General features: G+C 37.0%; 2 protein-coding genes, 1 long non-coding RNA gene, 1 other non-coding gene and 1 pseudogene across 9 annotated transcripts; 2 read left to right on the top strand and 3 right to left on the bottom strand.

Annotated features, from left to right (window-relative positions):
* Window positions 1-8,820: 8,820 nt before the first annotated feature.
* On the bottom strand, window positions 8,821-8,908 carry TRNAS-GCU (transfer RNA serine (anticodon GCU)). Its single transcript has one exon. It is a non-coding gene; the product is annotated as a tRNA-Ser (tRNA).
* Window positions 8,909-23,623: 14,715 nt separating this feature from the next.
* On the top strand, window positions 23,624-28,890 carry QQT2 (P-loop containing nucleoside triphosphate hydrolases superfamily protein). Of its 2 annotated transcripts, none has more exons than XM_086588968.1 (7): window positions 23,624-23,687; window positions 23,908-24,004; window positions 24,065-24,173; window positions 24,254-24,480; window positions 25,487-25,777; window positions 28,064-28,269; window positions 28,359-28,890. In XM_086588968.1, exons 1-7 carry the CDS (start codon window positions 23,635-23,637, stop codon window positions 28,615-28,617), a joined length of 1,242 nt encoding a protein of 413 aa, XP_086445094.1. In that variant the 5' UTR covers window positions 23,624-23,634; the 3' UTR covers window positions 28,618-28,890. The 2 variants fall into 2 exon arrangements, with proteins under 2 accessions (XP_086445094.1, XP_086445095.1); XM_086588969.1 differs by having other exon boundaries at window positions 23,656-23,795.
* Window positions 28,891-29,965: 1,075 nt separating this feature from the next.
* On the bottom strand, window positions 29,966-41,493 carry LOC147516311 (Zinc knuckle (CCHC-type) family protein). Of its 4 annotated transcripts, none has more exons than XR_015211010.1 (6): window positions 41,252-41,493; window positions 34,574-34,911; window positions 33,345-33,795; window positions 32,618-32,916; window positions 30,621-31,056; window positions 29,966-30,288 (listed from the first exon to the last, which is right to left on the bottom strand). XR_015211010.1 is itself a non-coding variant. In XM_086588970.1 (6 exons), exons 2-5 carry the CDS (start codon window positions 34,874-34,876, stop codon window positions 30,647-30,649), a joined length of 1,398 nt encoding a protein of 465 aa, XP_086445096.1. In that variant the 5' UTR covers window positions 34,877-34,911; window positions 41,252-41,388; the 3' UTR covers window positions 29,966-30,288; window positions 30,621-30,646. The 4 variants fall into 4 exon arrangements, 2 of the variants coding, with proteins under 2 accessions (XP_086445096.1, XP_086445097.1); XR_015211011.1 differs by having other exon boundaries at window positions 29,966-30,448; window positions 41,252-41,388; XM_086588970.1 differs by having other exon boundaries at window positions 30,621-30,991; window positions 41,252-41,388.
* Window positions 38,381-41,245, bottom strand: LOC147516312 (pentatricopeptide repeat-containing protein At1g08070, chloroplastic pseudogene; annotated as a pseudogene). Its single transcript, XR_015211009.1, has one exon. The product of XR_015211009.1 is annotated as a pentatricopeptide repeat-containing protein At1g08070, chloroplastic pseudogene (transcript).
* Window positions 41,494-44,512: 3,019 nt separating the features above from the next.
* LOC147516313 (uncharacterized) lies at window positions 44,513-45,143 on the top strand. Its single transcript, XR_015213636.1, has 3 exons — window positions 44,513-44,632; window positions 44,741-44,839; window positions 44,940-45,143. It is a non-coding gene; the product is annotated as an uncharacterized LOC147516313 (long non-coding RNA).
* The last annotated feature ends 26,946 nt before the right edge of the window (window positions 45,144-72,089 follow it).

The following is a 72,089-nucleotide window of genomic DNA, read 5'->3' on the forward strand; positions in this document are numbered from 1 at the left end:
TTGGGCTCTAAGCATGGGCTTTATTATAGATAAACTCTAAACATGGGCTTTGAGTGTGAGTTTGTATTGAATTGGGCTTTTATTGGGCCACATTTGTGGGGGCCGGAATAGCAGCAAAAGATGAATGTCCTCTTACAAGTTACAAGGAGATCATTTTTCTTGTAATATATATACTACTTTTGAAATGCTCAACACAAATGTGTAATTTCAAATGAATGATACCTACCTAGTCTGCATCAAAATGTATCTACTACTAGTCTTCCATGGATGGACAAAATTAAGTGTGTTGGACAAAACAAGGATGTGTGTGTGGTGCACGCAATTCTTCATGAAAATGAGTGTTAGTTATTAAATAAAGTGGGTGTTAAGTAGCTGTGCATTACAATTAGCATATGTATATATTTATAAGAATATGTTGCTTGGTTGAATTTTCTTTGTTCTCTTAAGCTTTTCGTTCTTGATGAAAATTATATATCCTTACTGCAGGTTGGATTCACATCTAAAAGTGTTGCTTTTGTATAACGAGGGCACTCTCAGGTCCCCAGGAGACGCAAGCTTGCAGACCTTTCTTCTCATTCTTGGTCGTCAAGAATACTGTAAGAAAATGATTTTGGACATTTTGGCCGTTGTGGTTACTCCCGTCACAGAAGTGGGAAAGCGTTTTCTTGGTGCAATGAAGCGACAAATCAGTTATTTTACAAATTATGGTGAAAACATTCAGAACCTAAAGAGCCACATGAGCCAACTGAAAGCAACGAAAAAAGATGTTCAGAGTTCGGTTGAGGAGGCAGCAAGGACATTGGAAGAACCATCTGAAACTGTATTAGACTGGCTGGCACGGACTGGAAAACTGGAAGAAGAAATGAAGGTTCTAAATGAAGAAGTAGAGACTACCAAAAAGTGTCTCAAGGACCTATGTCCAGATCTTGGCTCTCGCATGAGACTAAGCAAGCAAGCGTTACGAAAACCGTGGATGTCAGTCGTCTTCAAGAACAGGGGAACTTCGATTCAGTTTCTCGTGTTCGAGCTCCTCCAAGTGTAGAATTCGCGCGAATGAATAGCGTTTTGGCCATTGCTTCTAGAGAATTGGTTATGCAAGAGGTGATGGAAGCATTACATAATGTGAGCATCCATTCTGTTGGTGTGCATGGGATGGGGGAATAGGGAAAGACGACGCTCACGAGAAATCTGAACAATAAAATTTAGAGTAGCCATCTCTTCAAAACAATTATAATGGTGACAGTGTCCCATAGATCCAGATTTAAAGGCAGTCCAAGACAACATTGCTGACTGGCTAGGTTTCAAATTTTGGCCGGAGAGTTCAGCCCTCACAAGAGCGCATGTGTTAGACAGTGCTTATTATATCGGATGATGTGTGGCAGAAATTGGAGGTGCCTGAACTAGGACTTCCTTTTGGCGGGGAACACATGGGCTGTAAACTAGTACTCACTACTCGAAATCGTGAAGTATGTGAGCGAATGAAAATTCAAAAAATAATCAAAATGGAACCCCTAATGAAAGATGAACCTTGGATTCTATTCAAAGAAAAAGCAGATAATGTTGCCATGTTGCCATGTTGCCGAATTTGCAGCCTATTGCAAAAGAGATTGTAAGAAGATGAAGATGCAAGGGCTCACTGTTGGCAATTGTCACTCTAGCATCAGCCCTAAGAGCAGCGGAGGAAACCGAATGGTGCAATGCCTTGAGGGTTGTGAGGGAGTAGTATACACTTCCATTGAATATTAGCCACGTGTCCAGCACACCAGGACGATCACAGTCATCCACACATCCAGGTCGCTGATGACCAGTTCTTACAGATTAAGTGGCCTCATCAACACCCCGAACGTCCTTCTCCCAGAGCGCCCGCATCCAGAACGTCAAGTTTTTAGAACACTAACTCTAGCCAGCACCCCAACATCTAGTAACGTATGTTGCAGCTGGCATCATCAAGACTAGAGCTTCAGCTACGCTTGCCATTACTCTACTGAAGGTCGCCTTCATGGTTCATTAAATGTCATCAAGTCCAAAACTTGACCTGACGCGAGAGAGGAGGAGGCGCGGTCACCTTTGCCTATATAAAGAAGATGAGAAACTACGTCTGACCTGATTCAAATCTCCCCCAGCAAAGAGAACTTGATACGTAGACAGTTCGTCCAAACGAACTCGGTCAAACCCAATAAATCATCACATCTCCCCCCAAATTGCCTACTCTAATAAAGTTAAATGAAACATAACCTTTACAAGGGTATTAAAAAATCCTACTCCATATGATCTTAAAGGAATTATGCTTGAAGCAATCACATCCCTAAGATTCAGTTATGACCATTTGCCGAACCTAGAAATCAAGCAGTGCTTCTTGTTCTGTTGCTTATATCCTGAAGATCACAATATATATTTTCCCGAATTGGAATTTTATGGCGTTGGAGAAGGGTTTCTGAAGGTGAATGGAACACATAGAACAAACCTGCCCATTATATGAACTCCAGTTATACGAACTCCAAAGAAACTCCACCATAAAAAACAATGAATTAGAAGCTAATTTTTGGGCGGGATGTTCTTCCCACAATATAGATCATCCTTACAAAAAATCAGCACATTTGAAGATGTCTAGACGTATCAAAATTTGGTTACAGTGTTATAAAATTATCCAACTGTCCAGATTTTTCAAATTTCAAAACAACTTTTGACAAGGTTAAACATTTTCGTTTGGGCTAATGTTTTGTATAAAGATTCTCTATTATGAGAAGAATATCTTCACCAAAAATCAGCCCTAAATTCATATTATAAATCCACTTTTAGTGGTGGAGTTCATTTGGAGTTCATATAACGGGCTCATAGAATGAATTACTTTATTTTGTTGTAAAATTAAAGAATTGTTGTCAATTATTGGATGGCGACAAAGATAATGATATGTACGTGAAGTTGCATGATATAGTTCAGGATGTTGCCTTACTTATCGGTTCAAATGATGAGAATGGTTTTTTTGTAACAAAAAATCTAGGGTTAGTTAGACTAACCCCCCATTAATAGTTGCAATTAATGTTACCCCACCCACCCCCCCAATTTTCAAAAATATTAGTGATACCCCCCAATTGCAAGATCCAACGGCTACGAGATGATTTTTTTTTTTCAGATGAAGAAATTTGACCATTGGATCTTACAATTGGAAGTATCACTAATATTTTTGAAAATTAGGGGATAACACTAATTGGTAACTAGTAATGGGGGTAAGTCTATCTAACCCAAAAATCTATTTAGACTCCCTTAATAACTCCATGGGGACTCCATATCTTACGTGGCATCCAAATTATATTTCTCTTTCCAATAATAATAAATAAATAAATAAAAACAAAAAAAATAAGGGTGATCTTGGACACACCCATAAAAACACTCCCATACCCCATAACCAACATAAGTTTTTGTCATACCCCAATAATTGCTTAAATCCAATAACATCTCCCAAATTAAGTTGGGGTATTTCCAATAAGGGCAGAGGCAAAATGATTAAAAAAAAATAAAAAAAAAATAAAAAAAAAATAAACGACACGTCATTTGGTACCCTTTTTTTTTTTTTTTTAGCGAAAGTTTCTACATAGAGGAAGGGGGGAAAAAAGAAAACCTCTTGTCTTATGAAGTTATCTCCTATTTGCATATTAGTGTACGTTTGTCTTGGCAGCAAACAAAGGTTATGAAGTTAAACAACTTTAGTGTTTCTAGCCGACAAAGGTTACGAAGTTATCTCTTATTTGCATATTACTGTACCATAGTTGTTTAATGAAATGCCGCATTGAGGGGGAAAGTCGTGTTGCTAATTTCGTGTGTGCAAGGTTGTGAAGATTGCCTACGGAAGTGCATGTCTTCTATTTTGGATGTGGTTAGGTTAGGAGAATGGAAATTTGAATTTGGTGTGGTGAAGTTAATCTCGTTTGGTTGTTTGGCTGGGAACAATTGATGTTCTATGTTGTTGGGTTATAGATTATACTCTCTAGGTGCTTGTTATGTTATGAGAATTGTTATTCATGAATGGTTGTTTGAAGTGGGCGCTGTTTGTATGAATTTGGGCATATTCACTTGACCTTGAACCTTTTATTTCCTTCCTGTTTGCTTTAGTCCTGACCTTAACTTCAGTTTTTCTTGTTTATACTGAACCATGGGAATTTGTCTAGGAAAGCATAGTCAAAAACATGAAAACTCTGCAGCTTTCAATGACGTCAAACCCACTGTAAATTCCAATACAAGTGAAGCTCCGGACGTAAGAAGAGAAGTAAGAATATTGCAGGCTCGACTAGACATAAAACCTAGTACAGATTCTGCATGTTGTTTTGCTTCATGTGAACACAAGCCTTATTGTAACATCGGGACTAGAGTCTTGATAAAATTGGATGTTGTTGTGGTTGAAGGTAATTTCAACAATGAAGAGCGATGAGAGTTAGACTCAAAGAAGAATTTGAAAGCAATGTTGTCAACGAAGCGTGAAAGAAAGAGACCTCTTCGACGGGGAGACCTACTGGTGACTTTGAAGGAAGGTGTAGGAACCACTGGGTGAACTCACATTCAGCGACAACTCAAGCTAGATTCAGAAAGTGTGAAGTTCAGGTTTGGGCTAAAAGTTACGTCGATTGAGGTCTGAGAAGTTGAAATTGTATGGCTAAAATTATAAAGCCATAGGTAAAAGTTGCTTCTGTGTAGGATCACCTAAGTAAGACATGATGTCTTCATTTGTACTTGTAAAGATTATTTTGAGTTAATACAAAGTAAAGAATTTCAATATTTTTTACTATAAAAATGAATTCTCTCTAAAATTAGAATACAAACCTGTCATTATATATTCAGGGGCTGCAAAATGTTGATGATAAATATTCTAGTATCTTACCCTATGACTTCATAGAGAAGCCTTCTAACAAAATACTACTAGATTTCATCAACAACCTTGTATATAACAGAACTCTCCTATTATCAAAGTAAGCAGTCTCCCGAGCAAGAAATATACTCACAGATGCAGAACATTAATTTTGAGTTTCCCAGCAAAATCTTAGCAAAAATGACTCTCCAAAGTGAACCAGTAGAGAATGAACCATACTTCTTTATACTTAAATTCAACTTCACATCAACTGATTCTACATCTATGAGTACATCTCTGCCAGGTCTAGAACTGAAGTTCAATACAACCTATTCATATCTTCAGTTAGGCCAAGATGGTAATCTTAGGATCTATACTTACTTTGATAAGGTTAATGACACTACTACGAGACCTCCATGGGATGAGACCTTAATTTACAATGTTCTCTAGAAGACTTTTCGATGAGAGTGAATGCCAATTACCTCTGAGGTGTGGAGAGTTTGGGATTTGTGAGGATAATCAATGTGTTGCTCGTCCGACACCCAAAGGACTAATGGGTTGGAGCACGAGATGTGCACCTCCAAAGCTTCCTCCTTGTAGTAGTCAAAGTGGGATTAATGTCGATTACTACAAAATCGTTGGGGTTGAACACTTCTCAAGTAATTAACTTCTTAGGAAATGGACCGATTAAACTTCTCGACTGCAAGGCGAAGTGCAGCAAGGATTGGACATGCTTGGGTTTCTTCTATAGAACTACATCAACTTGCTTACTCACTCCTCAGCTCAGTACCCTCACTAGAGTCTCAAATTCTAGTCATCTAGCTTTTATTAAGATTGCCAAGTAGATTTGGAAATCCAGTCTGTAATAAGGAACTGAATGTCATTTATTGTTAATCGAGAAAAATGTCTTTATCTTTTGAAATAATTGTATCAACTACCATAAGAAAAAGTGGAAGAATTCTACCTTAGCACATGTCTAGTTTTGTTTGATTCATGCCTCATCGTCTCATCTACTTATATAGTCATATCGGCTACTGATCAGCTCAAACTACATTGCTTCCACCTTTCTTCTGGAAGAAATAAAATTCCTGACCATGAAATTGTTTACTTTTAGACCAACCAGCTCTAGTAGTTTTCTTCTAGCTAGCATCACAACTTTGAGGACATAGCATCAAAGTGTTAGGCCAAAATAAATGCCAAAAATACAATGCTAAAAATGTAAAGATACTGATTATACCAACATTGTGGACCTAATTAAAACCTGGCTTCATTAGAGATATTATTTGAGCACAATCAAGCTTTAGTATATATGTTCATGCCTGGCTCATATGATCGATTTTTTTGGTGGTTGTTAACAGTTTATGCAGGATTCAGTCGTTGTGTGAAAAACTCAAAGTGCAGGATTGGTAAATTTATATCTTCGAACTTGAGTTGTACTCATCATTTTTTTTTTTTGAATTTAGTGTGGAGCTAGACAAACTTCACGAATGATGATCAATGGCTAAATTTCTATCTTCGTCAAGGGCAGTGGCATGTGCCCTGTACAAACTATGGTTTCCGACTCTTGCTTCAGTTTAGTCGCACATCATTTTTTCTTGAGAAGCCTTAATTTGGAATGCAACCAACTTTGTCCGGTAGAGTGTTGTTACCTGAAAATTTTAAAAAAAAAAATTGTGCCAGTCGAGGCAGGATCACACTACCCGCAAAAGATGTAGAATTCTACTTATATTGTTTAACATTGTAGTAATCCAAAGTATAATAGTCTTCTACGTTCTCCCATTCGTCAAAATTTGATTTTGAATTTTTTTCTTCATTATCATTCGGTTGGTATTCACCCTCATTACTTTGGTATGATTGATTCAAATAAAAAATGGGTGTTTGCATGTTGATTGATGAGATAAAAGAATAAGAGGTTATCAGAGGAAAAAAAAAACGCCGTCTTTTTCTTCTATAACTGAATCACGTAGAGTAAATGACTTGTTTTAGTCAATAAATATCTTGGGTACACCTAATAAAAAAGAAGGATAATTTAGGAAGCTAAATGTGTCTAAAATCATTTTATTTACTCATTTTTAAATTGGGGTACGGGAGTGTTTTGTTGGGTATGTCTAAGATCACCCAAAAATAACTAATAACTTACCCAATTAAATAACACTCGAAATAATAATAAATAAATAACAAAAATCTTACCTATATTTCTACAAACAAATTAAAGAAAAAAATACAAAAGATAAAGAAAAAGTAAAAAATTAAAACCCAACGCCCTAAAAAAAGTTGGGCACCCAAAAAATTCACCTTCGTCATTCTCAATCCCCTCACTCTCTTTCTTGTGACAAAATTCTATTTTTTATCACTTTAGTTTACATTTATTTTGAATGGAGAAAACACATCTATATGATTATCTATATATTGACTTAAACAAATAATGTTTTTGGGAGTTAAAGTTTATTTTTCTTTATTTTTTTTTCTTTGGTTGATTTGTTTGTGGAAATATAGGCAAGTTTTTTTTATTTAATTGTTATTTTGGTTCTAGTAATTTAATTAGGTATATTGTTTGGTATTAATTTTATTTCTATGTTTGTTATTTGAATTTTGGAAAGAGAATAGGATTTTGAAGTGCCACATAGGAAATGGAGTCCCAAGGGATTTTGAAGTAAAAATATATCGGTTCATCTAACAAGGGGCTGTTAAACATTAGATTCTTAAACAGATTTAATTTAAATAGAACAATCCTTATTCTGATAAAATTGGACGGCTCTGGGACGGAAGGATTCGAACCCTCAGAAGTCGGGACCAAAACCCGTTGCCTTACCGCTTGGCCCGCCCCATTTATATTTCTATTCAACACTAATAAACACTAATATAGGTATTGGATGTTCGTCAATTCCCGTCCAAATATCTATGGAATCCATTCGATTGTTGCAACGATTTGACACGTGTAGTTGTAAAATTAAACTTAATTTATTGATTATTACATATAATTCTATTAAGATATTGTATGAAAGTATGATTCCTTCTATTTTGTTTGAGAATTGAAGGATTTTTTATTGGGTTAGTCAAAGAAAAAGAAGAATTTTTTTGCCTTTTTTCATTTTTAGCTTATATCGAAAACTCAATCAAAATACAATTATCTCCAAGAATGAAATATTTGTTATGCTTAATATTTTTTGTTTGGTCTGTATCTATCTTAATTCTATACTTTATTCGAGTAATTTTTTCTTTGCCAAATTGCCCGAGGCTTACGCTTTTTTCAATCCAATCATAGATGTTATGCCAGTCATACCTCTGTTCTTTTTTCTGTTAACCTTTGTTTGGCAAGCTGCTATAAGTTTTTGATGAGATCTTTAATACTGTCTTACAAACATTTATGATTTATAAAAAAAAAAAGATTCTAACAATAAATTGATAAGATCAGACAAGTCTTACATCAATTTAAACAAGGAAATTCTTGGATAGCGCGTCTGGATCACCCCATTTCCTCATTCTGACCTTCTACTTCCAGTGAACAAGGACCCTATATAGGGTCCCCACAATAACTCATTGTGCTATGAAAGATAATTTTCATACCGAAAGAGTCTTTTTACAATTTCTGAAAATTCCTTTCTTTTCTAGAAACCTCTTTTTTTTTTCATTTCTTGGTTTGGTGTAAAAATAGAATATGCGGTATAAAAAATGGATAATCTATTCCCTTTTTTACCAAAAATGATCTTATCTTGGAGATTTTGTAATGCTTACTCTCAAACTCTTCGTTTACACAGTGGTGATATTCTTTGTTTCTCTCTTCATCTTCGGATTCCTATCTAATGATACAGGACGTAATCTTGGACGTGAGGAATAAAAAAATAAGGGATTTTTCATTGCTTGATTTCTGAATTTTCTTATTATTTATCTATTATGGATATTTAACTACGATAAAGATAAAATAAAGTTCTCGAGATTTCTTTAGAATTTGAAAGAAAATATCAAATCATCAGATGAAACGGAAAGAGAGGGATTCGAACCCTCGGTACGAATAACTCGTACAACGGATTAGCAATCCGACGCTTTAGTCCACTCAGCCATCTCTCCTAATTGAACAAAGGATAATTACTATGTTACATTATAATTGAAGTAAAGAAAAAGTCTTTCTTTATTCTATAGATACAGATACAAATTTTATCCGTTTTTCAGCAATTTAATTCGAATTACATTTAGATAACGGGAATACCCACAAAAAAAAAGTAAAATAAATGAAGGTAAAGAATATACCTCTTTGATTTCATACGAAAGCTTCTTTTATTCCCCGGCCCGGTCAGTACCTAGCCGGGCCGTTTATTGTTTTGTTACAATAAATCATACATGAAATAATTTATCTGACTTTGAAAACAAAAATACATTGAATCAACAACCACAAATTTTTTTTATGTTCTGACTTCAGTGGTTCTTTCGGGCTACACCTGTCACTAAACAACTCACCAAGCAAGATAGAACTCGTTCTTTCAATAGGCTTTCATTTGCCTATCTCATCAAGCCCCCATAAAAAAGCGTCAACATTTGAATTTCATTATTTTGTTCCAATCCTATCTTGATTACGTATGATGCTCTTGTTCGACAAATGACCCACTCATATACAATAATTACATTGTAGCGGGTATAGTTTAGTGGTAAAAGTGTGATTCGTTCTATTAACAACTTAAATAGTTAAGGGGTCTTTCGGTTTTATTCATATTCTGATTAAAAACTTTATTTCTTAGAAAGGATTTAATCCTTTACCTCTCAATAAACAATTTGAGGAAGAATATACATTCTCGTGATTTATATCCAAGGTTCAATTATAAATTGAAAAATTGGATTATGGAATTTGAAGCATAATTTTTGAGTTGGATAAAGACTTCCAATTGAATGAGTATGAGTAAAGAATCCATGGAAGGAGATACAAAAGTATTTTTCTAATCGTAACTAGATCTTCAATTTTTTTTTTAGAGGGGAGATTGAAGCGGAATAGCTATTAAAATTAAATGATGGCTTTGGTTTACTAAAGCCATCGATATATTGTTTTAGCTTGGCGGAAACACAATTATTTTTCTCAGGATTTGCGCGCAAGTAGAAATAAAGAACGAAGTAACTAGAAGGATTTTTAAAAATTCCACTCTTCTAGAAGGATCATCTAAAAAGCAAGTTGGTTGGGTGCATTCAGACAGAAAAGCTGACATAGATGTTATGGATCTAATTTTTTTCTTTATTTATTTTATTGCGTGTACGACTTAAATCTGGGAATCCATCCATCTTCCATAAAGGAGCCGAATGAAACCAAAGTTTCATGTTCGGTTTTGAATTAGAGACGTTCCAATTTGAAATGATGAATTTACGTCGACTATAACCCCTAGCCTTCCAAGCTAACGATGTGGGTTCGATTCCTGCTACCCGCTCCATATTATGATAATGACGCGTGTATGATGATTAATGTAAATAAATGTAAATACACATTTTTATTCCCGAAAAAAAAAATCGTACTTTTTTTTACGAGCAGAATATAGAGATAGGAAAGGGAAAAATGCGAAAGAAAAAGTAGGAATGAAAAGAGTCCATTGTCTAATGGATAGGACAGAGGTCTTATAAACCTTTGGTATAGGTTCAAATCCGATTGGACGCAATTTGTTTCCATCTATTTTTTATATTTGATTTCATTTCTATGCCAAAAAAGACATTTTGAATGATTTGAATGAGATAAGTTTATAAACTATTCCTTTTGTACTAGGGAATTATGTTTGTTCCTGAAGTATAAACCGATCCATCTGTTCTGAATAGCTTCCTTCAAAAGGACTTCGCTTCCTCGGTGAATGTCTTGGTAGAAGATATTATTTCTTGGAACTTAGGTTTATTAGTTTTTAAGTAGATGCGTAATTGAGCGAGAAATTTCTTTACTTGTCCAATTTCTAACGAATCAAGATACCCATTTGTTCGGTATAAATCATCAATACCTGCTCTTCCACCGCTAGAGGGGCTGCTTGGGATTGTTTGAGCAACTCACATAATCGTTGACCTCTTGCCAATTGATTTCGAGTAGCTTTATCAAGATTAGAAGTTTAATTGTGCAAAGGCTTCTAACTCTGCTGAATTGAGCCAGTTCAATTTTAATTTGCCGCCTACTTGTTTCATGGCTTTAATTTGAGCCACAGATCCTACTCTAGAGACGGAAATACCCACATTAATTGCAGGTCGGATTCGGCATTGAATAGATCGGCGGATAAGAATATTTGTCCATCTGTAATGGAAATTACATTAGTAGGAATATAAGCCTAAACGCGTCTCGATTGAGTCTCAACTATTGGTAAAGTAGTCATACTTCCTTCACCTAAATGAGAACTTGATTTAGCGGCTCTTTCCAAAAGGCGTGAGTGCAAATAAAAACATCTCCTAGATAAGCTTCTCGCCGGGCAGTCTTCGTAATAGAAGAGACATTTGGCGATAAGCTTGTGCCTGTTGGAGGGATCATCATAAATGATTAAAGTATGTCGCTCACGATACATAAAATATTCAGCCAAAGCCGGCTCCCGTGTAAGGAGCAAGATATCGTAATGTAGTAGGCTTAATCGGCCGTTTCGCTACCACAATAGTGTATTCCATCACCCCCGTTCTGGAAAGTAGTCACTACCGAGCCACGTAAGATGCTTTTTGCCCAATAGCTACATAAACACATATTACATTTTGACTTTTTGATTGAGAATAGTATCGTGGCTACTGTTGTTTTAATTGCAATCGTCCCCAATAATTAATTTCACGACCGGCCCCTATAGGGATCATCGAATCAATAGCAATAAGTCCGGTTTGCATCGGCTCATATACGGAACGTCTCGAAATAATACCGGGCGGCGATTCAATTAACTGAGATTCGAAGCGAAATCTCACCTCTACCATCAATAGGTTTAGCGAGCATTTATAACACGACCCAAATAAGCCTCAAGCTCACCGGTATCTAAGCAATTCTTCCTGTTGTTGCTTTTACAGAACTTCCCTCTTGTATCATCAAACCGTCACCCATTAACACAACACCAACATTATTTGATTCCAAATTAAGAGCAATGCCTATTGTACCCTCTTCAAATTCTACTAATTTACCTGCCATTACTTCATCAAGACCATGAATACGAGCAATGCCATCGCCTACTTGAAGTACGGTGCGGTATTAACAATTTTGACCTCTCTATTATATTGCTCAATACGTTCACGGATAATATTACCAATTTCAAATTCGAAGGGTTACCATGAGTCTTGCTTAATTCTTTTTAGAAGCAAAGGAAAAATCAATAAATAATGCCTACAGTAGAAGTACTAATCCGTTATTTCTTTCATCGCCCCAAACATACCAATATTAGCACTAATGGTGCGTAAATTTAACTCGTTGTTCAAACAACTATTCAGAGTTCCTAGAGCTCCTTGTAAGGCTTGTTGGAAAACGCGTTGTCTGACTTGATTAATCGCTCTTTCTTGTTCAAACTAAATGGTTTCATTTTTGTAATTTTCTAATCGTTCCAAATTTTGATAAGTTGAATTAATCAAATTCACTTTTTCTCGTTCTATCTCAGAGTATCCATTCACTCGAAACTCATCCGCTTCCATTTTAACTTTCCATAAGCGGTCCTTGGCTTTTTCCAGCTTTTCAATGGCCCCTCCGCGAAGTTCTTCTGAATTTCGAAGGTACTAAATGACTGGTAGTCTTGGGCCTTTCTGGCACACACTCGTGGAAGCCAAAGTTGTCAGTGCTAGAATCATTCTCATACCTAACAAATCTACGGAGTCTCATGCTAAGGAATTGTGATTTGTTAAATAAAGTCTCTTACTTGGAGGAATGAAGAATCTTGAATTACTTAGTATGGTTGGGTCAAGAATTGAGAAGGTGCCAGAAGAAATAGGTAACTTGACTAATCTAAGAAGCTTAGATTTGAGAGATACTAAATTGTCAACTATGGCACGAAACAGTATATCAAGGCTATCAAATCTAGAGTACTTAGTGTTGAATATACCTTCATTGGTTGGGACAAAGAAGGGGTGTAATATGGGGCGGGGCGGGTCAAATAGTAATGAGTCGGGTTGGGGCAGGTCTAGGGGATACAAATCCAGCGGTTCCTGATGGGGCAGGTTGAAGTGTCATGTCTTAGTACCATCACCCGACCTGTTGGGTCAGTTTACGGGGCGGGTTTTGGGTGGGTAATCCGGGTCGGGTAGAAATTATCATTTTAACCGAATTTCACAAAAAAAAAATTTTCAAATTCTACAAGTAATATATTTCCAATTCACAACATAGAGAAAAAAAATGGAATCAATCAATAAAAAATAAACAAAAATAAAAAAACTTTAACTTGAACCCAAAACCATATCTATAAATTTGAAACTTTTTTCTCGTGATTTACTATTTATAAATTGATTATTTTTCATAGCATGATAAAATAAAGATGGGAGCGAGGATTTATGGTACAAAACAATAAAATATAAACTAAAAGAATTCGAAATTAATACAAGGATGAATGATTCATCTTCTCCAAAATTCGAAAGTTGAATTTGAACTTTTGATATTTGCCTAATGTTCAAACTTGAATATGTGAAATTGATGTCGCCTAATGTTCAAACTTGAATATGTGAAATTGATGTTAAACTCATAAGTTTGTATTCATATCTCTCAAATTCCTACAAAAGTTTAAAAAAAATATAAACAAAATACAAAAATATTAGAGTTATAATCTTGAAATTGTACTGGTCAATGGGGTTGGGTCAACGGCTTTTGACACGGTGCGGGTCGGGCGGCTTGACGGGTCGGGTTTGAGTATAGAACATACACCCATAGCCTGACCGCGTAAAAACGGTGGCGGAGCGGGGCGGGTCTATTTTCGGGTTGGTGCGGGTTTGGGTGGCGGGTGAAAACCGGGTACCCTACTGGATGATGGGTCAACAATTTTTTTTACACTCCTAAGATCAATGAACTAAATTTCAAAAAAAATTGCGAAATTTCCACAAAAATTTTCGTTTTCGATATGCATAGAAACATTTCGAACCCTACATTTCCTGTTTGCAAGTTTTCGACATAATTTCACAAAATTTTCGACCATTTTTTTCGATTTCGTTCATTTTGTACACTAATATATAGTTTTTTACGAAATTTACAAAAAAATTCGAATGGTAGCAAGTGCAATAAATAATTTAAATAGTGGTTAAATTATTTTTGTCAATTTAACATTTAACATTTAGCATTTAGTATTTACTAGTTACTAAACATTAAAGACCTAATCATTCTCAAACAAGCATTTAGCATTTAGTATTCACCTTGCCATCTTCGTTTGTTGTTTTTCCCATTTAATTTTAATTTTTTATTTTTTTATGGGAGCACATTTGATTATTAAGATATATCATATGTCTATTTGAGAGGATTGTTAATTTTGAGAAAGTGAGTTGTTTATTTTGGTCATTTTTTGTGCATAGACATTTAAATTTGAAAGAATAGTTACTAGGCTTTTTTTTTTTTTATGTGAAAACTTCTCGAAAATTTCTATATTTTCGTTTTCTGTGGTCACCGAAACAATAACCGAAGACGAAATTTAATTCCTTGGTTAGGACACAGTCAGTAAGGATGGTGAACCAAATGCTAGTTTCGCTCAAGTGGCATCTTTACCTTATCTCTCGTTTCTTCAAATTATTGTGAGAAGTACGGCATCCCATAACATGCCATGCTCATGGGATAATTTGAAATGATTTTGTGTAAATGTAAGTAATGAAATCATACTTTCCCACCCAGTGGAGGATATATGGAATAGTTGTGAGCTGCAACTTCACGAAGTAAACCTGATTGAGCATTGGGTTAGTAAGTTGTTATCTAACTCAAGTTTTGGCCATGATCTTACTTAGCCACAAGCGCATTGGCCACAGTTGTGCCACAACTATAAGCCATGGCAAAAGATCTTTAGCCACGGTTTATATCCATGGCAAAAGCTCGCTATTCTTGTAGTGCTGCTTACGATTCTTTAATGAGAGCTATAATTGTAATAGGACCTAAAGAAGTATTTAGTCATTTAAGAAGAGTTTTTCCATGTGGCTTCACTCTCTTATGGGATAGTTCCATAGAGGTTGTCGACGTCAGATGTACTATACTTTTCCGATAGGTGATATTGGTGAATAATATAGAGAGAGATGATATATAAAGATTTTTCGAATTTTACCAATTCTGTATTTTCCAAAAAAAAATCCGATTTTTTGAAATTTCCGAATTCGAAAAAGAAATTGGATTGGAATTGGAAATTTTTCCGATCCAAAATCCCTCCATCCATTTGAGCTAATCAAACTTGATCCAGCCAGTGTGAAAAAAGGGCCTTGGCCAAGCCTAGACCCTCAAATCCAGCCCGTTATTTAGAATGTTGTTTGCTCAAGTGGGCCAATCTTTTATCACAATACAATATTAGGCACAATCCCACAAATTGAAGAACAATTATAGTTGTAGTATAGGGTTACTTTTATTTATGGTTCCAGGACAAATCAACGGGCCAGTGTTTGTAATTATGGTTCCACGCCAAAAATTTCTATTTTTTTTCAATAATAACCTTCTCCTCCTATACATAATAGAAATTTTCGGACTCAGCCCAATTTTTATGTGAGCAAACTCTTATTCTACAAATCTCTGTTCTACTTCTATCGATCAATTTCTTATTCTCTCATGACAAACATCTACCTTCTTCTCCATCTAAAAAAAAACTTCAACTATAAACTTAAATTTTTTTTTGATTGAGATCTAGTTGTTTCCATATTAGAGCTAGTTGATTTGTGTGTTGTGATTAGTGATTTAAGATGTGAGAAAACATCTTATTTTCTCATGACAAACACTCTTCTCACTTTGCATGCAATCTATTTTTTTATATTTTAATTATAGGTTATTGTTGATTGAAGAATAATTAGGTCGATTTCGACACCGGTTCAACAAACAATTAAACAACAATTGAATTTCCTTTTCAAATCTTCGAATCTTATGTTAATCAATCGTGTGATTTATCTCGATTTCAATATTGTTATCGTCGATAATATTTTTAAGTTGAGACTTAAGAGTAGTAGTCCGATACACATGCAAACACCATTATACATGTGTATACCAACATAATCACACTATTATGCAAACATGCAAACATCATTATGCATGTGTACATGTATACACTTTTTTGCATGTAAATTCGTTGCTAAAACCTGAATCGTCCATTCTCTGCAATTAAATATGATTCCTAAAAATTAGTGGAGAGAGAAAAAAAAAAAGTGACCAACAAAGTGGAAACATGTTTTTGCCCAAAAAAATCATGTATTCGAGTGCAAAAATGTCATTAAACAAAAACGGGTCCACGAGCCAGAGCCATAATTATATGCCGACATCAAAAGTAAAACTCAATATTGTCCTATGGGCCTGTTCTCTATTATCACAATGCAAAGCCCAATAATCTATATCTACTATTGCACAGTGGGCGAAAATGCTCATAAGGAATATTAGGAGGCCACGTCAGCAGTATTTTTAAATGGGTACACAAAATTAATTAAAAGTTATGACAGTATTTTAATTAATTGCGAAACAGTCCCTACTACACATTATATATGACGTTGGATTTGCTCGAGATTCTCTATATGATATCGAGATACATATAATAAGAACAAAACAATTACACGCCCAATCTTTAAACCAATGCGCGATAACTACAAATCATTCAAACACAAAATTTAAATCGAAAAAAGAAACACCTTGAATTCAAAACCTTCGACTACTATTAACCAAAAAAAAAAAAACACCCAAAGCCAAAACCCACGAGTTCTCAACCTCAAAAAAAATGAAGAGCTCTCTCATTGACGAAGGAAGAGGAAGCAATTCGCCAGTCCATTGATTCGTAAGTTTTTTTAGTAATCTATTTTTTAACACCTGTTTTTGGGTTTGAAATGTTTATTCAATCGAAGCTATATAAAAACGCAATTCTTCTTCTTCTTCACAGAAAAAGGAAACCTCCAATCACAATGAAGAAGAAGGCAGTAAAGCCATTCTAGACAGTTCGATAAGTAAGCAGTTTTTCCCCATAACCTTCAGTTTCACGATAAGGTTATTTTACTGCAAAGATGAATTCAATTCCGAGAAATACCATTCATGATCCTTGTGTATATTTTTTTTTCCAAAAACTCACATTCTTAAAACAATGAAGGTAAATGACTTAATTTTTTCATGAATGGCAATTTATTCTTTAAATATTAAATATATATAAATAGATAAAAGCCATTTCCCATGTAATACATCTTCAGTAGTTTGAATTGTACCTCATTATTTTAAGTTTTTCACATAAATGGTAAATATTAAATAGTTGAATTAATTGATCGTCGCCACAATCAATTGAGATAAATATATAATTGAATAGGAGAGAAAGGGTATTTGAATTTTTAGGGTCCATATCAATTTGATTAGAAAGATGGTGTTTTTTCAAATAGATATAAGAAGCAAACTTTTAAGGATGAAGCATCTTGATTGATGGTGACCATTGTTCACATAGGAGGAGATAGTAGGTATATGTCTCAATATCTTGGAACTACTCGCCAGTAGTGACTATCATACATTTTTGAAGATATGAAAAAACTAATCAATATGTCATGACCAATTTTTTGGATGAATCTATTTAGGTTTGTCTATAATTAAATTGTTTTTTTTCTATTTGTCAGCTTAGATTTTAGAATGGTGGATTTAATGGAGTAGACTTGAAGAAGATTATGGCAAATGATAAGTTACTTGAGAGTTGAGATTGCACTGGCTGACCCAAAACGCTCCAAAAGGTGAGCATATTTTTTCAACTTTTATATTCTTAGAGTAGTTGTTTGTTAGAGTATTCTAATGTTTGTGTGTCTATTGTATTGGGTGATGAAAAATTTCAAGGCCAAAACCCACGAGTTCTCAACCTCAACAAAATGAAGAGGTCTCTCATTGACGAAGGAAAAGGAAGCAATTTTCATCAACTAAAAATATATTCACAATTCGCCAGTCCATTGATTCGTAAGTTTTTTTTAGTAATCTATTTTTCACTATTCTTTCAAGGAATATATTGAGATCTATATTAAATTTTGAGTTATTCTTATTGTATTTTTTGGTTAGAGATTTCTTTTTGTATGAATTGTTTTGGGTAATGGATGTGAGTCATTTTCCATTGAAAAGGGAATTTTGTGTTGTTGAATGGGGAACATGGGAGTTCTTCTACGTTTATACCACTGCAATATTAACTAGCAAAGTTTCCACTGTAATCCATTCTTTTCTTATTTCACATTAAATCTTCATGTTTAGTTTTAATTAATTGCCATTTGAATTGTTTGTTGAAATGTCTTGCCTTAATTTTATTCATTTTTTTTTTAAATCTCAATATGTGTCTTCTTTGCTTAGTGGAAGATTGAAGAGATTATCCATGTCAATGGGACAAGAAATTTGAACCACCCACTCTGTGTTCCTTTCAATCGAATTTAGACATTGATTTCTCTGTAGTCAAGTGACAACAATCTATAGTGTTCTTAAAACCATGTATGCACTTCTTTGCTTTAATTTTGCCATCTATAGCGTTCTTTCATTTTCTCACGTCTTCTGAAAATTTTGCCATCATTTTGCAGGACGACTGAAATCTTTATTGAAATTCATGTGAATAACCTTAAGTACAAATCAACCATTCTTTCTTTATGCTATCAAATGAGTCCTTTCTATGGACTGTCATGTTAGGCTACAGACCATATGATTTTCATGCATACATGATTCTCATTTTCATACGTACACACCAAAATTTTGTTTGGGTGAATTCTTTGTTTGTTGCAGTCTATTTTATTTAAAAAAATTTCATTTTGATTCAGCTTTGACGCCTTGGTATGCAAATATTGTTGCCTTTCTTTTGCAAGTGTAGAAACTAATTATTTAGTAGTATATAGATGCATCATCCATGTACGGAAGCTTTTGTTAATACTTCTCACGTACCATTTCTCAGCACACCATATTGTTACTTTCCGATCACCTCACCTCAAATTTTAAACAATCCAATATAGTGGGAAGAAGCAAACAAATAGTTTACCAACTAATGAAGACTTTGAGTCGGTCAAGAATGTGTTGATTACATTAGCATGGTACAGTTATGAACTTCTTGGAATTGCGACATCTTTTTTCAGGTTAGCCGCCTCAAATGTTGAAGCCCAAGATAGAGTGCTTGAGCAGGGTGGAGATAGGTCTTATGTAGTTGATCGTGCCCAAGTCATGGAAAACAGTGAGGACTTTGAACGGTTTTATTTCTTTCCAGGTTTGATAGCTTTCAATTGTGTCCATAAGTTTGTCTTACAATTTATTCAGTTACATGCAATATCAGTTTCTCAGTATACATAATTAGAATTTGTCTGTGACACATTTATGCGTTCAACATCTCAAACACTTTTGTACAAAACTACCGTTTGTACAAGACTACACTTTTGGACAAGATGAGAGCATAATTCTGCAGTTGATTGGCTTGCATGAATAACCTCATTAAGCAATGTAGACCCAAACCGTTGGGACCCCTTAAAGGTTCTAACCAAGGAGCACAGAGATCCCAAAAACGCATAGTTTCTCCTCCAAAAATGACCTCTCCAGTCGGGGAACACATTAGATATTTACCTAAACCAGTAGGTCCTTGCGCGGATCCCACGTTAGCCCCAAGACGTTGGTCTCTAAACCTTTCCCTGAATAATCTTTAAGTCATTTTTTTTTGTTATTTGGAGAATGCATAATTTAGCTTTATATCATAATGTACAAACATAGTTTGAAAAGCTATGGTGGCATTATCGAGATTTGGATAGTTAGATTTCAAGTAACATACTCCATTTGTAGGTATGAAGTAAACAATATTTAGTATTTTGACATCATGTTCTTTGAATATCATGCTATTATTATTTTTCCTTCAATATTCATGAATTCTAACTATATGTATTATTCTCCTATTGTTGTGTTGTTTTACTCTTATGTGCTCAATTCCTTAGAGGTTCATATGTTTCCTAACGACTGTATAATTCTTAGTATATTAGTAGAGTTATACGTTCTATTCAGGGCTGGCCCTGGGCCTATGCTATCTAAGCCCTTGCATAGGGCCCCCGAATTAAACCAAAACTAAAGGCCGGCCCCATTAAGCTTACAAAGCCCACTATAATATTAAAACCCCAAACAATAGCCCATAAAAAGTAAACAAATAGGCCCCACGTTGCGGACTTTGCATTGGGCCTGCCCTGGTTCTATTACAGTACTGAAATTTATAAGCCTCAATTTTATTGATTAAGTTTTGTAACGTGTCCTTCTTACCCTCATTTGTACTACATTGTGATTACCACTATGTCAAATGCACAGTACGAGAGCCTTTCTTTTACTACGAATCTATGACCATGTTCGTTTAGCATCTAATCATAAGTTCAACACTTGCAAGCCTTGAAGTCACATTCCACGTGTTTGTGAGTTCATATTTGGGATCCAAACAATTGAGTTTGATTTTCTTTTGTATGCGAACATTGTAGTTTCAGAGACCAATTAAAATCAAGATATGCTTGATCGAAGCATTTAAGAAGTCTTTGCTTGGAACTTCTTGGTGAACTAATATATAGAAGTTAACATTACTCATCCCTTATAGTTAGTAAACCAATTCCTCCGTGGTCCTTAAGAGACACCAATATTTTTGACGTTTATAGTCTATGCCTCTACGGGTTTGTTTTTTAATTAAACGAAGCAATATGCTTTCTTACTGATGGAAATATCTTTGGCTTAATCTAATAATGGTTTCATATATTTCCACTTTTCAAAACTTAAATGTTTCTCATATACTTTCTTTAGACATGAATGGTTGTATTATTTACTAGATTGAATGTTACTTTTTTACAGGTTATTAGGCTTGATTGACTGTGATAATAAAAGAGTGTTGCACCGGGGGAGGAGAACCAAGTACCAACTATATATGATCACACATATTAAATTTGACACAGGTAGAACTCTTCAAGCAATTATCAATTCAAGTTGCATTACATACCGATGCCATTCTCCTTCTGCTCCATGGTTTATGGCCAAGTGACCATCGTGTGTTGCACTGATTTAGCTTTCCTCTACAAGTATTTCATTATGACTGCTAGATCACTATCTACTCAACTTACAAATCCCAGTAAGTATTTTTTGGAAAAGGCTTTGTTACATTATGAGTTTTTATTTGGCATTAAGACCACTTACAATAGACTTTTCAGATCCTTTTTGTGATAGAGAATTAGACAACTCTCGATAAGTGTTAATTCTTTGTACACTCGCAATGTCTGTTTTATAATATCGAAATTCTATTTTAAAGACATATGCTACCACTGTATCATGTAGAAAAATGTCCAACACCAGTAGTATTAGGGTGAGTAGTTACTCGATGCAGGAATATTAAGTGGTTTTAGTGATGGCTAGATAAATGACGGTTCTTTTCAAAAAAATAAGTGATTGAATGTTTAAAGTACTGCATGGCTTTCAGTTCATGTTGCAGCACCTTATGTTAGTATTTATGCTTTGGACAGGAAATGCGTTGTAGCAGACTTATACCCGACGTATGTCTCCACAAGTTTGTACCAACATGGGTATGTCGGGTTTGTTGAATGTTTGATAAGTGTAACTCTAACTGCAAGAGGAAGTGTCAGAGTAATTGGTTAGAATTATTTAAGTAATAGTATGTTCGTTTTTTTTTGCTGATAGTATGTTCGTTAAACACGAGTTTGTAAGGGTCTGTACAAGTTAGTGTTACAAGCAAGGTATAACGCCAACCCGTATTTGAACCATACATCCCGACTGTTTAGGATATAACACCAACCTATATAACATTTCTTTATTTTGGTAACACCAACTGTTGGCATTGGCCCTTCTCCTGGCTATCTTAACAGAATACATCCAAAGCATCAAGTACAGTGTGTGGGCCAGCACTACCAATGGAAACAAGAAGTTGGATGCTGGATACCAGGAGGCTCAGGAAAAGTCTGGTGATTGTCATGTGCTTTATATTCTAAGAATAGCTTCCTACGTTCCATGTTCAACATTTTGGTTTAATTAGGTATCTTCTCCAATTTTCAGGTAAACACCAGTGGGCAATTTGTGGGTCTCGCAAAGATGGTGGGTCTAGTTGATTTTAACAAGAGTGTAGAGTACTGGAAGCAAGATAAGCGGAATGGATGCTTCTCTGTCAAGTGGCACATTGTAAAGGATGCACCCGACCAATTAATAGTTTGTCGAAGCATCCAGTTGAAGCATAAATGAGAAAGATGCAGCCAGTTATGATGGTCATCAGTAGCCTTAGTTCAGAGGCAACTTTGGGTGGTGTACCTGAAAGTTTCTATGCTAATCAGTTTGATGATGTCTTGAAATTAGAGGCATATAAGCGGATGTTCAACTCATAGACAAATGGGGACTGAGCCTGCTGTCAACATGTGCGCGAGTATGGAAGACAGTTTAGCAAATTCATTCTTTTCCAGGTAAATGGAGACAGGAGGAGTGCATGTTGCTGAAAGGCTTTGTGATCTCGCATATTCAAGTATCTGGGAATTCTCAAACTCACTCATTCTTACATATTTGCATTTTTATATATGCAACATCTCTTCCTCTATTTCATAGTTTCTCAGACTATTTTGAAGAAATATATGATTCAATTTGTGTGGTTACCCTGTGATGAATTGGTGGCTTTGGCATTTCAAGATTTTCTAGGAAACTTTAGGATCAAGAATGATGGCATAACCACCACTTTAGACTTTATAGTTCTTTTCTGTAATTTCTACGTCTCATATGTGTTTTGAAGCAGGTGTATGCATCAGTTGTATTTCTTTTCATTTCAATGTATCAGATAGGTTCTATAAGCCATAGGGAAGTACTAAATTCTGTTTATTTGGGTTTCTTTCTATTGATAGGAATGGCCTAAGGGTGTATATTGTTTTCTGTTGGATATACCTTTAAACGTGTAATTTGGTTCTTTCTTTCATTTGAAGACAGAACCTCACCTCTTATTCTCTTAAAGAATTTATGTCGGGATACCCAAGAGGTGGTTTGTGCTCTGACGGTTACTTTTATCAGATTCTGGAGACTCCATCTCCTCTTACCAAATAAATCACATGATTATATTGTATAAATCTTAATGAAACGACTTATTTTATAAGATACCATATTTATTACACTAATGCTGCTGCACCCAAAAGTAGTGTTTTCCACATTAAATTGAATCTAGAAAAAAGACTTTAACAACTGAACAAAACTAAAGAAAAAAATTGAGTGTTGTTATTTTCCCTGTAAGAACAGAGATTGAAAACTATTGAGTGAGATGGAATATGTCTAGATTGATGCCATTGAGTATGGTATGTAAGCTCATCTGGAGATTGGGTTTTGGCAGGAAATTAGCCGTTTGGTTTGGGGATGAAGGACAGAGGGTTTCAGATAAACTGATAAACTATTCGAACATTTACCTGATCACACCCACTCAACATGTTTTTGGTTTTTTGAATGACAACTTACCCACTCCCTCAACATGTTGATACGTGAGAACACTTTACAAAATGAAGGACACGTATCAAACTAAAAACAGCCCACTTTAAAATGGACCAGGTCAGTTTAGTAGTTGACTCTAAGAATTTTGTAAAGCCCAAAACACAGGTAAAGCCCAAACGTTTAAAACATAACAATGAAACAATCCCGGCCATGGGCCGGGCAAAATGCTGGTAATAATAATAATAGTCCACTCAAATGGTAATATATTATATATATATATAATAATAATAAAATGAGTAAAGAAAGAGAGAAAAGAAGGCAAGCTCTCGAACACTACTCAAAAGTGTGAGTGAACCAAAAAACGCCCACTACTCTTTCAATCAAATAATCAATCGTTATCAATAGAGTTTGTTTTCTTATTATTAGTACTAGTTATTACGTCACTTTATTGGGGTAAATTATTACGAATATCTTGATATTACGGTTTGGTCTGATTGATTTGGGGTGTTTATGTCCCTTTTGTTTATTATTATTATTTTGTGTTTGTTTGAATGTTGTGTTATAGTTTTTTTATGATGGATATTGATCCTGATACTTACAACTCAACTGTCAAAGAACCTGTCGTTATGCAAATGGACTTGCCAGAATCCTCGAACACCCAGGTATACATACATACTTTTTTTTTTTTTTTTTTTGTTATTTTATTTACTTTGGTTTTGTAGTCGAAAGATAAGGAAGGGGATCTTGCCACGTCGATGGAAAATCTACAGATGGGGGAGGCGTCTAAGTTTAAGAAGAAACCTGTGATTATTATTGTCGTTGGAATGGCAGGTGTGTTAACAGCCTTATATTATAGTGTGTTTACTTATGCTTTATAACTTCGTAGTTGTAACTTTGTGTGTTTCTTTTAGGTTGTGGAAAAACAACTTTTCTTCATAGGTTGGTATGTCATACACAAGCTTCAAACATTCGGGGATATGTGGTTAATCTCGACCCGGCGGTTATGACCCTTCCATTTGGTTCCAACATTGACATACGAGACACTGTTCGCTATAAAGAAGTAATGAAAGAGTTCAATCTCGGACCCAATGGTGGAATTCTTACTTCGCTCAACTTGTTTGCAACAAAATTTGATGAGGTATTCTTTCAAATCATACTTGGTCTATCTTGTAAACTTCTTTTTGACGTATATCTTATTAGGCTTGTATCTAAACCCATCTATGCCATTTTGTGGGTGGGGGGGTGTTACAACTCAAGGCCATTTTTAGCTAAATGCAGGCAATTTTTTTCTTTTATTTTTTGTTGGTATAAGTACTGTGATCTTGATTTTCCACTACATTGAGTAACTTGAGACTAATTTCTCCTTCAGTAGTTATTACTTTTATTGAAGTAATTCGTTGAGATGATCTACTAATCTATAAAATCAGCCATTTTACATGAGCACCACTTCTACAGTCCATTCGACTGAAAATTACTGTCGTAGACACACCATTAGATTGGAATGAGAAATTAAACAACCACTTACTTGCTCATTGCATTTAGTTTTTGTTATTCCCGTCGCAGAATGGCTCTCACCTTGTGCAGCATAGTCTTACTGAAAAATATTTGGTGTTTTTTGTTAGCTAATCGAAGACACTTACTGAACTTTTGTTAACGTTTTTGAAATACATGACATCTTAATTGGTAAATTTGAATGATGGATTTAAAGTTAATGAAATGGATTGGTAAATTTATTATGCACTGTAGTGACTAGGTTGAGGTGCATATGTCAAACACTCAATAGATACTTTTCAGTTACGGTCGATAACACAATGATTAGACAAAATATTGTTGATTTTCATTGGTATAAGTCTCATTAACGAGAAAGAGAGAGAGAGAGAGAGAGAGAGAGAGAGAGAGAGTTGTTTTGTAAACATAAATTGGCTAACCCTGAACCAGAATGCTGGCTCCGGCACTGGTTCCAGCTAGCGCCTTTATGCCTCTACGCATTGAAACATGAAGATCGTTAGCCTAAACGGGACATGAAGTGTTCAGAGTTTCTGATTCAACAATGATCTTTGCTATCACTTGGTTTACTTTTATTCACTCTCTTGTGTTCCTTTCTTTTGTTTTCACGTAAATTGACTGGAATACTCTGATTTTAGGTTATATCCGTCATTGAGAAGCGAGCTGATCAGCTAGATTATGTTCTTGTGGATACTCCTGGTCAGATTGAAATATTTACATGGTCAGCCTCAGGATCCATTATTACTGAAGCCTTTGCTTCAACTTTTCCTACTGTGGTTGCTTACGTGGTCGATACGCCTCGCTCAGCAAGCCCTGTTACCTTTATGAGTAATATGCTCTATGCTTGTAGCATCCTGTACAAGACACGCTTGCCTATGATTTTGACTTTTAACAAGACTGATGTGGCCCAACATCAATTTGCTCTAGAGGTACGTTTTTCTTGCTGATCGTCATATTTTGTATATACCTTTTTTCTCAAAAGCTGTAACTATTTGTTTTAACGAATTTTTAGTATATTATGTTAGATCATTTTGTCTGCATCATTAACGTGCAAACTGTGCTTGACTTGCTGGATGCTTTTCTCATGTTAAGATATTGATCAACTGTTGGAATTAGAATTGTATATGTCAATGACCTTGTAGAACATTGATTAACAAAATAAAATGCAAGCCTCTCGAATTTTATCTAGCGCAAGTAATTGCAAGATGTATGAGGCATAAATAACTACAAAGTGATTTTCCTCCATGAACCAAGATGGCTCATGTGTAAGCCTCAAAGGGGTGCTGCAAGCTGCAAATCTGTGTTATATTCAAAGAAATTTAGTTTAATCTAGACTCCAGGGAATTGAAGGGAAGCTCTCTGGATGACTAAGCATATGTTGTATTTAAATAAACTAGAAGCAGTTTACAAATGGGGATTCGGAGTGTAATCTATAGATTTTCAAGAGATGCTAAAAATTTCTTGTGGTAACATGTATTGCTGGTGTTTTGACTGGTTATTGCACCTCCTCAAGGCTATAGAACGGTTTGCAGGATGAAAAAAGGTGGACTGGGTTGAGAGGGGCATCACTTGTAAGTCACCAACCAATTGAGGAAAAATAAGCTTTCAGTTGCCAGTAATCTTGGGAAAAAAGAAAAGGAGCATTTAGCTTGTGATTTCCATTGTTGGGTTATGGTTCCTATATCAACTTAAAATGTTATACTCAAGTCAATGAGGTCTTAAGTGGATATAAGAGTCGGATTAGTGATATTCACAGTATTTAGTAACATTTAAACCTGAGAGCATAGCGGTGTGATTCATAATGTTGTCGTCTGTGGCAGAGGGGTAATAAATTTAGAAGATAAACCTGCTGATTAGAGGATTTCCTAACTGGGCTCTGTGGAAGCAACCGATTTTTTTCCTGACGTGTCTTTCTCTAACAATCTGTGCTCCTCGACGAGATGTTGATTATAGACTAACGGACGGCTAGAGACGAGCTGTTTGTAATAGAAATCTACTTCATAAGCAGGGGGCTATGTTGTCAAGGCTGAGGTGAGGCCAAGGTGCTAAGCTTCCCATCTTGCGCCTTCCAAATGCCTTTGAGAACATGCCACAACAATTTTCACTGAAATTTGCGCCTTGAGCCCCTAGGAGGTGGCGCCTTCCCAATGCCTTTGACGACAAGCCACAACAGTTTTCACTGAAATTGGCGGTCCTAACACTTCTGACAACAAGCCACAACAGTTTTCACTAAAAAAGTAAAAAAACTTAACTAAAATTGGCACCTGGGCGGCGACTTTCATAGCATACGGAGCTTCTTATCAGCTCAGTTACTATCATTTAATGGACAACCTACTGATAAGGTTTTCAGCTTGCCTGCTTTATGCCATGTAATATTTGGAGATCTTGATGGTGAGGACAACAACTACCTATTCAAAGATAGCCAAATGTTAGGAATGACTTCATTTTTATGGAGGAGAAAGGGATGGAAGTATCAGGTTGCCTAGCAAGATGCTATGGCTAGACGAAATTCCCCAATAAGAAAGATTGAAAGACCAAATTTACATAATCTTGGTATCCCATCTGCCTACGAAATCTTGAAACAAGAACTCCGTCAATAAGATAACTGCATTATGGTTTCCTTAATATCCTCCAAGATCTGTACTCAACGTACTCCCTGTTATAGAAAAAATCCTCTGATTTCTTCCATTTCAAAGCACCCACACTATGATCTGTGCTCAACCTACTCCTTGTTATAGAAAAAATCCTCTGAGATATAATTTCTACACCAATGGCCTCTATGATATTTTTCGGAAAGGACCGTGGTTTCTTCAAAGATGAGAAGAATAGCTCCCATACTCACTTATCTATCCAGATTGGCGTCATGTTTTGTCACCCTTATTGTCTGGGTGAGGCACAAGCCTATACTACTGTGGCTGAAATACGATGGTTGCCTAGGGCAAGTCGATACGTGTCAGAGCCATGAGTTATGCAGTAGCACTTTAAAGTTTTTGTCCACGATGTTCTTGCCATGGACTACATGTCTTGATTATTTCCAAAGTGATACTGCCATGTATGTGGGCCTACATGTAGTGACGTAGGCCCACATACATGGCTCGCTCTCTTTTCTTTTCTCTGTAATCTTGTTTCTTTGGTAATGATGCCAGATTGCCTAGTATTTTGTTTCGTATCATTCAATTGTTGGCTTAAACTGACTTCATTTACTTTATAATCAGTGGATGGAAGACTTTGAAGTATTTCATGCAGCACTAGAATCTGATAGCTCGTATACTTCAACCTTAACAAGAAGCCTCTCACTTGTGCTCGATGAGTTCTATAAGAATCTTCATTCTGTAGGAGTTTCTGCAGTTTCTGGTGTGGGAATGGACGCCTTCTTTAAGGCTATTGAGTCAAGTTCTGATGAGTACATGGAAACCTATAAGTAATGCTTTCACTACTAAGAATCTTTCATTCCACCTTCAATGGTCTTTACATTGGATTCATGTGACTAACATGTTTATGTGCCTTTAGGGCTGATCTTGACAAGAGGCGAGCAGAGAAGCAACGGTTGGAGGAAGAACGCAAGCAAGAGAACATGGAGAAGCTAAGGAAGGACATGGAGAAATCTAATGGAGAAACTGTGGTTTTGAGCACAGGTTTGAAGGACAAAGAAGTTATTACCATGATGGATGACGATGAGGAAGAAGACGACATTGAGCCTTTAACTGAGGATGAAGAGGAAGATATAGATGAAGATGAAGAGGAAGAGATTGGCAGATTCTCTTTTTAGATTTATCTCGACTCCTGACATGGTTTTCTAATCAAACGTGTATAATCAGAATCATGACAAGAATTAGGCGGGTTGATAAGCCCAATTTTTTATATATATATATATATATATATATATATATATATGGTGTAGTTTTGGGGTGCTCGGTGTGATCCAACTGTTAGTCTGCAACATTCAATATGTGTAATGAGTCATACAGGTATATTGAAGTTAAAGAGAATGTTTGTTGTTCATGAATTTGAAGTTTTAATAGATAGAGGACTTTTTAATTGATTTGTTAGGCATTTGGTAAGTATTTTTTTATTTACTGATGTAGTAGTTTATTGTTATTGTAACATTGTTGCAATTCCTTCATAGGCGACAGTGTTGTCTTTCTCTGTACTCGGCATACTCTTGGTCTGTCCTCTTTCTCTGCTCGTATCCTTGCCCTCACACTAATAACTGCGAAACATTTGCGAACTTTCGAGCGTCACATTTTAAAGGCCTTTGTGGAAAGTTCTCTCTGCGAACTCACAAGCAAAGAAAATTTTTGCGCCTCGTCAACAAGTGTCATTATTTAGCTTAATTAAAACTTTCTACTAATGGGGCTTTTGGTTGGTGATATCATGATTCAACAGAAAGTCGTGAGCAGTTAGCAAATGAAGGGAAGACGAAGAACCCCAAGTCTACCAGGGAAGGGGGGAAAACATCCATTAAAAGGAAATGGATTTGATCTCGTTCACCACTTTGGTCGATATTTGATAATTGATGCACTTGTTTGGCAAATGAAGGCATTAACAATGATGAAAATTCACAAAACCACGACTCAATAAACCCATCACACCCAACTCCAACTTCGTTTTAGTGGAGAAGTTGCTCTACTCAATACCAACCATCAAAACAACAGAAACAAATGCCAAATTGCCTACTATATATCCTTGCCGAAACATTTAGAAAACATCACTACAACATTGAGATTAATTTCAAACTGATTACTTGTCTGTTAACATTTGTACATCCAACCTAGATGTCCATATTTCCATTAGAAAATCAGTCCGTTAATTTGTGACTGGGAATTTACCCTTGGAATTGTGATGATTACGGCCAGATCATCAGACACACACCCGTTTCTTTCTTCTTTCAGAGGCGTGGGGGTGGGGGTGGGGTGGGGGTGTTATCAAACAAGGCTAATGCTTCATCTCCCATTACCTTCTATGAATCTGACTTGGCTTGTGAGTTGTGATTTGCGAATACAAATCTAAAGAGGACCATCAGACTGATGGCCTGCTGTGTCCGCTTTTGCTTGTGACCTTATTGGTTTACAGAGGAAAGCAATGAATTTGACATCAAACCAGTCCATATGGGAAAATTTAAAACAAGGAAAATAGCAAGCACCTGTTTTAGGTCAATTACTAAAACAACCAAAGAACACCTTCAATATTCAACACCCAAATATTAGAATCCGTACAAAAATCTAACAACATTATCCATGTCCCATTTTTGTCAACAGTGAGTAATTGGAAACAGACCAAACTACTATAGATCAAATCTGAACAAAGTTCATCTCAAGTGTAAAATAGCATCAAGCATCCTAGTCAAATAATTCAAGATCCCTTCCGTCTGAAAGTTGGATCCATTACTTACCAAGACTCCAAACAAACGGCATAACTCGCACCCAGCATAATTTGTGGCCTGAAAATTTATGGAAGGAAAGTTTAAGCTTTAAAGCAGAAGAATATATCTGCAGTATCCATCAACTAGCATCCTTCACCAGCATATAAAACACAACAACCCTCTCTCCCAAGCCACAGATTGCATGCACTAAGAAGTCCTCATTATTGTTACAGAAATGCTGAAGGAAAATTTAATATTATAATAACCCAAAATCAGAGCTTATGGAGGATCTACTTACCAAGAAATGGAAATGAAGATGTTGTAATGCTAGTGATTTATATAATACAAAACACATGTGAAAACGGAGGAAGGAAATTTCAAATGGATATGCAACAAGGGAGATAACTCACCATGCTCACTATCAAAAAATCTGATTTCAGTATCGATTGTATGCCTTCCCATAATCATCGCGTCTTTGGCGCTGGAACTCACTGTAACTGTCATGAGGTCTTGAAGTAGAATAATTTTCAACTGGATACGAGTACCTACCCCTGGGATCTGTTGGCAGACTAGGTACTGCATAATGATTACTGCCTGGAGTGTTGTCATAGTCTGTGTAACCATGGTTGTTATAACCATTAAAGGCAGATGCAGACATCTGTTGCTGTGCCTGCTGCCGTCTTTGAATATCACATTGAAGGAACTCTTCCCATTGCTTTGCATGCATGCCCCTCAGAACAGCCAGCTTTTTCATGTGGGTTTCTCTCATTTCCCTGATGGTCTGTAAATCCATATTGCAAAAGCAACATCAGTGAGGATTCCACTTTTCCTAAATACCAAGGTTCTCTGCAGGCAGAACAAAAAGCACACACAGACACCAAAATTTTAGGGCTTCTTTTGCCTTCAGTGAAATTCAACTGGGCTTGTGTGGCAAAAATCTTTCCCTTCCCAGTTTGATCATGTATAGGTCACAGGGAACTTATTTTATGTAATACATCCTAGTGTTTGACTAAACAGAGGCTTCGGGTTTTCAATGCGACAATCGCTGTTGTGAAAGTTCAATGCAACATGGATGTTGTACTGAAATCACAATGCAACAATCCATGTTGCATTGTCACATTGCCGAGCCGCTGTATTGAAGGTCGCTACCACATGGAAATATCCGTTACTAAGATTCACAAGTCACCATAATATGGCCCAAAAACCCCCCAACAAGCCCCACATTGGTCAAAGTACTTGTTTCTCACCACTTTTGCCACAGAGACGCCAAACAAAACACACACACACATGCACGCACACACAAGGAATGAATTAATAGGGACCAAATTCATAAAACCATGTCCTATCAGCAGACCAAATAAAAACAGAAAAAAACTATGTCCTATCGGTAGACCAAATAAAAATGGACGCCTGCTCCATTCTCTATTAATTCAATCCTTTGGCACATATTAATGTCCCTCCGAATCCCATTATGCACTTGTCTCGGCCTCTCCGGCATTGGAAAATATGATACATCTATCGTTTTTAAGTTTAATAGAGGTAATGTATTCTATTTTTCAACAATGCATGGAAAAAAATGTAGGAGTAAACAAGTTCATGCTCAAGAAAAGGAAGATATATCACCATGCAAATGTTAAAAGTCTTTTCCTTTGTAAAGATGATTTTTCAGAAAGAACTCCATATCCTGGTGTTCTGGCTGCGGAAGGTGAACCCGATCACCCATATATTGTTTGAAGATCAATTAAAAAGGAACTTATGGGATCTAGAGAGCTCATAATGACAAAACTACAAACAAAAATAAGATAGATACAACTGGGCACAACTAGTGGTATAAGGGCTATCCCATTTAACATTTATGGAATAAGATGGGAGAACTGTTGTTAGAGAACGTCTGAGTTAGTATTCTTTTGTGTATGTGTAATGTGCACTTACTTCGCTTTTCAACAGTTTAGCTATCTGACTGTACTCATTTTGACTTGTTTTCTCTACGGATAAACATCCATTTTCTAAGGAGAAGTTTTACTTAGAATATCTAATCCTAGCCTTGAAAATCTAATCCCAAAGAAATTCCTATTGGAACAATAGGGAAACAGATTTTCGGGAAAGGTATAGTACAACCACAGCACATGACCAAATGCATCTTGCACAACCAAGTTCAGGTGAAATCTTTTAACTCAACTCTTGTACTTCATGCACAATTGATAAACGTAACACAATTTCTACTTTTGTGGTGGCACAACAAAATCACCAAAAGATTCGGCTTCTTAAAATTAGAATTTAGAAGAACAAGAAGGGCTTCCCGAAGTAAAAGAAAACATCAAGAGAGATGACAATCTGGGTGAAATGAAGAGTACATATGCATGTTAAGGGAGCAACATGAACAAAAATGTGTCAATAAAGTCCATACCTCACGATGCTTATAATTCTCCTCATCTTCTTCTTTATCACGAATCTTACCAAGTTCCATCGCCTCTTTCTTATATTCCAACTCTAATTCTTCCAAGGTTTGTGTATAGGCAGGGAAGTCATACTTAAGGCCAGAAGGCAGATCAACCCCACGCCTATCCATATCCCAACCATCAGGTTTATTGGACCCACTGCTCTGAGAATGGTCTTCATAGGGATTAAACGCATTTCTGGAGAAAGTGGGGTGTGCTGGAGATTTTGAATGACTCAAACGACCTCTAGCTCCGTCATTACCATAAGCTTCACGAAATGAAGAGGATGTTAAGCGAAATCCCACTTTATTTCCAGGTGTCTAACATAGATGGAAGCTTTAATTATAGATAATATCTTAGGTTCAAACTGTGACCCCATCCAAAATAGATGAAGTTCGGATATGCTTGCGGTTAAAAAATTTGTTTCCGGAGACGGTCCAACTGATTCAAACCCACCCCTATAAATAACTTCACAATCGACACATAATTCTTGAACTTACCTCTTGCTGCAAAAAAGGAAAGATAAAAACAAGTATACTTTGTTAAATGGTCGTAAAAAATGAATTTTTTTCTAGTACGGAATAGAAATGGATAACAAGACAATATATAAACAATGTTCAGTGATTAAGGATTTCCATCCATTAGTTACCAGATCTGTAATGATGGTGGGAATGTCAATAAAGTATGTCTCCCTACCTTGTGAAGCACCCCTTGACAACTGCTGTAGATCCTCACGAACATGGTCTTCTATGGCCTTTTCCTGTCGCCCAAGCCTTGGTTGATACAGTGATGAACTTCTTGGACTGGGATTGGACCTCTGAGATTCAGAGCGACCCATCCTTGAACTAACACGGGTCCCATCAGGTGATCTTGATCTACTCATTTGAGAACTAGAACCTCCTTTATCACCCTTTTCCCCTTCCTTAATCACTTTATGCACAGCATCCACGCCTTTTTTCAAGCATAACCTATCCTTGCCGCTAACAATTATGAACTTCTCCTCCATTTTAATTTTGCAGCCAACATCATTTTCAATTCTCTTGATTACTTTTTCGGTGAAAAGGGCTTTTACATGCTTCTCCCTTGCGGCTACTCTCTCAAAGAAATCCTGAGACTTGCGATTTGCTCCAAGGGTACTAGGACATCCCTATAATGTGTCACATGCCATACAAGAAATGAGGAACATCTTGTACAAAACATAAATAAGCAGCTTGTACAGGTAAAATCACCACCTCAATTTGTCAGTCAACTATACAAGTCTAACAAGCCTCACTAATTCAAAAGAGCTCCTCTGCTAGTTTTGTAATAGCTCGAATGCCACATTAATATATTTTTGTAATAAATTAATATGCTAACCATGCACATAAAAAATACAGTAGGTTGAAATGAAGGAATCTTCTTTTAGGCTTCTAATCTCACAAAAATGGTCACTAAAAGAATAGCATATCTATCAGGAACCTTCGGATTGAAAAGGATATGACAAGAATAGACTTGAAGCTCATATTAGGTTAATTGAGGACAACTTCCCCTCCCCACCCCAAATGGACCAGTAGAGAAATGCAGCTACACGAATGCCAGAGTTGGACAGGTAGGAACCTTGGAAGCTTAGAGAGTAGCATGTCAATTATCATTTTAGCAAACAATCACTTACATGCAAACGACACTGGTTTTCATTAAATAGTTTTCTAGTAATAAGTGCAAATAATCAACGTGTGCATAGAGAAAGAAACAGCTTCGTTTTCTGTTGTATTTTCTCCTAAAGATAACCTCAACCACCAGTTAAAAGAATAATAAAGTTGTCCACATCTCTATAAATTTCAGAAATCATAACAGAAGGAGAAACTAGTAACAAAAAAAAAGGTTCACTAATGCACTCAAAAAAGATTCATTGGTGAACAATGTGTTTCAAGTTAAAAGGATCATACCTGAGTAAAGTGGCCCGATTCTCCACATATTTTACAGATCATTTCTTCTTCTTTTCTTTTCTTCCAGTTTCTCTCAGTAGCCTTAGATTTAGCCTCCCATACTTTAGCCTCTCGGCTAGTAAAATCAGTGGGGACAGCATTTGGATCATACGGCTCCTCCTCTTCATCAGAACTTGCATGAGACCTTTTATTTACCTTTGCTTTCTCCGATGCTGCGGCCATTGATGGTACAGGGGGGCCAGTATATTCCTTGTAAATATCATTGAAATCATCATCCACATCTGGTGAGGGTATATTTGCCATTTCCAATTGTAAGTCTCAATTCTCACTTGTAACACCTTCCAACAATAGAAATGCACATTATACACCATCAAGTAAAGTATGTGAGAAAAAAAACAGAAACTAATGGCAACAAAACAATGACTACGCCTAAACGCTAGACATCCATGCTTGGCGTTTCTTTTCTGTTATCCTTTACACTAGCCTTTTCCAAGATGAACTTTTGACAAAAAAAAACGGGTTGTCCCCGAATGGTATCAAGAGTCTCAGTGGTATGGTCATTTGTACTAAGTAAGATCCAAGTCTCCGATCGTTAATGAGAAATATCAGGGACTTGGATATGAAAAAGGAAGATCACAATCTTTCGGGGGAAGAGTGGAACAAACGGATAAACCTCAAGGCAGATTTTGAGAACGTGGCCAGAATGGAGGAAATGTCATGGAGACGCAAGTCAGGAGAGAGGTGGTTAAAGGAGGCACAATCTAATACTAAATTCTTCCATCAGTGTAGGAACAGGGAGAATTTTTTAGATAAGTTGCTTATAGAGGGGGAGGAGGTGAGGGGGGATGATAGTCCGAGAGAGAGGGTGGTTGAGTATTATTTGAATATGTATAGAGAGCCACATAATTATAGACCTCGGGTGGATAATTTGGATTTGGCAGGCATTTCTGAAGAACGGAACGAGCTTGAGACTCCTATGGAGGAAAAAGAGGTTTGGGAGGCTATAAAGAGTTTGAAAAATGATAGATCTCCAGGTCCGGACGGTTTTCCGATTGAGTTCTTCAGAACGGTTTGGAAAGTGATTAGAGTGGACTTCATGAAAATGGTGCGGGACTTCTATGAGACAGGTTTCTTAGCTCATAGTCTTAACAACCCGTTCATCAAGTTGATTCCTAAGAAGCATGGAGTGGAAGACATATCTGATTTACGTCCCATTAGCCTCATTGGTAGTGCGTATAAAATCATTTCTAAGGTCTTATCCATCAGGTTGAAGAAAGTGTTGTCGAAGGTCATAGCTCAGGAACAAGGGGCTTTTGTCTTTGGACGTCAGATTCTGGATGGAGTTTTGATTGCTAACAAGGCCATAGACGATCGAAGGAAGATAAATAGGCTAGGGATGGTATGTAAGATTGATCTAGCAAAGGCTTATGACCATGTGCATTGGAACTTTCTTGATTACATCATGAGGAGGATGGGGTTTGGGGCAAGATGGAGGGGTTGGATTCGGAGATGTGTTTCTTCCGCTTCTTTTTCCATTCTCATAAACGGAATGCCAACGGGTTTTTTTAAGAGCTCCAGAGGTATAAGACAAGGGGATCCTTTATCCCCTCTTCTCTTTATCATGGTGGTTGAGGTGTTTGGCAAGATGGTAGACAGAGCAAATTGTCTAGGGGTGTTGGAAGGATTCAGGGTGGGCAGAAATCAGGTTTTGATATCGCACCTCCAGTTCGTGGATAATACCGTGGTGTTTACGGGGCATAGCTTAGACCAGTTGAGGTATCTTCGGGGCATTCTGTGCTGTTTTGAGGTGGTGTCGGGTCTCAAAGTTAATATAGGGAAAAGCACCATTTTTGGAGCAACGGGAAAGGAGGACCTGGCTTTTATGGCTTCCGCCGTGGGGTGTAAGACTGGTTATCTCCCATCCAGATATTTGGGTTTACCTCTCGGGGCTTCTTACAGATCTGTATCTATCTGGGACGGGGTTATAGAGCGGTTTAGCAGGAGATTGTCAGGATGGAAGGGTCGATTTTTGTCCACGGGTGATCGGGTCATCCTTATCAAGAGCATCTTTTCGAGTCTTCCGGTGTACTATATGTCTCTTTTCTATATGCCATCCACTGTTGTCAACAGATTGGAATCAATCATGAGAGATTTTTTGTGTGGCGACAACGATGATACACATATTTCACCTCGTGCGATGGGACAGGGTTTGCAAGCCAAAAGAAGATGGAGGACTGGGTATCAGAAGTCTACAACAGTTTAATCAAGCGCTTCTTGGTAAGTGACTCTGGAGGTTTGGGGAGGATAGAGAGAGTCTCTGGAGGAAAGTTATTGTGTCTCGGTTTGGGGAAAGAAATGGAGGCTGGGAGAGTGGGTCTGTTCATACTGCTTATGGATGCAGAATATGGAAAGGGATTCAAAAGGTCAGGAAGTTTTTTCTCAAGAACATTGGCTACAACCTAGGTAATGCGGATAGTATCCGCTTTTGGGAGGATGTTTGGTTGGAGGAGAGAACTCTGATGATGGCGTTACCTCGGTTATATACTCTATCTAACTCAAAGAATAAACCAGTTCGCTGGTTCATGCGGGAAGATAATGGTTCGATTGTTTGGAACCTTGGAATATATGGGGCTCTCTGTGACATGGACATTGCTAGTATGGCTGCTCTTATAGAGAAGTTGGAACTCATTCCTAATGTGAGACCGGATAGAGATAAAAAATTGTGGCTCATCGACAAAAAGGAAATTTTTTCTTGTAGATCATTTTATTCCATCCTTCATTCAAAGCTTCAATGTCCAGGTATGAGAGTGCTGCATGATTTCCCGAGTCATATTATATGATGTTCTAAAGTCCCTTTGAAAGTTGCTTTCTTTGTATGGTGTGCATCTTTAAACAAAATTCTGACTGTAGATAATCTTAGGAAAAAACGTATTAAAGAGATGCTTATTAATTTATGCCCTCTGTGTTTGAGGGATGGTGAGTCGGTCAATCATATCCTTCTTAGCTGTCCTTTTTCTTGGAGTATTTGGTGTTTCTTTGTCTCGGAATCAGACGTTTCGTGGGTATGCCCTAAGTCGGTGAAGGCTTTACTAGTATCATGGCACTTGGATGTTTATTCTCGTAAAGGGAGACGCGTATGGAATATGCTACCTTTTGCTATCTTATGGGGGCTATGGCTAGAGAGGAATAACCGCATTTTTTAGGGGGTGTCTTTGCCTAGGGAGAAGGTGGTGTTGACAATTAAGGCGCTATTTTGCTTCTGGCTGCGCATTTATGAGGAGTTCCGGACGGTACCTTTTGAGAGTTATGTCTGTAGATGGGAGTCCATTATGCTATGAGGACTCCCATAGAGGTTTTTCGTTTTGTTTTTTTCTGTGGTTTCTTTCCTCTTTGGTTCTTTTCACCGTTCATGTTGAACGCATAAGGATATCTCATCCTTTTCTATTTTATTTTTAATATATACACCTTTACTGAGCAAAAAAAAAAAAAAAAAAGATCCAAGTCTCCGAGGATTGAAGTTCCTTTGAGCTGTGCATAATCATGCCAAGTATCAGGATAACAAGGGTTACAAGTACAAGGTCAAACTACTAAATACACTCAAAATGTATCTTCCTAACAAGGACCTACAACTATAATGACCAAATATGTAAGAATTTTTTTTTCTGAAATCAGGCTTAAAATATTCTGTAACAGATGCTGCAAATTTATGATATATGCCTTTCTTCCCTCAAAGTTGTCATCTGACTCTTTTTTCGTTCTATATATTCGTTTGTTTCATATTTTTTTTCGTGATTTAAATTGATATCATTTGGAAATTACATCAAGAAAATTTTATATTGATTATCAGCAAGTAGCTCACTCTACATATCCTTCCTTTTCTCATTTTATACAATGTCAATTTTGTCATTATCATCACTTCTCCATCCCACTATTGGAGATACCCAAGTACCCAACAATTCCAACAATACACTCTGTCACAGTATCACTTCTGGGTTTTAGTGGACCCTTTACATCAAGCAAGCTCTTGTTGTTGTTCTCCTCCACATCTCTCTTTTGAAAACAAGACAACCATCTTGATAAAAAAAATCTCATATCATTTTTTTTAAAGCTAATGTTGTAGCATTGAATCTCCTTCAAATGAAGCATCACCGAGTTTAAATCCTTTGAACTGTAAGAGATGATTATTCCCATTAACAGTTTCATACTTTCATGTATCATATCAGTCTGACGGCATGATGTATCAGCAACAAAGAACTCGTGAACAACACCACTTATTTCAACAAGAGAGCAACCTGGCAGCTTCCTAATTCCATGAGAACCCATCCCTTTTCTAGTTTTCTCACCCTTTTCACATCATTTCACCTTGATGCAGCAGCATAAACATTTGATATAATTTGTCATCTAACTTTTTTCCACTCTATATATCCTTTTTTTCATTTATTTGATAGATAAAATACATTAATTGATATACTTTGGAAATTACATCAAGAGGAATTCATATGGATGATCACCCAGTACCTCACTATATATTTTTTTTTCTCACTTTATATATCCTTGAATGTCTTTTTTGCCATTATCATCACTTCTCCAACTCACTATTGGAAATATCCAACAACTCTAGCAATATACTGTCACAGTATCACTTATCAGTTTTTGTGGACACTATACAGTTTACATTACAGAAGCTCTTGTTGTCTCCTCCAAATCCCACTTTTGAAAACGAGACCACCACCGCTGAAAATTTAATAATCTGGAAAATTAGAACCACCATTCCTGAATCAGCAAATTTAATCTTTTTCAAACAAAGCATCACCTATGTTATATCCTTTGAATCGTAAGAGATGATTAATCCCATAAACAGTGTCATATATCATATCAGTCTGAGGGTGTGATGTATCAGCAACAAAGAACTCGTGAACAGCACCATTTATTTCAACAAAAGAACAACCTGGCTGCTTCCTAATTCCATGAGATCCCATCCCTTTTCTCACCATTTTCACATCATTCCACCTTGATGCAGCAGCATACACATTCGACAATAAAACTTGGGCTCCACATTTTCTCGACTCAAACTCAGAGATTCTTTTAGCTGCTAACTCCGCCAATTCTACATTACTGTTAGTCCTAGAGCAAAAGAGTAATGAACGCCAAATGACCACATCGGGTTCAATTGGCATGGTCCAGACAAACCTCTCTGCTTCAGTCAAAAGATCGGCACGCCCTAGAAGATCAACCATACAACCATAGTGCTCAATGCGAGGGATGAGGTTGTAGGTTTTGGTCATAGACCCGAAGTGATAAAAGCCCTCATTTACCAATCCACTATGACTACATGCAGTTAACACCCCTAAAAAAGTGATCTCGTTTGGTCTGATCTCACTTGAGGACACCATCTGAGAAAACAATTCCAATGCTTCAGCAGACTTGCCATTCATAGTGAGCCCAGATATCATCACAGTCCATGAAAAGACATCCTTTTCAACCAATTCATTGAATATCTCGACAGCCTTTACAACATCTCCACACCTTGTGTACATATCAATAAAAGCATTGCTGACAGCAAGACTCGTTTGAATTCCATTCCTCTCGCAGTAAGTATGTACCCACTTCCCCTGATCCAGTGCACCCAAATGCCCACACGCAGAAACAACAGAAGCAACTGTAGCTTCTTCTGCTTTCACTCCTTCAACTAGCATCTCCCTAAACAACCCAATCGCTTCTACAAACAAATTTGACTGCGCACAACCAGCAATTATAGAACTCCAGCAGACTACATTCCGTTGATGCAATCTACGGAATACTTGCAAAGCCTCCTCAGCATGCCCACACTTGGCATACATAGCAATTAAAGATGAACCCATAAAGACATCAAACACACACCCACTTGCAACAACAAACCCATGAATCTTCCTACCCAACTCAAAATCTCCAATCCTTCCACATGCAGTTAGCGCACTCACCAAACTAACATCATTCGGTCTAACACCATTCCTCTCCAACATATCTCCAAACACTCTCAACGCCTCTCCCCAAATTTCGCCCTGCATATATCCAGATATCATACTATTCCAAGTAACAATATCCCTATCCAAAACACCAACCAAATCAAAAACCCTCCTAGCAGACTCCACCACACCACATACCGAATACATTGATATAAGACAATTCTGTACAAACACATCCCCTTCAAACCCAAACTTCAAACTCGACAAATGTACCTCTCTCCCTTTATCCAAAACCAATAGTCTACTGCAAGCTTTAAGTACAAACGGAAATGTATAATTATCCGGGACAACAACCCCATTTCTCCTCATCATATTATAAACAAAAACCGACTTCTCCGGCATTTCACTATGCGCATAAATTCTCGACATGTAATTCCACGCGTAAATATTTGGGTTTTCAATTTGCTTAAACAGTAATGAAGCAAATGAAATATCATCACACCACATAAGTAGTTTACTTGAAATAAAAGGATTGGTAAATAATTCTCCTGAAATAATAAATTTCGCGAGAATTTGATTGTATTGGTTTGTGTTTATGGGCTTTGTACTGAGGTGACATCTTATGATTCGATTTGAATGATTAAATAAACGTGTACACATTAATTAATCAATAGTTAAATTAAACAAGTAATTAATGATAGAAATTAGGGGGTTTAGGGTTTAAAGGACTGACCTTTTTTTTTTGAAGGCGTCAAGTTCTGCTGCTGTGAAGTTTTGAGCTAAACCCTAAAAAAACATGTGTTTTTAGTTTTGAGTAATGAAGTGGATAATAATAATGTATTTATTTTATTTTTTTTTGGCGCTTTTGAATGATTGTGATTTAGGGTGGGAGCCAGGAGCCTTTTACACGGAGCCCATCAATCTATGTCCACACCACACGCGATCCGGCGTCATGACACAAACTTAATAGTAGACTGACTGTGTTACTTACACTAGTACTTGAATAGTTTAATGCACGGTAAAAACTTAAAAAATTTATAAATTGGATTACTGAAAATTGGTAAACCAACAAGCACTTTAGGCGTTCACTGTGTGTATGGGATCTAGTTTAATATTTACTAACTAGCATGTCTTTAGTGCGCGAGATGTATGGCTACGCATAATTCCTAACCACATATTTTCCAACCCATAACCGGTAGCAGAAGTGCCCACTTAATGGTAGCGTTGGCATTTCACATATTTTCATTCATCCCCAATTTATTGTATTTTCTATTTTTCTCAATTAGATTGCGCGCCCAAATCTTCACCCCTTTCACCTCTTCTTAAATTCATGGTCAATCATTTACTTCTTTCACTCTCTAAAGTTTACAGCAAGGAAGTAGAGCAAAAAAGAGTGACAACAACCAATAACACTACACGACTTGAATACGTTCGAACATTGAGGTTAGTTTATCATCCAATCACTGAAGTCGATTTAATCTTTCATCTTCTTTTTAAGGTACATTAGAATTTTTCATATTTAGGTCGTTTGTACTAAAAAAGTTTTTCTTTATTTAGGTAAGCTCCTATGATTTAATCAAATAAGGCTCGATGATGACGAAGAGTTTCTTAGAAGTCTATGTTTTGAAAGTTTTGCGTATGATGAAAGTGATTCTCTAGATGTGGAATCAACTGTTTCCCTAATGGAGAATGAAAATATTGACAGTAGTGATAGCGATGCTGAAGAGTCTGATACATATAGGGCTTATATAGAAGACAAAACAACATTTTTATCTATGCAGTTTAGGACCTCGGATGAGGCCTACACTATTTATAATGAGTATGCCAAATCAATCGGCTTCGGTGTTCGTAAGGATGTTTATAGAATTCATCCAAATGGAGTTGCTATTAAGCGGAGATTTGTGTGTTCAGCCGAAGGTGAACGACATGCAGATAAACTCTAATCGATGACACCCAAAAGAACACCCAGACAGGTCACTAGGTTCAATTGTAAAGCCTGTATTGTTGTTATTTTTTATTCTAAAGCAAAGTTGTGGACTGTGAAAAAGTTTATTGGGGAACACGCATATCCACTTGTATCGTATCCGAGTTCATTGTTTCTTCGGTCACATAGAAATGTGAGTCGAGAAGTGTTGGAATTTGCTACGTGCCTAAATGATGTCGGTGTTCGTAAATGCCAACTGATGGGTCACTTTGCACATATAGTTGGAGGTTTCCTTAATGTTTGTTTTACGAAAAAAGACTTGTATAACAAAATGGGAAAAAATATGAGAAGTCACTGTATTGATGGCGACGCCAACACACTGCTTGCCAACTTAGAGGGCAAGGTGAAGTTAGATCCTTTATTTCATTACAACTATGAGTTAAATGCGAGTGGGCAGTTGGCTGAGCTGTTTTGGGCGGGTTCCACCTCCCGCCTGGATTACTGTAGCTTTGGTGATGTGTTGTTGTTTGATTCAACGCATGCGGGAGCAATCGATTTCAGATGTCGATCGTTGTGTTTGCTGGAATCAACAACCACCTACAGACTATAGTTTTTGGTTTTGCTTTGATCATAAGTGAGTGCGACGACGCTTATAAGTGGGTATTGAAATCATTTATTGACGAATGTGTGGTGAACACCCTAAATCGCCATCACCGATGTCGATTGTAACAATTAAGTAAAACTTTGAAATCTATTCTTCAGATTCGAACACCTACCGTGTTCTTGGCACGTATTGAAAAATTGCATCACCAATGTCAAAATCCCCGGATTTGCAAATGAGTTCAAACTCTATTATGTTTATGAAATGTTCTCGGGGAGAGTTCAAGAAAGGTGGAAACAAACTAGTGGAAAATAAAAAGTTAGTCATAACACATGGGTGATGAAGGTACGTAAGAAACGGGCGAAGGCGGGCAGAATCGTATCTTCATGGTGAGTTCTTTGGCGGTTCTAAAGCCAACGCAGCGTTCTTGAGTCTATTAACTCTGTTATAAGACATCATGTTAAGCCCGGGATGCAGCTGTTTGAACTATTTGGGAAAATGGAATTGGCAGTTGCAAATATCTGTCACCGAGAGCACGAATAAGAGGTAAGGACTGCAACGACGAAGCCTTTTATTGGTAGCCACTTGATTGAATATGCAAAGCAAGCAGAATCTATCTATACTCGATCTGCTTTTCTTGCTTTTATGAAGCAGTTATAGGAGGAATCGATGTACACTGCAGAAGATAAACGTGATGTGGGTGACAATATTCATGTATACATCATCAGTCGTCATCTGAAAAAGCAAAAAAAGACGAGTGTGGAATACAACCTTTTAGAGCAGGATGCTAGATGTTCTTATGGGCTATTTCAGTCGTTTGGATTTCCATGTAGACATATCATTTCAGTTTACAAACACGAGGACCTTCATTGAAATACCCCGTGAAATGTTTTTAAGGAGATGGACACGAAGTTGCTAAATTTGTCATTCCAAATAACGATCCAAGTTTTTTTTCGCAGTCGCTTCCATTATTCGTCATCACGGTGAGCTTATAGGAAAAAAGAAAGAAGATATGTTTGTGGGCCTCTCAAACAGTCAAAAACAGTGAAGCTTTTAAATCCATGTTATCATCTTTTTCTAGAGCTTCTGAAGGCAGTCCACAAGTTCCCTTTGAAATGCCTTATATTCCACCAGAAAGTGGTACAACGGATGACATTCCGTCTTCTAAAGGCACCGCCGAGGTAGAGATGCCTTTCACCCCACCTAAAACCACCCATCGTCCATTTGTTAATGATCCACCACACGTAAAATCGAAAGGTAGGTCGCATAAACATAGTAGATTGAAAGGTTAGAATGAGACAAGAAAAAAGAAGTGTGGCCACTGTGGTATCGTTGGGAACACAAGGCCCACATGTCCACTTTTGCATCCAAATGATGGGGGTAAGTTTCTTATACCGTTGTCATATTCTCACTTGTCTGTTAACATTAAATAGTTACAAAAGTTTGTTGATTCTGATTTGTATTCGTCAATATCTTTGTTGTGGTGCACTGTTTCACAGGTCCAAGTGCTAAGCGCAACTATGTCGAGCGTGCTGCAGGAGTTGCCGATGTGAGTGAGGATGATGACGGGTTAAATAGAGATACTGGATGTAAGTGATAATTTTGCGCGTTATCTTCTTTTTATAAACGTAAGAAAATGTTTCTTGTTTGTTATTTTCATAGGGTTCAAAGTAATGTTGTTTGTTTGGTGGGCGTAGTGGAAGTTGGTAATGAAGCAGGAGGATCTCGAAAGACCAAGCAATGTAGCAAGTGTCGATCTACAGAGCACACAAAGTATAGGTGTCCTGATTTGGAAGGTATGGCATAATTTTTACCGACGTAATTTTTCTAGTAGGGAGTAAACTAAACTTAGATTGTACCATTAGAGTGACTATTTTTCTCCTGTTGAACTTATAGCGTTTCCCGTGGATGAGGTTGGGAGGAAGGTTTCGGAGAAATTCAATGTTGGAAAGTTTTATAGTGATGACGGGAGAGTCTTTTTCCGTATTACGGATGGTTGACGTTAGGAAAGAGGAGTACAATGCTGCTAAGCTTTAGAGCAGTTGTTGCTAATCTTCTAACAAGATTTTTGTAAACATCTTTTTGTAATAGTTAGATCAAGTGGAGCATGTGCTATTTGTCGCACAATAGTGAAGATTTTAAGATTGGCTTCTAAATTATTTTGTAGCGGTATCTATGGTGTTATTTTCTTATTTTCTTTGGTTTAATCAATGAAATAGAGCAATATTCTATACGCTATATTGACAAGCATTGTTTGTATATTCTGTTGTTTCTTATTGTTGGGATGTTGGGGTTGTCCCTCACCATGAGACAAGACCATCAGCAGACATATGTTAGTTAGTGTGACATTGATATGTTCATAAATGGATCTGTTCGTTCTTACAGCGCCGAACAGAGGAATATGTCATAAACAGTAACATAACATTATGGTATGACAAATATAGTATCATATCTATCTGTGATTCTAGATATACTACCAAACGTATATATATTATAAAAAGTCACATAACATTTGAGTATGACATATATAGTGCCATATCTATCAGTGAGTCGCTTATGATACTCCTAGGAGTTCGGAAGATCTAAAATTATTGTGAATATACCTGTTGGTTCCTCCTCGTATGATGAGGACTTGCCTGATTAGTACTAATGACAATAATGAGATTAAGAAACCAATTCTTGATTGTAATGCGTGGGGAGAAAGGGAGTGTGAATAGAAACATACCGGAAAGTAGAATTGTTCATAGTTCGATAGCTATGAACAATGAGATGTTCATAGTCCATATTGTACGTACTACGAACAATAAATGTTCATAGTTATGAGCTATGAATATTCTTTGTTCATACCACAATTCGACTATGAACAATGATTGTTCATAGTTCGGTAGCTATGAACAGTGATTGGTCATAGTTCGGTAGCTATGAACACTCAATGCTATGAACAATGAGTGTTCATACCACAATTGACTATGAACAATGATTGTTCATAGTCATGAGCTATGACATTCTTTGTTCATATCACAATTGGACTATGAACATAACAGAAGGTTGGAGCGGTTGCAGAGGAATATGTCATATGTTAACATAACATTATAGTATGACAAATATGGTGTTATATCTATTTGTGATTCTAGCGCTTATGATATACTACCAAACGAATATATTATAAAAAGTGACATAACATTCGAGTATGACATATATAGTGTCATATCTATCAGCGATTCTAGCGCTAATAATATATACTACCAAAAGTATAAAACTTTTATTAGCATATATTATAAAAAGTGACATAACATTTGAGTATGATATATATAGTGTCATATATATGTGATTCAACTACCGAACGTATAAATCTCTAATTCACATATATTAAAAAAAGAGACATAACATTTCAGTATGACATATATAATATCATACCTATCAGTGACTAACGCTAATAATATATACTACCAAACGTATAAAAAGTGTCATAACATTCGAGTATGACATATATAGTGTCATATCTATCTACGATTCTAGCTTATGATATAGTAACCCACCGTATAAAACTCTTATTGATATTATAACCTTATAAAAAGTAACATAACATTTGAGTATGACATATATAGTGTCATACGTATCATATAAAACTCTTACTAGCATATATTATAATATCATATATTATAGTAACATAATATTCGAGTATGACATATATAATGTCATATCTATCTGTGATTATACCCAACATATAAAACTCTAATTAACATATGTTATAAAAAGTGACATAACATTCGAGTATGACATATATAGTGTATTAGTGTCATATCTATCAGTGATTCTAGCACTAATATATACTACCAAACGTATAAATTGAATGCTTGTCGTATATATTATAAAAAGTGACATAACATTCGAGTATGACATATATAGTGTCATATCTATCAGTGATTCTAGAGCTTATGATATACTACCCAACGTATTTTATTGACATATGTTATAAAAGGTGACATATATAGTGTCATATCTATCTGCGATTCTAGCTTATGATACTACCCACCGTATAAAACTCTTATTAATATATGTTATAAAAAGTGACATAACATTTGAGTATGACATATATCTATCTGTTACGCTTATGAGACCCAACGTATAAAACTCCTATTGACATATCTTATGAAAAGTGACATAACATTCGAGTATGACATATATAGTCATATATATCAGTGATTGTAGCGTTTATGACATACTACCAAACGTATAAAACTCTTATTGACATACGATAACAATTGTTTTACATTGAACCATTGGACCACCCATAAAGGATGATATACTTTATGTTTATAGAACTATTAATTACATACTACAACCTATATGACATTTTTTTATAACATATATCCATGTTTTTATAATGCAATCTTATGTACCGGGTAGTAGGTCACGTACTCTGTACTCTATGAAATTTTGCATAACATACTATACTATGTATGTTACTCTTATGAGTAAAACTCGTCACACCCCGATTGTCTCTCTACACACGAGAAGTTATTCATAAAAAACTAGTGCTCTCTCCACACCCCATGTTTTGTTAATATGACCATTATAACCTTAAATAACTCTCTCCACACCCCATTGTAATTTAAACAAGCTCTTCACCATACTTAGTACTCCACCAACAGTCCTACCATTCATGCTCTCTGAAATTTCTCCCTTTCTCTCTCTCTCTTGTTCTCTTAGGTTAGTCTTGAGTCTCCTACAAAATTGTTGTTATTCCCACCAAATTTTCACTTTAAGAATGGACTCATGCGCTGGAAGCAACAGTCAAGATAAATTCTCCAGCCAAAATCAAAATGATAACTTTCAAGGTTCTCCAAGTGACATGGAATCGACTTTAACACTACTGCAATCAAATTATTATTCCGATGATGAACATTACAACAATGTTGAAATTAGCTATCCCAATATGACCGACTCATTTACAACAATTGAGGTAATAATGTAATTTGAAAGCTTGTATTTTTTATTTATTTTATCAATAACTTAGCAAAAAACAATTTTCGTCAATAGTATCTAAGATTAAGGGTTTACACAGGTCTTCGAAGATCGTCACTTCGTTGATCCGATGGTGTTCGGCCGGTTGGTACGATTTGTTGGAGTTGTGGTTGTGATATCAAGGTCCGATAATGGGGACTTGGGCGAAGACCTAGAGTTTTCTTGAGTTGTGAAAGGAGTGGAAAATTTAGACCATCCGTAAAGTCGAAAATATTGAACAAAAAAACGAAAGAATATAGGCAATCCACTTCGAAGAAATGTGGCTGTCCATTTGTGTTGAAAGGGGAATTACGAAACGAAGGTGGATGGATACTGAGTGTTATGTGTGGAACTCATAATCATACTATTGGGGAGCATCTTATAGGTCGTGCATTCGTTGGAAGGTTAAAAGCTGAAGAAAAATTGATTGTTTAGGATTTGTCTTTGAGTGGTGTTAAACCGTGTGAAATTTTACCCCTCTTGAAACAAAGAGATGACAATAATTTGTCAAACAAAAGCACTTTATACAATTATCGTCACAAGAATCAGTTGGTTCGATTGAGTGGAAGAAACCAAATGCAAGAATTTCTAAGAAATTTAGATGAATTTGGTTACACAGAGTTTCATAGGGATAATCCCGTAACAGGTGAATATAGAGATTTGTTGTTTGCACATCCCCAATCAATTCATTTGGCAAAGTGTTTTCCCGAGGTCATTGTCATGGATTGCACGTACAAGACGAATGTGTTCAAGATGCCATTGTTTGAAGTTGTTGGGTTCACATCCACGATGAAGACATTCTGTATTGCTTTTGGGTATTTGGAGAGTGAGAAAGAAGGTTCTTACCTTTGGATTTTGAAGAGGTTACGTGATATTCTGGACTACAAAGCTACTTCTGTAAAGATAATTACGACTGATTGTGAGTTGGCACTTATGAATGCGATAGCTATAGTGTTTCTTGAAGCTGCACACTTATTGTGTCAAGTTCACATTAGGAGGAACATCGAGACAAAGGCCAAAAAAACATTTGAGAAATTTGTTGAGTATGAACAATTTATGTTTATGTTCGAAACAGTGATAACAGCTCGTACTGAAGTTGAGTACTTGGAACACCTACGTTGTTTTAAACTTGAGTACGAAGATCATTATGGTTGACCTTGCCTCTTTTTGTGTGTGAGATGGTATATGGATAATGTAGATAGATGATGGTCGTTGAACAAAATAGAAGCGTATCAACACCTAATAATCCCTCAATAAGTAAAGGATAAGTAGGGTATCGTTCCACTTTTAAGTGTATGTTTATATGAAGGACAGGACTGGAAAGGGGGTTTGAGGGATTAAAAACTATTATTATAGATATTGTAGATTCTAATGCTAAACTAAACTAAACTAAACTAAACTAAACTATTAAGAATTTATAAGAGAGGGAATTCAAGATATTAGAATCCACCAATACTTTTGATTCAATGACCTTTTGCTTCATGGTTGTTCTCACAAGTAGACTACAATTAGGCAATCGAGCGAGTGCCAATGCCCTCTTAGACGAAACATCGTTAACGAATAACTCTACTTAAGGTTGTTCCTATGTTCATGTTACTAGTATCTTCTTTCTTTTTATGTGAATTTGGGCAGCTATTCAATGAATCACCATTTAAGGCAAACACAAGGAATACTTCCTTTACTCTAAAATACTACACAACTAGAAGAAAAGTAGAGAATAATAGTATAATATTTAATTACAATAAATAAAACCCTATTCTAGCATGATATTCGATTGCAATAAATAAAAGCATGTTACTAGTAAATATTCAATTGCAATAAATAAAACCCTAAACTAGCATGATATTCGATTGCAATAAATAAAAATCTTAATCTATACTTCCATCCCATGGTCTGGGCAATGGAACTAATAACTAAAAACATAAAGAACTAACCTGATTGAAGAATACCATGAACCAGAAGAATCATTAAACCTTAAACACCGGCTTCATCTTCTCCCTTGAAGGAGAAGATTAGCCTTCCATAAAGAAGGAAGAACGAGAAGAAGAAGAGTCGAAGATCATAAGACTAGAAAGACTAATTTATTAAGACTCAGCTAGTTAAAACCGATATTTTATTATTAATCTCTCTCTCTGCCTCAAGTTCTGGAGACAAGAGTATAAGTGAATTGGCAAATTACATGAGACACTTAGGTCCTCTATTTATAGAGGTTACAATGAGCTCTAGAAGCATTCCAAACTGCTATTTGTTTCCTAATACAAATAGACTTCTTTCAGAGTCCAAATTCGTCTCTAAAACTGAGAAGGAATTGGTTACAGTGTCGTTTCATGTGTCTGGACTCATGATCCATGCTTCTCAGACTCTAGCAATACGTCTGGACTCACGATCCATGCATCCCAGACGCGAGCATTGAGTCTGGACTCACGATCCATGGGTCTCAGACTCAGAAGTCTATTTTCCCTATTTTGCTCCATCCTTCTATCCTCTTTTGCGGGCTTTGATCAAAGCAACGAGTCCTTTGGCGTTGGGCTTCTAAATAGGCTTTAAAATAGGTCCAAGTAGCATCTTTAATAGCTCCAATTCCTTGGCCTTCTCCATGATTGTCCACGGGCCTCCCATGTGATATTTAATGCTCCGAATTGCTCCGTTTTACCCCTTTTTCTCTAATATTCTACAAAACTCTCTTTTTCACATGTAAAATCTTAAAACACAACTTATAAACACTATTAGTCCACTAAGATGGCTAAACAAGAGTCATAATCGAGGGTTAAATTGCACTTTTTGAGCACTTATCACAACTCCCAACTAGCCTTTTGCTAGTCTATTAGCAAATAAGATAAAAAAAATAGATAAGTGATCAAAATCACATCCTAATAACTAAAATAAAATCCTGACTCATTTTCGCAAGCATCACGATTGCATTTACCATATGCAACAAGGCTTTAAACCTTTAAGTTCCCCAAAAAGGACGAGTTATAGTCTCGTGAGGGTTTTCAGGTGATATACCCACACAAAATCAATCAATAGCATATTCAAGAATGATATTATTTTTTAGAGAGAGAAATTCCTTACCCACTTAGTGTTTACTCCAACAAAAGGTCTCCATTGCTAACTACATTGCTGCAAAGACTCATATATTATGATGGGAGATAGTAAAAATTGACAAAATTCTCAATCAAGGCTTATGTTTGTACTTAGTCAATCTCCTATACTCTCCTATCCAAGAAATGGAATCCCTAGTTTACCATAGGCAGATGATCTCGACTTTCAATCCTCATCGGTCATACTCTCAGAAAAGAATCTCTTAGAAGATGGTCTACTATTTTACCTCGTGTATGTGGGGAAAAGAATAATGAATACGAACATCCCACATACTACCTTGAAAAGCGGACTTCTAGATGAAATTAGTCTCATGGAAAGAATGTCAATCACATATGAAGTGTCGGGTCCTTCACTTTAGCATTCTCCCACTTATTCTAGACTTCGTACCATACTGTAGTGATAAATCATGGGTTGTAACTTGGCTTGAGTATTGGCTTATGAAGGAAAGGTAAAAAAGATTTAAAGGTTGTTTCTGAAAACACTAAGGGTTTTGCTTCATTCTTTAGAAGATTTCTTCAAATTCTGTATTACAGAGAAAATTCTTCCTTTGTCTTAGCTTTTCCATCCATTCTGTTCAACTTTTTTTTTTTTTTTTTTTTTTTTTTTTTTTTTTTAGCTCAGTGGTATATCCTTGATTAGTACTGGATATGCTTGTTTTCCACTAGCTTCTTTTACTTAGAACAGAATGATGGTCTTCATTGTATCTCTCTGATATTTCCTTGTAATCTTTCTTTTGTGCTCTTTCTTCCTCCTTGTGCCCTCGTATTCTCAGAAACATATGGGTATGGCTGATAAAGGTTTTTGGCTATACTCCTTGTCTGGAGTTGGGTAAAGGGAAAGGGTTTTATGAAAGAAAATGACTTATTGTAATGCTCAAAAGGGTTTAACATGATGGTCCTACTAGGTGGGATAAAGGCTGAATAGGTTCACTACTTGACTTATCAGTATGATACTCTGTTTTGAATAGACTACAAGACCTAATGGCTATCTCCCCAGTTGATGTCACTTCGTGATTAACCAAATCAATGAATAATGAGATTATATTACAACGACATAAAGAACTGAAAGATGTTGAGTCACTAAGATTCGGATTTTTCGTAAGACTCTCCAAAGAATGGGTATAAAGCTCAAGTCTCACGGGCTAAGTCTAAAAATTCTAATAGGGGTTTAAATCTCTCTTCTAGGAAAAGTACACAAAATTGACCAAGTATTATGGTGGTGCCTTGATAAAGAATTCTATCAACAAAAACTATGTCTGAGCATAATAAATAGTCTAAGCGGTAATGAAATCAACAATATCAACTATCTATCAAACTCAACATTAAGCAGTATAGAATCTATATCCCAGACTCATCATTAAAATTTATTTTTCTCATGCTACTGATATAGAAACAAAAATATTTTTGTTTTTGAAAACTAATTTTCGAAATTCATTTCTCAAGTACACTGTAACGCCCGTATTTAAAAATACGTATTTATCTATTTATTAATTTAATTATTTAGTTTTAAAATTCACTGGATTGGATTTTAGAATATGTGGGCCTGATTTCTGGGCCCGAGTCTGTGTTGGGCTTGGGTTTCAAACCCAAGTATATAATCACATTGTTCTAGAGAATAGGGTTTTTGAGAGAATAAAATATAATAAAAATGGAGACAGAGATAGAAGCTGGATTTCTAGAGCGTTAGAACGCGACGATACGGACTAGGAGGATTCGTGGAGCTTGGGATAAAGGTGAGTAGATTAGTTTTCTATTTCACGAAATATGTTAATTATTATGTTATTATTAATATTCGTCCTGGCATTGGTAAACTGTCGTTATTAAAACTGATTAAAATCTGTTGAAACTCTGAAATTGGATTGGAACTGGTGGAAGCTAGAAACAAGCTGTCAATGGCGCACGAGCCCTCGCACCCAAACAAAACAGTGGTCCTGTATATGATTTGTAACTGTTTGTATTTTATTTTTCGGTTATACTCTTGTTGTGTTGGTTGATTAAGGGTTAATGTTGGGTCGATTGAGTGTTGGGTATGCTGAAGGGGTGTGTAAGTGGGTGCTGTTGCAGGTGGAAGAAGGCGTCCATTTTTTAGTTTTGGGAAAACTCGGTTGGGTTGTTTTTAGTTTAATTAGAACTGTAGTGTTTTCATCTAGATTAAAAATCAATGGGTTCATAGTGATTGTAGTGTGTGTGTGTGGGTTGTAATGGTGCAACTGAAGCTCAGGAGGAGCGTTAATGGCGGCCAGAGAATCGCCCAGTGGATTTGGTTAAGTGAACTGTTGTTGTTTGGGTTTGACGATGTTGGGTGGCTAGTGTAGTGTGTAAGGGATGCAAATGGGGGTGTTGGGAGCTTGGATAAAGCCGTTAATGGCGGCGAGAAGCTTCCAGATCTAGTTTTGGGTTGAAGATTTTAAATTCAAGAATGGAGTTTTAGCTTTTATTAAAGTGGTAGGGGTTGTCGCGGGGATCAAAACCGTGGGCTTGAAATGGGTGGTCGAGTGGAGGTCGACGGTGGTCGATCCGGTGGTGGAGGCTGTTGGAGGGAGAAGATGACTGTTGACCAGTTGGGCTTAGGCCTGGGTCGGTTTCTCTGGGATTGGGCTTTGGACCAAAGCCTTGAGTATGGTTTTGTTTAGGCCCGATTCTATTTTAAGTTGTTGGGCCAGTTCTAGATTAAGTTCTATGGGCCAGTTTTATTTGGTTTATTTGGGCCCGATCTTATTTTGTTTTGCTTGGGGCGGTCCATATTAGTTTAAACTGTTTTGGGCCAGTTCTATTTGTTTTGTTTGGGCCGGTTTGGTTTAAAGTTTTTAAGCCGGTTTCAGTTCAAAGTTTTTGGGCCGGTTTAGTTTAAGTTGTTTGGGCCAAAACTAATTAGTTTTCTTTGGGCCGGTTTCTAATTTTATGTGGGTTGGTCCTTATAATAAGTTCGTTTAGACTTTTTGGGTTCTAAGGTTTGGGGTTTGGGCTTGGCTAGTGGGTCCGAACCATGACCTTAGCCTTGAGCCCAGGAACCATGCACCTTTGACCTTAGCCATGAGCCATGGCTATGACCCTGAACCTGTTGAACATGAAAACGACAGTTTGACTTTGACAATGATGTGTTGACTTTGACTTTGACTTTGACCGTTGACTTTGACATTTGACCGTTGACTGTGGAATGTTGACTTTTTACAATTTTTCACATATTTAAGAATATGGACAAATGTAGTAATATAATATTGTCGAAGCTTGTATAAATTTGGTTGTCATTATCTAAGAAAGATTTGACGTTGATATTGTGTATATTTTGACACGTGACGAGATAGAAACTTTAGGAGATATAATATTCCTAAAACGCTATAAAAATGTTATGCGATATGTTTGAAGCAATTGTGACACTATATATATATATATTAAATGCAATTTTTGGAGAAATAAATGGATATAAACGCTCCATTATTTTATATGTGAGATGCTAGTAGAGTATTTGTGGATATTTCCCACGGGATTGTGGCGTAGTGCAATAATATATTGGCACGTGACGGAATGAAAATGGTTATGAGATATATTGAGATATTTCTAAATATTGTGGCTTAGTGCAATAAGGTATTTGACCTGCACGTGATATAGTGGAATTTTTATGAGTCATAAATGGATGACACTTGAATAAATTACGTAACGAAAATCCTAGAACCTAGCTACCACAACTCATGTGATTTGGCCCTTCTGGCGTTTCAGTGAATCTGAATGGCTTTCGGGCGTAAGTGATGTGATTGACCCTTCTGGCGTTTCAGTGAATCTGAATGGCTTTTCTGGCGTAGCTGAATAGTGACTTGATTATTCCGTTCGCAAAATAGAACGAGACGCGCGATATTTTATGTCGAATAGTGGTAGTACTTACATAATGTCTTTCGTGTGAGGGTTATCTGGTGTGCGGCATCCCGCTCAGGGTAGTTACGCACGGAGTGGTTCATTATGTAAGGGGAGGCATGTGAATATACATGTTCGGCGTTGGGAAGTGATTGTGGTAGCCAGGGAAACTAGGTAAGACATAGATACGATGTGATTTTAGGGACGCGCAAAGAAAACCTTAATTAATATAATTATGGTAATATGTTGGTTAATGATATATCTTTAGATAGAGGATTGTATATGGTTTTGCAGAAGGGTGGGTCAAACTAATTACTTGTGCAGAGACGACCCACTCTGTAATTGAGCTTGAAATGAGGTAAGTATAGAATATGCTTGGCTGGTTATTAGTTTAGTTAGAACCTAAGGCGCCTCGTGGAGGAACTAAATGCCTTTTATTATGCGTATGGTTTGTTGTGTGGTTAGTGGGAAGTTAAGGCGCCTCAGTGGAGGAACTACCTGCCTTACCTATTGTAGTTAAGAATGTCGTATTAGTTGTTGGGAGTTAAGGTGCCTCGGTGGAGGAACTACCTGCCTTATTTATTGTGTATGTATATGTATAAATATATGTTGTATTTTAGAGCTACTCACACCAGCATTTTTATAATGCTAACCCGATTTGCATGTTTGCTTATCGGGTGTGTTCATTAAATGAACATAGTTGATAAGTCTTGACAAATGTAGTGTTGAAGAAGGTTGGTTGCTGCTTGTGGTTTGCGTTAGCGTTGCATTTTATGATATGTTTTGTTTTCCCTTGAGGTGATATAGATTTTCAGTTGAGACAAGGTTATTTGTATCTTCATTTGTAAATTTAAATAAAGAGTTATTGAAAAGAGATTTGTAACCTAATCTTATTTGTAAAATTTTGTAATGAAGAGGACTTTTGTTTAAGTTAAAATTTTTATTGGTTTTTAATTATCCGCATATTTAAACTGTTTATGGGTTTTGAGAGTTGAGAGTGCGTCACACCTCGAAGATCGAAGAGTCGGGAACAAATATTGTTTTTCCGAATTCTGTCGAAATTAGGGGTGTGACATACACCTTCCCCCAACTTAACATATGCATTGTCCTCAATGTATAGAAATTAAGTAAATGAAATGAATAAGAAAAAGGGAAGATGTTACCATTGATGCCGAATATCAAAATTAATCCCAAAAATAAGAACATTTCCTTTTACCAAGTTTTTTTTTTGTTAGGTTTTTTAAGTCAAATCCCCAAGACTATATATTATATCATGCATTATCAATTTGGAGTGAGGAGATCAGATTTTCTTACCCAAATCTGACGAATGTTTGGAGGACGAGGAGGTCTCACCTTGTGGGTTGTCAAAAATATTCCTTGATATGCCGGAAAGATTCTTTGGTGAAGTTGCTTTCTACCTTGAACTATTTTAGGTCCGATGATTGTGTGATAGGCCTTGTGGTTCCCCGCGTGTAGAAGATTGACGAAAATCTTTCTTTCTAACGTAACAATAATAACCGATGTGCCCCTTTACCACCGGTGATGATAATAGATATCGGTGACTCATTTCAAGGTGGGTGGTAGACTTGTTTCACATACTTCTCTCGTTCGCACAATGATGGTGTAGAAGAGGCTTCAACAAAGGCAATGCTTCTTATCAATATGGTGCACTTTCTGCTTCAGAAGACTCATTTCAGTTTCTAGATTCTGTTGTTTTTCCAAAACTTCTTTAAGCTGATTCTCTAGTAACTGATTTTTCTGGGCAGAAGTTTGTTGTTCATCCTGAAAATGTAGAGTTCATCTTCTCAAGGTATGATACTCTCTCTGCCAATTTTCCATTCTACTCACTTAAATCCTGAATTTTCTGTAGAGATTCCAAGAACATGGCTAGCAACGCCTCTGTGGTGGGGTTCTTAGGTTCATCATAGTTTTCTGTAGATTGAGCACTCTCAATTGTATCTTCGAATGGGCATAATTCTTGTATCATGCTATCAAGGAAGTACACCTCTCCACCTTCGGTGTCATCACAATCCTTATACAATAGGTAAAAGATATTTATGTCCATGGACATCTTACCAAAGTTGATCTTCATTTCACCGTTGTGACAATTTATCAAAGCATTTGCGGTAGAGAAGAAAGGTCGGCCTAGAATAATTGGTATTTTATCAAAGGCTTCCTGGGTGTCTATCACAATGAAATCTATTGGATAGTAGAAATCGGCTACTTGAACAAGAACATCCTCAACTATGCCTCTGGGAATCTTGGTAGAGCGGTCAACTAACTTCAATTTGACTTGTGTAGGCTTTAGGTTCTCCAGGCCCAATGCTTGGTACACATGATATGGCAAGAGATTAACACTAGCACCAAGGTCTAAAAGAGCATTACCCGTGAATTTTTCTCCAATCTTGCATGATATTGTAGGACTTCCTGGATCTTTGAGCTTGACTGGAGCTTGCTGATGGATAATAGATGTTGTTTGTCCAGCTAGAAACGCTCGCTTTGGAACATGAGTACTTCTCTTTATGTTGCATGCATCCTTCAAGAATTTGGCATATGATGACAACTGCTTGATCGCTTTGAGAAAAGGGATATTGATGTTATCTTTCTCAAATGCCTCCTTCATCTCTAAAAATTGCTTGTCTTTTTTACTTTGAGCGAAAAACATAGGAAAATATGCCTTTGGTACAAACACATCAGCATGTGTTTGCTCTTCTTTCTCTTTGGCATTCTTGCATATCTTGTCTTTGTTATCTTGACAAATGGTAGTTGAAAGGATTTCTCCCACTTCCTTTCGAGCTTCATTTGAAATCTTGACCGATTGCTCTGTAACAATGTCATCATGAGAAGGTAAGTCAACCTTGTTGTCTATCTTCAATCCTGATCTGAGAGTAGTAACTGAGCTGACCTGATCATGGAGGTGATCAGTACTAAAAGTTGTCCCAATGTGGCCTACATCTTTACTCCTCGATAACGGTTCCAATAAGCTAGGTTGAGTGGCTTGTGTCTTTACAGACAAAGCAGTAGTGAGTTGGTCGACCTTAGCCTCTAGAGACTCCATTCTAGAACATTGACTTGCCTGAGATTGCTGGAGATTGAGCTAAAACTGTGGAAGAAGCTCTAGAACACTTTCAAACTTCTGATTTTTCTGTGATAGCAAAGTAATAACATTCTCCAGGTTGGCAGGTGCGGCATAATTTCTCTTAGGATCAGGCACTAACTCTCCACTTGTATTGGAATTCTGCTGAGAGTATATTTGTTGTTGAGGAACCAACTGTGAAGCTTGACTTGTCTGTGGAATATAACTTTGATCTTGAGAACCTGGGGGTCCAGCGTTACCTTGAAAGTTATTACCACCTTGGTTGGGCCTCTGAAATGAGTTCACATTGTATTCTCCAACTAATGCATGTTGATAGTAACCAGGACACTCTAGAGTTGCATGGGAAGTGTCTGAACAAATTTCACAGTATCGGCTAGCTTGCATGACTGGGAGTGATTTAGCTTGAAACTTGTTGATCTTGGAGGGATTTATAGAGAACTGATTGAATTTCTTACTCAAAGTTTCAATGCTAGTGGCCAGGCTGTCCAATGTAGACTTCAGTTCTTGATCTGATTATTCATGTGCTTGGTAACCAAATTGCTTTGGCTCCCCCTCCATGCTAGCGATATCCTCGTTGCTAGTAGTCTACTGTTGTGTTTCTTCAACTAAATTCTCGAGAAAGTTGTAAGCTTCCTCTCTATCCATCGATGTAAACTTGCCTTTGTGCATTGACTGTATCATCTGCTTGTTCATCATCGAGAGTCCTCGATAGAAAAAATGAGCTAGTGTGCTCTTATCATAACCATGATGTGGACATGAGACTAGTAGATTATTGAATTTCTCCCAGCTTTGATGATATTCTTCAGTCACCTTCCCTTTGAAATTGCTGATAGCTTGTTGCATGGCATCGATCTTACGGGGTGGGTAGAACTTGTTCATAAACTTTGTTCTTAACTTCTCCGGTTGTCTATTAAATTGATTGATCGCGGCAGCTTAACCATTCGGATGCTTAACCTTCGAGTGAGTGTGGAAAAGAATTAACTTGATACTCTCATCTTTGATATTCTGGTTCTTGAAAGTTCTGAGGACTAATAGAAATTTGTTCATGTGAACATATGGCTGAACATTGTCTGAACCATTGAACTTTGGAAGCATAGAGATTACTGATGCTCTAAGTTCAAATTGGTTAGATTCTGTCTCGGAAAAATAATCTTATTTGGGTGGGTCTCCAATGATTGGCGAATAGAAATCGCTCAACTTCTTCCTCTGTTGTGCTTGCATGGGTGGGATAGCTTCACCATTATTCGGTTTCATAACACCTCCATCATTGCGTGCAGCCATTGTTTCAATCTCATCTAGTATTCTTGTGAGTCGGTTGTTGAACCTTGTCCACTGTTGTGTTCTTACAGGACGATGATATGGACGACGGGGTATACACTAGAAAATGCTATGCAAAGATGATGAAAAACTATCCTACTATGCTTGAATGCAATTAAACTAATATGCAACTATTCTAAGTTATACTAAAATGCAAAACTACTTTCCTTCAACTGGGTTGGGCTTTGCAACTAGTATCTCGCCCGTTGTCTAAAGTTGTCTCTTCTAGGGTTTTGGTGAATCACTTGGATTGCTTAAGTACCACGGCCCACAGACGATAGTCCGTTTGTCAAGATTCAGACAAGAAACACTAGAGTTTGATGTTTCGCTGTGTTGGCTTACAACTTCAATTGTTAAAAAGGTCCTAAATACAATTATACTAGAAAGCAATAAAACTAAACTACGATTCAACTATACAAAGAAAGCAATAAAACTAAACTACGATGTAACTATACTAAGAATGAAATAAAAAGAATGAAGATTCGACTAACCTGGATGGTAGATCTTGTCTTCGAGATGTCCTTCAAGCTTCTTTCTTTCTCAAAAGGATAGATGATACGGCTAAAATTACCTAAAGATCCAAAATTCTAATCTTGAAAGAAAACGTTAAACATAAACAACTTAAACCGGCAGCTGCGCCATTTGATCTTGCCTCTTTTTGTGTGTGAGATGGTATATGGATGATGTAGATAGATGATGGTCGTTGAACAAAATAGAAGCGTTGTCATCTTAGATGATGGATGATGTTATTTTGAACAAAATAGAAGCATATCAAGCATATCCGGACAGGCGTGCAAGCATATCGGCCGGATACCAAATGGCGCCGCTACCATCTTAGTTTCACTTTCGCATTGTTTTCATAGTATAAGTACTCTTCTTAAAGTCCCATTTCACCCACCCACCCTTGTTTGATTCTAACTGTGGTTGTATTTTTCAGCATTAAACTTCCTCGAAAAAAAAAAAAAAAAAAAAATTGCACGGAGTGCACTCGCTAAAGTTCTTCGGAAGTTTGAGCACCACGCCAAAAAGCGACCCGCGCTCAAACACTGTAACTCGAAGTTTACACTGAGTGCACTTGCACCCAAAGTGAGAGCACCCGCGCCCTGAGCTGAATTTTGCCGGATTTCCACAGGTTTGATTCAAACTTCGATTTTTCAAGTTTTTTCAGTGTTCTAACTTGTTATATATTAATCGAACACGCCAGAACAAGACGCTATTCATAAGCGAAGCAAGGATGCAATCAGGTATACCTTTCTTCCACACCTCGCATCTCCTGTTAGAGGTTTATACTAGTATATCAGGATTGTTTGGAGTGTTGACGTGTTTAGTTAAGTTTGGTCTTAACCTTGTATGAGATTAAGGTCTGGTCGAACAAAAACACCTAACATAATTACACGCCAACATCAACAAGCACGCCTATCTAGTATACCACTCATTGCACCTCTAGCTACTATTCCACATACTCTACCTGACACAATGCCCGACGAAGGAGAGACTCCTCTCTCGGACTTTTATAAAGCCTTGAGCGATAGCCCCAAATCTTGCATCGTTATAGCAGACTCAGTGGGGGATTTCCGAATCCCCCCAAATATTTTTAATTTGTTACCCGTTTTTCATGATCAGCACATGCGTAGGATTGAACAAGTCCTAACAACATTCTACCATCCTACGGTTGGTGCGGAACAAATTAAACTGAGGGTATTCCCTTTCACCTTAGCCGATAAGGCGGCGTCTTGGTTAACTGCCCAAGCGCCTAATTCTGTGGACTCGTGGGCTAAACTTGTTCAGCTATTTATGGAAAAATTTTACCCACCCCTAAAGACGGATGAGATGCTTTCCAAGATTCATTTCTTTCGACAAAATCCTCATGAATCATTTTCAGAGGCTTGGAATCGTTTCACCGATCTCCTTATAGAGTGTCCACATCATAACCTAGCTTAAAGACACGTTAGTTCGTGCCTTTTTTCAAAGGACTTCTACACCACCATAAAGAAGTCCTTGACATAATGAATGGGGGTAGTTTCTTAAGTAAAGGAGCCTCGGAGGCTTATAAATTTTTAGAGGATCAAACTAAGCAAAATAACAACTAGGGGGGTAGTGACGATATCCACCGCTCCGCTAGTTCTTCTAATACGATTAAGGCGCGGTATGTTTGAAATTAAACACGATCCCGAGCTTAAAACTCTAATCGAATTACTCACTAAAAAGGTAGAGGCCATTTCTGTTCAACAAAAGCCTATCCCCGTCATGAATGTAAATTCAAATCCATGTAGTTTCTATTGGAGTCCTGAGCATCCCGACTCCATCGTCTCTATAGCCTATGAACAGGCTTGTTCCATTAATAGTGAACCTAACGCCCCTTGGAGACAAAATCCCAACTTCGGTTGGAGAAATAACCAACACGTCACACCTCCAGGGTACAATAATCAATATGTTAGGCCAACGCACAGTTATAACCAAGCTCCACTACGACAAGGACAAGGTCAGGGTAATTATAATAATTATAACAACCAAGTGCAACCTCGACAAGGTCAAGCACAAGGTCAAGGTAGTTATAATAATTATAATGCTAATAGAGGTATCGTTCCGGTAAATAATAACTATCAAAATCCGCCCATAAATAATTCACGCGAGATAGTTCCCGTGACTAATACACCCACACAACCGGATTGTCTTGACACCTTCATACAAGTGAGCCAAAAACTTTTCCAAACCATGGCTCAATCTAACCAACAGCTTCTACAATCCGTTAATAATTTAAGCCAACAGTTGGCCCAAGATAAAGCCCAACCCAAAGGTGTGTTTCCAGGTCACGCAATACCTAATCCTAAAACAACAAACACAGCCTTTGAGGTAACCGATAATACTAGTAATGAATATGAAAATATAGGTGAGCTAAATGCCATCACCACTCTCCGTTCTGGCAGAGTGGTTGATAACAAAGTAACTATGCCTATAGTTACCCCACCAGTAGCCCCTACACCTGCTATTTTACTAGATACCGAAAGAGCCTACCACTGTAGAGGTACCAGTTACAACACAACCTAAGAAACAGAAAGCCAAGGTTAAACATCCAGGTGATACATATGCTAAATATAGAGAGATACCACCGTTTCCACAAAAATTATCCATGTTAACTAGGGATACAAATTATGAGGAGATTAGGGACGTTTTCAAGAATCTAACTATAAACCTTCCCTTCCTCGAAGCTATTAAAAAGCTACCACACCATGCTAAGTTTCTTAAGGAGTTGTGTACTACTAGGCATAAGACCAATATACCAAAAGACGCCTTTTTAACAGAACAATTCCCAACTTTATCTGAACATAATGGAATTGTTAAGTACAAGGACCCTAGTTGTCCCATCTTGCATAATGCACCTTAGGAGATTCTTATCTGACGATCGCGTTATTAGACTTGGGGGCTAGTGTTAACTTACTCCGCTTTTTATTTGTATAGACAAATAGGTCTAGGACGAGATGCAACCCACCAAAACGACGCGTTGCAATTAGTCGATCGGTCTATTAAGTATCCTAAGGGTGTGGTCGAAAATGTCTTTGGTAAAAGTTCAGGATTTCTACTATCCAGGCTGATTTTGTCATCCTCGATCTGAAGTCACTAACGACTCGTCTCTCCGATCATCTTAAAGGCGCCCTTTCCCGGCAAACCGCCAATGCTTCATTAATTGCAGCGATGGTTCGATGTCCATGTCTTTTGGCCATCTTGCTGTTGAAGTAAATGTTTTTAAAACAAAGACACATTTACCCGATTCGCTTCTATGGATGGAGAGGTTAGCATGATCGAGAGCTTCGGCCAAGATTATTTCAACAACACGTTCCCCGATAATCATATGCCCAAAATTCTTTTCCTTTGGACGTTCGGACTCAACATTTTCATCCCTACACTAGTCGATACACATATTATGGATGAGGACGAGATAGATGACTTTCTCAAAGATATAGAGGACTACCATAGTAAGGTGGATATGACCAATCTAGATGAGGAATTCGATGAGTTTCTTAGAGCAGGTGATGATTCACCCTATCAAGAACTACTTTGCACAACATCCACCTCGAATCCACTCCTTCCACCCTTTCAAAGGAATCTCGAGTTTGCACTCGATCTTTTTGTTTCTCCTGTGCTTCATAATTTTTTAAATCCTCCTAGCAAACAAATATTTCAGAAAGACAAACCATTTGACACCTTCATTTTCAGAATTGAGACAGTCCCTACCTACACAATGAATGAGTTTTATGCTAAACCCACATCCTCATTTTTTCCATGCTTTCCTTCTACAACTAATCCATATCCACCATATCTTCCACAACCATTCACTTTTTCACACTTATTCACTAGGACACCCTCTCGTTCAAAGATGAAAAAGAAGGTGCATGCTAAGTTACATTATAGGTCTATCCGACTTCGCTTTCATTTCACTAGGTTGCATCATAGGAAATCTTGGTGCTTGATTGTGTTTGGGTATGTTTTCTGTGATATTTATTTATGGAATGATCCACAACTATTTCGGTTGTTGATATATGATAAACTGCATGTTCATACATATGTTTAGATAAAGTCTCGAGTATCTGACTATAAACGACTTAATTTTTGTGTTTGGTGCATTTCCTTTCATTTCCAGATATTGGTGAGTGCACAATTAAGGTAACCGGGCACTCCCTATGGAGTGTGTGGCTGTAAGTACCGGATCCTAAGTCCACGTTTAACATAATTCACGTTTTCCACTCTTGCATGTTTTCTCGGATTTTTGAGTCATGTTTCTCTATGGGGTGAATTATGTCCTTATTGCTTATTGTTTTTCCTTATAAAAATAAAAAATAATAAATAATAAACATAGTAATCTAGGAAGTCTCGGGAATCTGACTTTAAAAGACCTACTTTAAAAAAAAAAAAAAACAAAAAAAAGAAATTTTCTAAACTCTATAGTAGTCACGGGAACTATCTCGCGTGAATTATTTATGGTCGGATTTTGATAGTTATTATTTATCGGAACGATACCTCTATTAGCATTATAATTATTATAATTACCTTGACCTTGTGCTTGTCCTTGTCGAGGTTGCACTTGGTTGTTTTAATTATTATAATTACCCTGACCTTGTCCTTCTCGTGGTGGAGCTTGGTTATAACTGTGCGTTGGCCTAACATATTGATTATTATACCCTGGAGGTGTGACGTGTTGGTTATTTCTCCAACCGAAGTTGGGATTTTGTCTCCAAGGGGCGTTAGGTTCACTATTAATGGAACAAGCTTGTTCATAGGCTATAGGACAGTGGGAGTCGGGATGCCTAGGACTCCAACAGAAACTACATGGATTTGAATTTACATTCATGACGAGGATAGGCTTTTGTTGAACAGAAATGACCTCTACCTTTTTAGTGAGTGATTCGATTAGAGTTTTAAGCTCGAGATCGTGTTTAATTTCAAACATACCGGCTGCCTTAACTGTATTAGAAGAACTAGCGGCGGTGGATATCGTCACTACCCCCGGTTGTTATTTCGCTTTAGTTTGATCCTCTAAAAATTTATAAGCCTCGGGGCTCCTTTACTTAAGAAACTACCCCCATTCATTATGTCAAGGACTTCTTTATGGTGGTGTAGAAGTCCTTTGAAAAGGCACGAACTAACGTGTCTTCGCTAGGTTATGATGTGGACACTCTATAAGGAGATCGGTGAAAACGATTCCAAGCCTCCGAAAATGATTCATGAGGATTTTGTCGAAAGAAATGAATCTTGGAAAGCATCTCATCCGTCTTTAGGGGTGGGTAAAATGTTCCATAAACAGCTGAACAAGTTTAGCCCACGAAGTCCACGTAATTAGCGGCTTTGGGCGTTAACCAAGACGCCGCTTTATCGGGCTAAGGTGAAAGGGAATACCCCTCGGTTTAATTTGTTCCGCACCAACCGTAGGATGGTGGAATGTTGTTAGGACTTGTTCAATCCTACGATGTAGCCGATAAGGTTTTTCATGGTCTAAACCATGAAAAACGGGTAACAAATTAAAATATTTGGGGATTCGGAAATCCCCATCGGGTCCGCTATAACGATGCAAGATTTGGGGCTATCGCCAAGGCTTTATAAAAGTCCGAGAGAGAGAGTCTCCTTCGTCGGGCGGGCATCAGGTCGTAGAGTATGTGGAATAGTAGCTAGAGGTGCAATAAGTGGTATACTAGATAGGCGTGCTTGTTGATGTTGGCGTGTAATTATGTTAGATGTTTTTGTTCGACCAGACCTTAATCTCATACAAGGTTAAGACCAAACTTAACTAAACACGCCAACACTCCAAACAATCTCGATATACTAGTATAAACCTCTAACGGGGAGATCGCGAGGTGTGGAAGAAAGGAATACCTGACAAGGCCCTTGTTTCGCTTATGAATAGCGTCTTGTTTACGCGTGTTCAGTGTATATAACAAGTTAGAACACTGAAAAAACTTGAAAAATCGAAGTTTGAATTAAACCTGTGGAAATCCGGCAAAATTCAGCTCAGGGCGCGGGTGAGCTCACTTTGGGCGCAGGTGCGCTCAGTGTAAAGTTCGAGTTAGAGTGTTTGAAAGCGGGTCGCACTCGGTTTGGGCACGGGTCGTGCTCAGCTTCCAGTAACTTTAGCGCAGGTGCGCTCCGTGTAATTTTTTTTTTTTTTTTTTTTTTTTTTCGAGGAAGTTTAATGCTGAAAAAGACAACCACAGTTAGAATCGAACAAGGGTGGGTGGGTGAAATGGGACTTTAATAAGAGTACTTATACTATGAAAACAATGCGAAAGTGAAACTAAGATGGCAGCGGCACCATTTGATAAATGTAAAAAGATAATAGTTTACCTACGAAATGAACGATGAAACTCAAAACGTAAGTAAACTAAAACTTATATTACGTGGCTAAATTTATCAAAGATTGTTCTACTCTCGATCTATTGAACAGATATAGTGGAGTAGGAAGTTCGTTCCACTCCTAGTCCTTCCGCATGCTGTGTTTTCTAGTATAATTACTCTACTCTAAGTTTAATGAGCGATTTACGAAATGATAACTAGACTACGATGCAACTACCCACAAGATACAACTAGTCGACTATTTAAACAACTATGGGAATACTACGTCGATTCTATGATAAGGAGTTAGAGGGGGGTTGATTCCACCTTAGCTCAACTTAATCCACTAATGATGAATCGTCGTAATCCGAATTGAACTGCTTCGCAGAACAATCTAGTTATTCCTAATCCCTAATTACACATGGCATTTCTACCAATTCATAACTAGCATGTGAATGATTACACCCATTCTCATGGTGAACTAATCATTTCTAGAGTGGAAAGGAAATTACGACGACTCTACGATAATCGGAATCAAGCTTTCATCAAGGGTTCTCAACCCCCTCTAATGGAGGTTTAGCCGAGAATCATCACGCTATCATTCCCAATCAAATTCAAACAAGACATGATATAAAGATTGAAACTTTGCTTATTTAAACTCAAATGGAAACTACTCATGCAAAAATATATTCAATCTAATAAAGACAAATAATTGAATCTAAGAATTGAACTAAATAAGTAAATGGAAAATGAAACTAGATTACCAAGAACACTATTTTATTAATCTACTGAATAATAAAACAATGATTCAAATACTAAATTAATAATCTACTTTGTTCTAAAGTAATTAATTAAACATGAAACTAGATCTAAAACAAGATATGAAAAACTAATTAATTAACTAATTGAAATTCTAAAACTAAGTTCTAAAACTAATTAATGAAGGCTAACTAATCCGATTTTTAATCTAAGTCTAACTATCTACAATTAACAAAGAGTCAAACTTTTGTTTTTATACTTTCAGATCCAAAAATCGTGCATGGGATTGGAGCCATGTTTTGGGCCAGAAAATCGGGCCCAAAACCCAATTCTTTCAGTCCGGAAAAGGCTCTTCAGCTAGATTTGGCTTCAACAGACTTTTCGTCTACTTTTGCTCCTCTTATTGGATCAAGGCTTAGACCATTGGAAAGATCTTTCCGAGCCGGTCGTTTTGACATAAGGTAGGCCCAATTCCGAGGTTTGAGTCCAAAGATACGGCCGGAAGTTCTCACGACTTCTTTGTTTACGCCAGCGTCGACTTTTCAGCTTTTGACCGGGCTTTACAAAGGCTTTGTCTTCTTAAATCTTGGCCTTTAATCACGGAACTCCTTAGCAACCGACCTTTGCTCCTTTATCTCGCTAAAATGGCACATTTCTGCACATCATGGACTTTGAAGCCTAAAATGCATAAAGAACACGTAATCAGTATTAACTCTTAATTATTACTCACATAATTGGTCTAAAAGTATGATTGTTAAGGGGTTAAAACTACAGTTTTGGGCTCTTATCAAACCACCCCCAAACAGCATTTTGCTTGTCCTCAAGCAAAGATGAGAAATTAGAATAAGTGACCAAAATGGAGTTCTATCTACTCTTTGTTTATTTGATGCGATTGCATTGACCATATGCAACAAAACCTTAAACCACTAGGAATTCCCTAGTGGACGAGTTATAGCCTCGTGAGAGTTTTCTAGTGAAGGTACTCACAAACTTCATCTATACTACAACGACTAAGAAATAAAACTATTGTTTCCTTATTAATGCTCTAAATTAACTATACCTCTTACTAGCAATGCATATAGAGTAATCAAGTCTAAGCCTAAGCTAATATATGCATAATAATCAATCATCTATAATAAACATATATACAATGAGTAATACTATGAAATGCCTAGCAGGTTCGTTTATGAAACTCGGAATAGCGTCCTTAAGTAGGTTCTCACAATAATAGTCAAGATACAACCCTCTGATTTTTCCACTCAAGTTTTTACTCGATTAATAAGTAATGGGCACACTTTACCTTACAATCTCAATGACAACAAGGAAGCCGGAGTCGATCAAACACATCTGCCACTTACTATCACACTAACCTATTCCTAATTGAGCTTGAGGTCTTTATTAGGTGTTGCGGGGATTAGGAGATGGTTTAAGAAGGAAGGAAATGGATATTCAAAAAGGACAAGTCTGAAATAATAGAGTCTTCATATTATGTAACTAGAGAAAACCTTGTTATTTACTTTTGCTTCTACACTTTGTTTCCATCTTTAGCCATATTATTTTTTTTTCTTTGGCTTTTGACTCCTTTTATTCTATTTTTTTGGAGTTTTTATTTTATTTTTATTTTTATTTTTCTTTTCTTTGGATGGAAACTTCTTTTCTTTATTTTCTGAAGCAATTAACTAACTTTTGTTTACACAGGTTTTTCTCTTCTTCTTTCTTCCTCATTCTATTCTTAGACTTATCTAAATTGGGTAGGTTGATTTTTTTTTTATTTTTTTTTGTTTTGTTTTGTAACAGGGTAAAGGATTTGTGGTTTATGAAAGGCTAAAGAAAGGCTCAGAGGGGCGACTAGCGGAAAATAATTCATAGGTTTGAATTTCTGGCTATATCGATCCAAAGAGGGCCTAAATTCTCGCTTCGGATATGGCATAGTGATCAAGCAAGTGGACGTGTGATTTCTCTATCCGGATTTTACTTCTCCCTTGTGTCATTTCTCAAATGTTTCGCTCAGATAAGGCATTAGGCTATATTCTCATAGGATTTGTAGAATAAGTACTCTAACCTTGATTTCAGAAACTTACTGCTAACAATCATAGATACTCATGTAATATATTTATAGATAGATGCAAAGATTATTACCTACATATTAACCTAAGTTTCTAAAAATTATTCTAATACAAAAGCTACGTGAGACTTCTAGATTATTAAAAGCATAGAGAAAGAAAACAATACAAATATTCCTAAGTGTATAACATAACTTATTTATTTATATTTTTGAATTTTTGAAATATTAACTAGAAAACAAATGCATATTATACATATTTATATCCTAACAGATGCCTTAATTACACGTGTTTCTATGCCCCCCCCCAAACAAGAAGCATGCTTTGTCCTCAAAGCATTTAAATAAAGAGGGTAGAAATATACCATGGAAACGCGTGAAATTCTGGAACATCTGCAAAACAAGGTTAAAACATACTAATATAAAAACTGACGCAACTCTATAAGAGTTCCTCCCATTATGGGGTTAACAAGAATCAAATTGCTTGGGACATAAGCAGACACTAACTAGAATGAAAACTTACCTTATCTCCCGCTTTATTCATCATCCTCCTCATCCTCTTCTTCTATAAAGAAGTGAGGTTCCTTCGCGTCCTGCCATGCCATAATAATTTGTCAGGCTTCCTGCCATTTATCATCTATTATTGCTAACCTATTAAGCGCCACTTGGTCTGACAGGGTGTAGGGTGCAACCTGATGAGGTTGTATCCTCCACCCTTGCCAAGTCATTGCACGGAAAGATCGAATAATACTATTGGTGGGTCGCACAGTGTCGACCGTAATCCAATCCGTGAAACATGTACAAAAAACAGGAAAGAAACATAACATAATATGGGAAATTAGAACAGGCATAAGAAGGTACTTATGCCTCATGCTATGGGCTCGAGCTAAACTAGACATCAAGGTTCTGGGAAGGTCATGGCACATACGTCCCGTGGCTAAAGCAAGGAAGACGCTGCAAGTGGCATCACTCACAGAAGAAAAATGCCATTCCCCTAAAATGTTTAGCATGATCCAAAACATAACAGTTCCTATGTTCATGGACAGGCTACCAAAGGCGACGTTATATTCCCCTTGGTCCTCGATAACGGAAAAAAATGCGCCCCATACGACTCATGCAAAACTCATAAGTGTAGACATGCATATTATCTACCCAATAGCACCATGGGTCTTGTATTTCAGCGGGCATAGCAAGTTCAAGAACAAATGCTAGCAAGAACCTGGTAATTTCCATTGGTTTATCATTAATATTGATGGATTGTTCTCCATCCGGTCTCTCAAAGAAAATGCAGTTATCGTAAAAATAAGATGCTAGTGTTGGAGAATAAAGTTCAGCAGGTCTTACCATAAGCGGTTCCCATCCTACGTATGTGATCGCCTCGCGAAACCAAGCACCATAAGTAGTGCTTTGAAACATATCTTCGAAAGACTGTTCCGGTATTATTGTAGGGGATGTCATCTCAAAATGATGCTCTGGAACAGCTGTAAATGATCCGGGAACAACCCGCAGAAAACTGGAAATTTTTGTGTTTACGGAGGTCGCATGCCAGTGCTCGATGATTTTCGAAGTTCCAAAGGTGTTTTGAAGCGAAGTCGCTCACCTTGGGCACAGGTGCGCTCTGATGATTTTTGAGTTCCAGTGTTTGGGCGCGAGTCGCGCTCACCTTAGGCGCAGGTGCGCTTAGTGCAAAATCTCTGACCGAGACTAGGGCGCAAGTGCGCTCCGAGGTGCTGATTTTTGAAAATGGTGAAGAACAACCGGAAACATGGGAGTGAAAGGTGAGTGATGGAAGTTAGGTGTAGTGTGGGTTGTGAGTGTAGAATGAATGAAGTTTTTATAGGTTTTAAGTTGCTAAAACGGATTGGGAAGTTGCCAAAAAGTTTTTACGGCAATTTCCGGAAATACTAAAATTTTCAAACCCGAAACGGAAACAACTCATATTCTTGATTCTAAAACAACCCTAGTATCTTTTAGATTGAATTTAGGATAAAACTACCTAACTTATCGAGATTTCATCCTAACCAATATTTATTCATAGATATGCTTATATCGGCAATATTCTCACCCAAACTCCGAAATAACTTCTAAAAATGAGGGTCATATAAAAATCATGCTGGAATAGATAATACCACCCCCAAACAATTTGGGAAGGTGGGATCAATATTAAACAACCACGCACAATGAAAATAACCGCATTATATTAAATTTTTCATTCAAAGTACGTTTCACTACAAAATTCAAATTACCGAATTAAAACTGACATTAAAATAACTAACAATAATAAAACTACAAATAAAAATTATCAAGCTATACTATCCCTAAATACGTCGGTACTGGTAGCGGAGGGCACACGCTCAGGAGATGGCTCCTGAGCTCCCGATAGGCCAGCACCATTCGTCTTCCGGCGACGACGCTCGTGCCTCGATGATGTATCCTCGGAAGGAGAATCCCTGTGAGGTGGGAAGCGTGCAAGCATATCGGCTCGGAATTGGCGCTGAGCTTCTAGCTCAGTCCTCATCTGTTCCCACCGCTCATCCTCTCACTGGGTACAAATCTCGAAGTTATGGTGGATAGTAGCCTGTCGAGTCCGGAGGTATTCGCAGATAGTATTGAGTGAACGCATACCACGATGAATCACAGCCATGCGTTCTGCATCTGACCAACACCTCTCCAAAGCATTAGCATCAAAACAAGTCAAGTCCTCCTCATCCTCCGAGTCATTCTCATTTCCACCATCCTCCTCGTCCTCTACCCTATCCTCAGGCAACCTCCAAACTCGTTGGACACAATCCTTATAAATATGAGGATTTCGGTGTAGGGTGAGGTAAATCCTATCAGACGCCGGAGTCGCCTCAACTTCAAAGATGATCTTGGTTATCAAAGCGGGGAGAGGTGCAATAGACTTCCCTACTCCCCTAATCATGTTAAGCAAAACTCCAAGATACGTAACTCGTACTTACGCTCCCGGAGTATCCATAGAATGTGGAGGCGATTCAGACCGATGTCGCTGACCTTCTCCTTCCCTAGGACGT

Source organism: Coptis chinensis, chromosome 2 (assembly GCF_015680905.1).
Source record: "Coptis chinensis isolate HL-2020 chromosome 2, ASM1568090v1, whole genome shotgun sequence".
In the NCBI taxonomy this organism is placed as follows: domain Eukaryota; kingdom Viridiplantae; phylum Streptophyta; class Magnoliopsida; order Ranunculales; family Ranunculaceae; genus Coptis; species Coptis chinensis.

Coding starts and splice junctions, on each gene's coding strand:
- LOC147516311 (XM_086588970.1), bottom strand. CDS start 34,876: ATGGCAAATATACCCTCACCAGATGTGGATGATGATTTCAATGATATT. Junction 32,917..33,344: donor GTCAAGGGGTGCTTCACAAG/GTAGGGAGACAT, acceptor CATTTCGTGAAG/CTTATGGTAATGACGGAGCT. Junction 30,992..32,617: donor AGAATTATAAGCATCGTGAG/GTATGGACTTTA, acceptor ATGGATTTACAG/ACCATCAGGGAAATGAGAGA.
- QQT2 (XM_086588968.1), top strand. CDS start 23,635: ATGAGTAAAGAAAGAGAGAAAAGAAGGCAAGCTCTCGAACACTACTCA. Junction 24,174..24,253: donor TATTGTCGTTGGAATGGCAG/GTGTGTTAACAG, acceptor TGTTTCTTTTAG/GTTGTGGAAAAACAACTTTT. Junction 25,778..28,063: donor AACATCAATTTGCTCTAGAG/GTACGTTTTTCT, acceptor CTTTATAATCAG/TGGATGGAAGACTTTGAAGT.